Raw genomic sequence first — 72,089 nt, 5'->3', positions numbered from 1 at the left:
TTGTCTTTGTTGGAGGCGACACAGTGGTGGGTGTACAAGGTGTAGAGGATGGGGCTGAGGACGCAACCTTGTGGGACGCCAGTGTTTGTAATAATGCTGGCTGAAGTCCTGTTGCCGATCCTGACAGACTGGGGCCATGAACCAAGAGAAAGGAAAGGAGGCTAAAACTGTGTTATCATGCCATAGTGTAATATAATGCTGTTGCCATCTCTCTGTTACACAAATGGTTTGCCTTGGTGTCTGTGCCCTGACACACCAGCTGCAGCATTATTGGCTGCCTAAAGCCAACGAACCTGTTTCAGAGAGCTTCAGAGCCTGCATCAGGAGGCTGGAGTGGGTGAAGATGACAGCAAAGAGAATGTGGTTTACAACATTTTAGTTTGCTTTTCTTTTTTTTCTTATTTGTTCCTATTTTTACTTCCTGGTTTAGACATCAAAAGCTATTTTGCTAGGTTCAGGAAAATATGATGGTTTGTGTTCAAATACAGACGTTTTTAACTGTCGCGGTGCATGTCGACAAATGAGGAGTTGGGAGTGACAGACTCGTCTCACAAATGTCACAACCTGGCGCATCACACTCTGTTGCCGAAGGACAATTTGTGCGTCAGTAAGCCCTTCCAGCAGCTCTCACAAGACGATGTTGACGCCTCAGGAGAAAGAACACACAGGCTGTACAGGAACAGGTATGTACCTGGAATTAAAGTATGGAAACAATCTTTTTGCTTATTAAAAAAAACAAAACACCAACAATCTCTCTGCTTCACTCTAATTTTTTCAGAGATAACCAACAGGGCGTCCTTTGAGCACTGAACCAAAGCGTCTGAAATCACAACAAGATAGCGATGTCTTCTCTTCCGAGACGGAAACTCAGCACCCGCCAACCGGGCACAGCTACACCCCTGTTTTTTAGAACAAACTACCTACACAATGGGAACCTTCTTTGGATGAAAGGACAGGCGGGGTTGGGAGGGGAAGGGTGTGTTTAAGGATTGGGGGTGAAGGCAGGACAAGGGGATGACAGTGCTGCACCGAGTGTGTGTCAGTTTTGGGAGTTAAGCAGAATTCGGAGGCAAGTTGGAGTGATGGGAGGGGTTGACGGGGAGGTACCGCTGGGACACAGAGCAGAGGCCTGTGCGTCCGACACTTTGAATGCAGATTATGTTACACTGTACACGGCTCCCCCTGAGTTCAGAGGGAGCGGGTCATTTATTTTGTGGATATTATGAATGTCGGGTTTGTGTTTGAGTCAAACCGAACGAGGAAGTTTTCGCTTGTTTCTCCACACAGGGGCTGAGGGGTGGGCTTTTATTTTTCTCATATGGAAACCATAGGATTAATCACTCTGTAATGTAAAGCCTCCTGCAGTAGAAGTGTTTACACTAGCAGAGAGCGTTTAAAGCAAAGTTTCGGTGTGAAAAACACTAATGATAGGAACTTAAAAGCAGGATAAAGTGCTACATGTGCACAGTTACAGTGCAATGTACACAATCTGGGAATTACAGAGGGGTTAAAAGCTTTTTCTCAGCTGACCTGTTGATCACAGGTCAGCAATAATAACCCAAGGCAGACTTTGCTTGATGAGGGAGGAAGATAAAGCCTCACATGGCAAAAGTAAGGCCTGGGCCAACACAACACTAACATTATTGGCCCTTTTCTTCCTCTCTCCCTTTCCTTTGGCTAAACAATGTCTGCATTCATTTTTCCTTCTTTTCTTTTTAAGCAATAACGATATGAGCGAGCGCTGAGACACATTCCAAGCAGAGACGGCATTTTTCCACTAGAAGCATCGCCGAAAGAAAATCAAAAGCTTGGATTTATCGGGGGAGATACGGTCACATTCCACGACGTCTGTGTGTGTTGTTTTAACGCGCAGGCAGTGGAGGAGACCGAGAGAGACTGCTTGTTGGTTTTGCATCGATGGTGCATATTAAATATTTTCAGAGCGACTACTTAGATTTAGAGGTCGAACGAAGGGGTTTGATCACTTTTAGTGGAGTGGCTATTTTAATAAACTGAGCAAACAGGAGTTGGACAAACCGGCCTTTGTGTGGAAACGGCGCGGTTGTGAAAAATGTTTAATAATAACTCCTGCGACAGGCTGAGCACAGAAATGTGTGAGAGCATTTTGGGTGTGTGTGCATACTTGTGTGGGAAAGTTATGTCCCCAAAACGCTCACTCTGTTTTGTTTTTGCTTTTGTTTTTTTGCTCTAATCCTTAACTTTTCCTACACTGCGAAGATTTTTTGCCCTCTTTAGTATTATAATCCTATTTTCCACCTCAGTGTGATTTCCTCCCGCAACAGTATTCTTAATTAAACTGGCTCTGAGTCGGGGGGGGATTAGCACATATCACTTTTAATGCCAGCAAAAGAAATGACTGCCATTAACGACATCACAGCACCATCTCAGCAAGTCCCATCATGCTTCAAATGTACACTCAGTGGTTCTCCTATTCTTTTTCCAGCTTCTCGGACCTGGAAGACTCTTTTTGCTATTTAATCACAGGCAGGTATTTGCAAGGGTCACTGCTCGCCATATATGATGGATCTCTTGCTACTAATAACACAGTGCCCATTCAACAACCCCTGGTGGGTTTAGGCCTGAGGGAATGGTGTGCGTGTGTGTAAAGATGGACAGCAAAGCTTTAATATAAAATACTTTTAGTCTGCTTCTATTAAACATTAAAAATTGTAGGAAGATTTCACATCCAAATGTTCAGGCATGTGTGCGATAAGTGGATAAAGAGGGAGATAGAGTGTCAGTTGTACGAGCCCATATTGAAAGTGGGAACTCCCTATGGAGGGACTGCACAGACACGCTCAGCAGGATGATCACTGACGCCCAAAGTCTCAAAGCAGACTGAAGGTGGTGGAGCTGGGGAGGCAGTGGAGGGACAAGTACGTGGGTCAAAGGTCATCAGGACCTCTGAGTTTAAGGGGAACAGAGGGGCCCTGTAAAATATCTCTGCACACTGGGGGTCGACAGACTTTTAAAGAAGTCTTTAAACAATATAATAATATTTATGCTAATAAAAACATTTACATGTTTTAATAGATTAATTACATTTTAATGAGCCTGTTTTTTCTGTTACATTGTCCTACTAAATGTTTCTTAGAAAGAAATACAAAATGTAATTACATCTGCAACAAGAGCAAAAATCGAAACAAAGAAAAATAAAACATTAATTAAAAATGACCAAAACAACCTATTTGCTCACTTTCTCTTGTTTTGTTTTTTCACAGTGGCAGTTATCAGCAGAAATCTTCAGTACAGAACAAAAATAAGAACCCTTTTCTCAACGTATCCAAGGATCTTGAAAATAACGTAACTAATTAAAAATGTTTAAATGTTTAGCACATATATATTCATAAGACTGTTGAACTACTTTCCAGACAATTTGATTAATGCTTTATTTTGTCTCTATATAATGTAATGTTTTACAATGAATTTCAACAAATTTATGCTGATTCATTAAAATCACATCTTTTCAGTAGGGATGGACAGATCACATCACTGTTAACTGATAAATCACAAAAACAGAAGGTGGTCAGTGGCCAATAGTTTTGTCACATCAACTTACTAGATATTCACAAAACATATCATGAGTCATAAGAAACTGCTAAATTTTTGTTCTCTCACATATCTGAACACAACAGCCACCATTTTTCCCCATATAAGCCAAAAAGGAAGTCATTGTTTTGTGATTAATGCCTCAGTTCCTGTTTTTTGCTGATAAATTGGCAAAAAAAACTCTCTGTATGCTGACTTAAAAGAGCTCAATTTCCCCCTCCTCTGGCACTCGAGAAAAATCTTCTCTAAAGACTCATTTGCAATGTTGAGCCAAACACGCTCTCTGGACCTTCTAAATATAGCATCCCCTTTGGTTCCTTACTGAATGTCTAACTCTAAACTTACAGTGCTGTGTAATACAACTCCACTCTTTTCAGTTGACATTGTCAGATGAGCTCGACATTATCTGCACAGTGTGGAGCGGCTGAGAGCCGAGGGTGGATCAGCACGCAGTCACGCATGTGTTACCAGTTTTAAACACTGTCAGACACAGACACATATGCTGCACTTCTCACCCAAAACCAAACGGCACTCTTGGTGTTTCATCCCGTGTAAATCGTTTCAACTGTTTTATGTGCAAACAGGTCGACCAATTATGAAAGCATGAATCTATCAGCTGTCAGTGCACAGCAACTGAAGGGAATTATCGCTATGCTTTATCTGTCGTCAAGAGACAAACAGGCCCAAGAGTCGAGGAGCTGGGGATCCAATGTTCTCACAAACTAGCCCTTTATTGTTTTTAAAACCTTCTTAAACATCACATTAGCTGCTGACTCCAGTTATGGCCTCAAATATTGAACTATGGCTGGAAAAAATAACTCTGTAACTTCTGTCGGTGCTGTGCTTTTGGAAACCGAATTTCCCAGAGGAACCCACCCGAGGGATTAATAAAGTTTTATCTTATCCTATCTTATCTTATCTTATCTTATCTTATCTTATCTTATCTTATCTTATCTTAAATCACCAGTAATACTCTTTATTGACCTGTGGACGGTGGTGCGCCACGAAATCTGGATGCCCATTATTTTTTATTCAGTTTTATTTATATAGTACCAAATCACAACAACAGTTCCTCAATTTGCTTTCGTGCATATTAACAAATGCATTAATAATTGATGCATTACAGCCCTCTACTTTTGTGCTTTGGTTTACTTTTTTAATTTAAGAAATAGATTTTCCTGTATTTTTAATTCAATTTCATACCCATGTTAGTTTGTCAGTTTGTCACAGTGAAAGAGACAACGTTCCTCCAAGATCATGGTGCTACATATAACAGACAATCAGCACAGGACTACATGAAGTGCAATGTGCAAACATTGCAACAAAAACAAAACAAAGAGACACGAGACAGTGCAGACACAACAGTGCAATAGAAATGTGCAAAAGATTCTGCATTGTGCAAAAAGCAACTTGGTGTTTAATGGTGTGCATAGGATTCACTTCTGTGGATGGATGCAACATGAGAGGAGGAGCTGGTATGGAGGTGGAGGGTTTTCAAAACAGCTTGCAATAACTGGCAGACTAAAGCAGTTTGAATAGTGTGCCCTGTATTAGATAGCTAATAATAGTAGTAGTAGTGTATCAGTTGAGCCATCGGGCAACGTCGGCTGGCATTGAGATCAGCTGATCTGCTAAGGCGTGGAAGGAAAATCGGTGAGATTTTAGGTCCACAGTGTGAGCCCTGTTGCACGCATACAGCAAAGCAGAAAAGTTTAACAAAATAAAATGACAAAGTGAAAAAAGGTTTGCTTGAAATCCATGCAAATGAACTAAAAATAAAAAACAAAAAATATAACAAGTACTCAAGTATTCACAATCTTTGCATGACACTCAAAAATGGGCTCAGGTGGATCCTGTTTCTACTGATCATCTGTCAGATGAGTCCACCTGTGGGGAAGTCAGCTGATTTGGACATAATTTGGAAAGGCACACACCTGTCTATATAAGATCCCGCAGTTGTCAGTGCATGACAGAGCACAGACCAAGAAGTCCAAGGAATTGTCTGTAAACTTCCGAGGCAAGATTGATTGATCTGTGGAAGGGTACAGAAACATTTCTACAACATTGAAAGTCCCTGTGAACACAGTGGCCTCTATCACCTGTAAATGGAAGAACCACCAGGACACTTTCTATAGCTGTCAGACCAGAGAGGCTCTGTGACCATGAAAAAATGCTCTGGTCTGTTGAAACAAAGATAGAAGGCTTTGGCCTGAAGGCCGAGCATCGTTCATGGAGGAAACTAAAGTAGCCAAAATCATCCTAACAGTGAAACAAACAGTAGGGATGTTTTTAGCAGCAGGAACTGTGAGACTAGTCCAAGCTGAAGAAAAGATGAATGCAGCAATGCACAGAGACATCTTTGATGATAAACAGCTCCAGAGCGCTCAAAGCCAAGATAACACAGGAGTGGCTTGGACTTGAACCTGATTGAACAACTCTAGAGAGATCTGTAAATGGCTCTGCACCAACACTCTCCACCCAATTTAATGGAGCTTGAAGGGTTCTAAGAAAAGTGGGAGAATCTGCCCTAAAATAGTTGTGCCAACCTCGTAGCATCATACTCAAAAAGACTTGAGGCTGTAATTTCTGCCAAAGGTGTTTCCAGAAGGTATTGAGTGAAGGGTCTGAATAGTCATGTATGTGCATATAGACACACCTCCCATGGCTTTTACTGTAATAGCAGTAGACCTTCTATGTCTCTTGACGTTATAAAATGCTTAAGTGGGTGCATGCGTGTGTGTTTTACAGTAACAAGCCCACCACCATGCTAACTGACTTGACCTACACTATACTTATCCAAACCGTTGTGGGGTCAGTTCTTGTGCAACAGCCTAACCTCAAAGCTTTAAATAACCTTGCCTTCACCTTGCTGAATCAGCAGCATCTGTGATGTCTCACAAACAAAGAGGCTTTATCTCCAAATAGCAACCCACTCTTTGGGTTTTAGACATGTTTCCCAAAAGTCCTGACTCGTTTCCTCCTCCGTGTTAATAAAGTCCATTACCGGGCCAAACGTCCTCCTCAAATCGCAGACACACGCCCAAATCGCACACAGTCTTGAGCTTTTAGTGCCCCTTTGGTTGAAAGAAAACAGGAAGCATGGAGACTCTGGGATGGGAAGGGATGGCTCCCCTGTCTCTGGATGTTTTAGTTGGATTCCTGTTTGGCCCTAAAATAAGCTTCACTCACTTTTCTCAAGACCTGATTTCATATTTTCATCAGATTTTAGAAATCCAAAAATACAACACAATGGTTCAGGCTTTGGGATATGAGAGAGGCAGTTGAGTTCGTTCCTGCCATGTTTTTAGTATCCCTCCATCCCCTCCTTCGTCCCCCTCAGGGGGTACCTTGACTTGTTGCTGTGTATTCCCAAGAATCTGCCTCATGAATCCTCATGGCTTTTTTTTTGTCCCCTGCCATTCTTGCTACTTCCTCTGTGAGTTGTATAAGCTGGCCTCTATGAACAAAACCTCCGCTGTGCTTTTTTAATTCACAGCAGTTGAATTATGCTACGGTTTCCACCTGTAGCCATGTTTTCCTCTCGTTCCCAGCTGATTTTTATCATCACAATGAGGACCACTGTGTCTGTCTCTGATCGGAACTCCACTCCTAGGCCAGCTGTCAACATTGTATATGTAAAGTGTAGTGAATACTGTGTTGACTCTATTGCCCAGGATGTGTTTAACAGGCACACCAATGACAAAAACAAACCCCCTGAGAGAGTTTGAATTGGACAGAGTTGCACGTGCCAGCTACGTTCAGATCACGGAAAGTACAACAGAATGTAAAAAATGTATTGGCAACATTTAATACATTCAGTCAGAAATATGTTTTTAATGTGAAACCACTGGCCCTTTGGCATTTTTTCTCACTTAGGCTTTAAGCATGTACTGACAAGTGGGATTTACATCAAAATCTGAAAAGTAAAAATCAGATGGGGTGTCACGGTATGGCATGGCACACCGTGGAAGGAGTGGGGAAGGAGGACCCAGGTGCGGTGCTCTATGTATAGGCAGTGTTTATTTACAAAGTGAAAAACAACGTAGCAATAAATCCCCGTGTTCTCCCAGACTCCCGTGTCGTGTCTCCCCGTGAATAGTCCGTGTTTCTGTGCTCTCCGCTCCCGTGTCAGCACCCCCGGTGCTCGCTGCTCCCGTGTCTTCCACGCTCCTCCTGCGGGAAACAAAAGACGCAGCCGTCAGGACACATACAACTTGCGGGCATACACACACTAACTCGGTAACAGGACGACTAACGTGGGGTCTCATGCAATGATCCCGCGTCGGTGGGAGCTCCAAGACTCTCTTAAGTAGCTCCCCCGACGAGGCCTGATCAGCTTCGGGTGTGGCCAGTCCCCTTGCAGGACCACACCCTCCAGGCCTGACACCGCCTATAAACAGGTGCTCAGCCACACACACACACACACACACACACACACACACACATACACAAGCACAGAGAAGGGAAGCAACACCAAAATACAAATAATAATAATAACAATATAATTCATAACTGCTCAGGGATCCTGGGTCGCTCAGACCCAGGACCCTGACATGGGGCAAGGATAACTAAGGGAAAATAGAATTCAGCTCAGATGAATGAATATGATTTTTTATTTTAGTGAAAATAAATATGAGTCTTCTAACGTTATTGTGAAAATGTTTTGTTTTTGTTTTTTTTTACTAAAATTCAGTCTATTTTTTCATGTTAATGATAAAATTAAAAACATAAATTGCCGTCTGTAGCTTTTTTTTAGCTGCATTTTCCAGATAATGTTTGATAACCACTAACTAAAAGACAGCCTGATTTGAGAACTTGCACAACAAGCAGCAAGTTTATCTACAATCAGTGATATCAAAATAAAACATAACACAGGCTAAAATATCGTGTAACACCAGCTCTTGTATAATGAACATCATTTGGATCACTGCTCCCGTCAAAACTGAAAGCCCAACCACCCCATCCAGTGCTCACCCTGCTTTTGGATGAATGTAGCTTCATATTTGCACAAATTCTTCTTCTTTCAAAATATAATTTTGCTTTAAACAAGCCTGGTAGGTTTTAAAACAAATCACCACCACTGATGGTGAGCACAGCTGACGTAATTCGCCAAACACATTCATGTTCTCCTCAATATGACTTGGGCTTTGTGATAACTTTTAAGTTTCAGCACCAGTTTTTAATACTTTGGGTTATGACAAAATATTTGCTAAGCTAATGAGCCCCAGCTTACTTTTTCTTTTTTGCTAATTAGCATTGATGTGCTAGCATCTGAAATTACAAATCCATCCATCCGTTCACCCTGGATAGATTCCCAGTTCATCACAGGCCAAACAGTACAAATTAACCACGCTAAAGATTGCATCTGCAAGTATTCAAATTTAATTTGTGAAGTCCTCAAAAAACAAAAATAAAGAGCTGAGAAATTAATTATGCTGAAATATTTTTGGATCTGGTGGACAGAGTGAATGACGTTTCTGGTTTTTCTTGGGAAAGAAGACAGTATAAATCCATCTCACTGAGACACGAGGGGGACGAACAGCCTCGCACAGACTCCAGTTGTTTGCGTGTATAAACGAGACAAACAGGCCTGTGTTTTTTTTAATTGTACATCTCCAAAGAGCATGAATGGAAGACAGCCTCCTCTGTTAGCGTGGCGTGACCCTCCTCACGCCTTAAGAAAAGGCAGAGCATTCTTAAGAGAGGTTATGACCCCAGCATAGAAAAGACACAGTGGTGAATGTGCCACACTGTTAGCTAAAGCCCAGCTAAGAGTGAGCAAAGGAGGAGGGATAGGCTAGTCAGAGGAAGAAAAAAAGAAGGGATTGAAGACCAAGGAATATCTGTGGTCTCACTGAGCTACATGCCAAACCTTACTCCGGATACCAACCAGCCCAGGATGCCATGTTCCTTCACTCACTCTTACCCTTTTCCCCCGTTTTTTTAAAGGACAAACAGACCTATGGAAAAAAGGAATGTGTTAATTAAAAGTGTCCAGATGCAGGTGTGTGAGAGGTCAGCCAGGATACCTCCACTTTGGATTTGAGGCCAGCATGCTAATGAACTTGGGCCTTCATGTTGTGTGGTTAGGGCTACACTCACTGAGAAAAAACACAGGATGGAAATACCCCATGTTAAAAACATGGGGAAGAAGCCGAGAGAAAATTTAGAACAATAATGATATCTCCCATAACTCTCACTGAGCCAAGCTTAGAGCGTTTTATTTCTGATACTTGCCTGGCCCCAAATTGAAAATGACAGCATTGATCCGCAGTCATAAACTTGAAAGCAAGGATTCAGATTTGAGTTGAATTTCTTATATAGTGTAATTGCTTCATGTGTTTATCATTTCCTCTTGGAAAATTATTATTCAGCGGGACTAAAAGAGCCTGGGAAAATAGCCCCCCGCCCCCCATAGTTATTGTCATTGCTGTTGAAGCAGAGTAGGAAGTGCATGAAGCCATTTTCTGTTATGATTGTCGAAAAGCTGCGCAGCAGCCTCAGCGCTGCGCAGCTTTTCTGTGACTGAGGCTCAGACATGTAATTAGGAAAGATCTGAGGAGTTGTGGTTTGGCCTGGCTTTAGCCACAGGACAGGGATGGCACTGAAAGAGATGAGAGGGTGTGTAGACAGAGACAAATGGAAAACTAGCAAATTTTAGTTAGGAGGTTTTGATTGTATCCTGCTGAGTTGCCAGCTTTTTCTAGCATATCTTCACAAGCTAGAAAAATCTTTATAACCAATATGCCTCCATCCGGCACGGAGCATTTAAATATTAGTTTAGTTTCGAAGGGGAGTCACTCATAGTCTCTGTATAATATACAGATGATATAATACCATGAGCATCACCCCAACCGGTCGCAGCAGATGGCCCCGCCCCTCCCTGAACCTGCTTCTGCAGGAGGTTTCTTCCTGTTAAAAGGGAGTTTTTCCTTCCCACTGTCGCCAAAGTGCTTCCTCATAGGGGGTCATATGATTGTTGGGTTTTTCTCTGTATCTATTATTGTACGATCTACTGTACAATATAAAGCGCCTTGAGGTGACTGCTGTTGTGACTTGGCGCTATATAAATAAAATTGAATTGAATTGAACTGGTTCAGCTGGTCTAAGTTTAAGATATTGGTATATTTAGAATATTTTTTGACGACAGACTGAAACATTTTCTCACTGTCTTCAACACCACCAAACTCATTTCCTAACACGAGGTTGCAGTGCATGGGAACGGCCACTCTAAGGCTGTCTCTGCTTTCCCTAGCTTTTAACCAGCCCTTAAAGGAGTGTCAATAAAAATAGCTCCATTCAATGATAATAGTTTTCCCAGAATTACCCGACGTTATCAACATTATGTGAGTGAGCACATATGATCCTATTTATACTGCAAGAATGTTTAGTAAGTCAGTACAGGAGTAAGTATGCCCTCGTCCAACAGGTTGGGAAGAAGAAATGAAGATGGAGAGAGGGTGGTGGAAAGCACTGCTTCATTCTTGTGAATTGGAGAATGAGTAAAGATTACAGTGACACTTGGCACAAACAAGACAAGTGCACAGGTGTGGCTAGCTTGCTCTTTGTATCTGTGTGAACACAGAAAGTGAAAGTGACCGCAGGGTGTTTATCTCCAACTTCTAGCATGAGGAGAAAGATCCCACCAGAACTTGGTAGAGAGCCAGAGGCCAGTCAAACAGTTATCTGCATTCCCTGGGAGCAATGGATGGCAGAGAGAAGGATTATCCACATGCAACCTATGCAGACATACTTGTGTGCAGTTTTTTAAAGAGCCAACACTACGTAGCCAGATGGGGACGATGCTGTGTGTACGTTAAATGCTGACTGGTTGAAAAGTGGGCCTGAACAGCAAAGTTCACAAAGAATTGGTAGATGCCTAAAGAAATATTTTAGATCAATAAAACCACATGAAAAGCACAGACAGTGGCTGAGGTGCACATTTTTTATAGTTTTATCACTTCTCTGTTTCACTTCAGCTCTTTGCATGCTGTAACCATAGACAGTGTAAAAAACTGAGATAGCTACCATGATGTCATCCATTGATTTCTCAGGGCCTGTCTTGAAGCCTTGAGATCAGCGTCTTCACTGTTGCTTGGTTTCAAAAAACTAAACATGATGAGGAGAAGTGGGTCTGACTGTCAGAACAAGTCATCATCCAATGAGAATGACATAGATAATCGTCTTTTTTGAAACACAATATGACCAAGATTTGCACAGAAGACTGGCATTTTTCTTCAGTGTGATGAAAAATAGGGATACGCTCCAGCCCCCGAGACCCTGAACTGGATAAGTGGAAGAAAATGGATGGATGACAGAAAATGAGTAAGCCCAGAAACTCATCATGTGTACAGAGTTCAAGAGAGAAAGCCATATTCCCACAGACTAATTATGTTTAATTAGAATATGCTAGAGACCTGTATGCTGTTATTATATTTAAGGTTTTCTATCAAATACCATCTGCTGAGTTAAAAAAAATGAAATATGCAAATGTTTTATAGCTATATAATCTTCTTTATATCATGTTAGCTATACATAGAGTTTTGTGTGAACTTGTATATTTCTATTGTAGCTGATCAGGTATAATGCAAAGTTTTCCTGTTATTGAATTCTTTGAGCAACTTGTCTTTCATATTGCACCACCCAGTGGCAGCAGGGCTCTCTTGACTCAGGTACACTTGTTAATAGGGTGTTGAGTTCTGTTAAGTGCAAAGAAAGTGGATGAAGCCAAAGCCAGCTCGGTTAGCACCATGGTTCAGAGCTCACCGTGCCGTTCATTCCACCTCTTTGGGAAAGAATTAGGACATTTTTTTTCCGCACGTTGTTCAGTAAATCACACATTTTTGGTGTACTTAAAGTAAGCCCCCCGGCCCCAGCAAGCAGTATTAATTTATAACAGCAGGGTGGTGGAAAAGCGTTAGCCGTGTTTATACATTTCAGCTAAAGGAATAACATAAATCCTTAAGTAAACCTAATCTGTCTGTGATTGTAAACAGTCTGTCGCAGTAATGGCCCCAGGAACAAATGAGGACCTCATGGCGGGGCCTCAAGTAAAAGCCCTCCACATACCAAACCCGTTATCCATCCCTCCCTCCCTGTCTTGCATTTTACCACTTTCCATTTAAAACGTGCATCATACTCAGCATATATGTCTATTTTAAGAGGGAGGAGATGTTAGAAACTTCCTGCCGCTGCTTTAAACTCTTGGGGCACTGATTATGAAAATGGCAGGGCAATGCAGGGCCAACCCCTACTCTGTCTATCTCCATGGGAGGCTGGGGGGGGGGGGGGGGGGGGGGGGGGGCCTCCTCTGACACCAAAGCAGGCCAAGCCAGGATCTGTGCACGAGATAAGACAGGCAACAGGAAGGAGACAACCCAGAACCCCGTGCTCCCTGACGTGACAGAGCCACTATTCATTTTTCAGGAAGAAAGAAAGAAAAACAACATCAACAATATCAGATGCAGCATAGAAGAGGAGAAGGGGGATAAAACGAGGAGAAGCAGGCATCTAATGGGCAACTTAGGAAAAAAAAACATGTCTCTGTTTGTGTTGGCTTGCTAGAAATTGTTATTAACAAATAATTTAAAAATCACCATTTTTTTTTCCAAGTCAGCGAATAATCACACAATATGTCTCCACAAATTAAAGTTGCTGTGGCGTTAATGGCTCCGGGCTTCAGCCAGTTCCACAGGATAAAGAAATGCACTGGCGCCACAGCAGTCCAAACACTTGTTGTTGTCACTACACACATAAATCACTTCTTTCTCTTCATCGCTTCACAGGAGCTGTGAACAATAGCAGGTAAACAGAGATGACGCTGGAAGAAGAGCCTGTTAGCTCAGTGCTGTCCTCTCCCACACACATTCCTAACAGCCTGTGTGTGGAGTAAAGGTGCAGATTAACAGCCACGGTGCCCTATGTCAGCAAAGCAAACATGCCAGGCAGAACAGGGGAGACAATTAGGATCACACACACACACACACACACACACACACACACATGCAAATGAAAGAAACTGCTACACTTGTGTGTCAGAGAGCAAGCAGAAAGCCCAAAAGCAAGAAAAGACCCATGAATGTCATATACAGTGGCTTGCAAAAGTATTCGGCCCCCTTGAACTTTCCCACATTGTGTCACATTACAGCCACAAACATGAATCAATTTTATTGGAATTTCACGTGAAAGACCAAAACAAAGTGGTGCACACGTGAGAAGTGGAACGAAAATCATACATGAGTCCAAACATAAACGGCTGTTCACAAACGCTGTCCATCTAATCTGACTGAGCTGGAGCTGTTTTGCAAAGAAGAATGGGCAAAGATTTTAGTCTCTAGATGTGCAAAGCTGGTAGAGACAGACCCTAAAAGACTGGCAGCTGTAATTGCAGCAAAAGGTGGTTCTACAAAGTATTGACTCAGGGGGCTGAATAATTATGCACACCCCACTTTGCAGTTATTTATTTGTAAAAAATGTTTGGAATCATGTATGATTTTCGTTCCACTTCTCACGTGTACACCACTTTGTTTTGGTCTTTCACGCAGAATTCCAATAAAATTGATTCATGTTTGTGGCTGTAACGTGACAAAATGTGGAAAAGTTCAAGGGTGCCGAATACTTTTGCAAGCCGCTGTAGCTGACTCACTGCTGGGTTGTGGAGATTTTAATGAAATGTTCATTCAACCATGTTTGCACACAAATGAGTTCACTTCAGCGATTTTGGTAAACGACACTGTGCAGACTGCATTATGTCATAGGTGACAACTTAAATCAGGGCTGTCGAACTCATTTGACATGCGGTGCCACAAACAGACTGCTTTGATCTTACGTTGGCCAGTCCAGTGAAAGTACATAATAAATGTGTAAAATTACAGAAAATGTTTCTGTTGGTTCATTGTCGGAATGATAAAATATGTTTTCATTAATTCAAAGAAAATGTTTGTGTATCAAGTGTAAATTTATAAAGCAGATTTTGAATAAACAGGAACTTTCTGTCATTTAATTGTTCATCTATTACTTGATTGCGTTGGTGCAGTATGAATGGCAAATTATCAATACAGCTGTAAAACCTATCCTAACCTAATCCGTACACTCCTGCACATTTTCTAGAGCTGTCCAGTGGGCCAGATTGGAGTCTTTGTCTGGCCGATTCTGGTCCATGGGCCTTCTGTTTGACACCCCTGACCTAAATAAATACTGTTGCACCGTTCACTCCTTTGAGCTCAGCTAACAGAGCGTCACTGCTGCTAAATTGCTTTGATGTGAGTTTCTAATTTTGCAGCTTCACATATTTAAGTCATCAACAAGCTTTTATTATGCAGCAGAAGAAATGAGGTCTACATTCCATCACATTGCAAAACCTCTTAACTTAGAATTAAATATTTTAAGATTTTTATTTCCAGAAAGAACAGACTTTAGTTGTCCCAAAACACACCAAAAAGAATGACCCACAAGCAGTGAGCCTTGAAGTCATGCTTTGCCTGTATGTGCTGTCAGGCTGGTGGTCTCTGGAGTGGAGGATCAGCTCCTTGTCCTGCCTTCACAGTGGGAAGACAGAATGGCAACAGTGTGGACAGAGACATGTGGATTGAGGAGCGGGAAGAGGAGGAGGACCAAGCTGGACTGGACTGGCAGCAGCAGCAGTTTGCCTAGGGAACAATTTGGACCGCATAAGTGTTTGGTTCACTGTTTCACTTTAAAGACGAAAAAAGAAAGAAAGAAAAAAGAAACACTTGGTGTCTGATCGAATGAAAAGGCCCCATCTTGCTGTGAGGTTAAGGGTTGTTGTGGGTCTGAGTGCACGTTTATCTCAGACGGGGACATCGTAGAGGCAACTGCTTGTGGTGAAGTACTGATACATGTCAGTGATACATCATTTGGCTCACGGGCACGTCACTGCAACTCCCCCTGGTTTCTGCTCCGCGGCTGCTGAGTGAGCCCTCATCTGGGACTCTCCTCAGCTCTTTCTGGGACAGTGGCGCGGCTGCCCCTCTGTTGGTCTTCCTTGGTCTCTTGTGTTCTGGGGGCCTCTGGATGTCTGGAGTTTTGATCTCCTCCATACCTGCTTCATGCCCTGGAGGACGGGGCTGTGGCCCCCCCACACCCTCTAGCAGATCATTACATGAAGGAACCTTTTAAAAAACAAAAAACAAGCGCGTCCATGCTCACAGGTGTACACACGGGTGATCACACCCACAAACTACACCCTTTTTGGCTCCTACCTCAAAGCACACTGTGTTCTGTTGATCTTATGTGCTGCACAATAATGTTTAATATTTAGTATTTACTGTCATATTCCCATATATCATTGTGATGCTGTTTATTCTATTACTCTTGTTCTCTTCTGCTTGTTTTCTTTTTTCTTTCTCAGCAGGTGACCCAGGTGATTGATATATGCTTTTTTTTTCTTTTTTTCTTCTTTTTTTTCTTTTTCTGCTCATTCTGTTGGTTTTTGGTTTTTGCCCTTCTCCCCCGTCCCTCTTCTCAGCTGTTTCTCTTTCCCTCTTTCTTTCTCCCCTTCTTTCCCCCAGTCAAGTCTGTCCCATATTCAGTAAGTGAAAATAAAATAAACAATAAAAGGTGAATCAAATGGACCATTATGGCAAGGCTGGGATGGTCAATTTGGTAAAGTAAATCCGTTGGGCATCTTTCTTTGCCTTTAGACAACAATTCTGATGGCAAAAGAGCCAAACGGGACAGGCCAAAAAAAAAAAAAAAAAAAAAGATACATCATTTGGCCATATTCACTTTATCAGAGATGTACCTTATACAAAAATAGCACAACGTACAACAAATACAATTTTAAAAGCCTAATATATGCTTTATTTACATTGAAACATGCTTTTAAATAAAACTTACTAAAAACTAAGAAAACCAATTATTTTATAGCCAATTAAAATTTATAACATGCTAAAAATACAGGAGTTACCTATCTGTTACGGTTACATGTTTGAGTTTTTTTATCCAATAAAACATACTGCTCTTCTGCTGGCCAGCTAATCCTAGACATATCTATATCTATTATTAATGATTTTTAAGAGAGCTTTTTGAATCTGCTTCCACACTCTTGCACATCCACAGATACTTTTTGAGGGGCTCGTTAGATATTAGCCTGATGACATACACTTCAATAGCAAAAACACCAGATACTGTCGCTCCGTAGGGACGTTCAAACTCTTGGCATTGAATTTTCCAGTAACATACGAGTCTACTTTTATGGCTATGACGGTGTGATAAAAGTAGAACTGCACTCGCGTTTTTTCACAAGACCAATCTGTTTTTTTAAAAACATTATTAAACAGTGAAAATATGTACAATGGTAGTGTGACGATGCTGAAGAATATCTCTCTCATTCTTTCTGTTTCACTCTCTTGATTTTCGGCAGATGGCCCCGCCCCTCCCTGAGCCTGGTTCTGCTGGGGTTTCATCCTGTTAAAAGGGAGTTTTTCCTTCCCACTGTCGCCAAAGTGCTTGCTCATAGGGGGTCATATGATTGTTGGGTATTTCTCTGTATGTATTATTGTAGGGTGTACCTTACAATATAAAGCACCTTGAGGCGACTGTTATTGTGATTTGACGCTGTATAAATAAAAGTGAATTGAATTGATTTATTGTTTACAGTTCTGAGGACGGTGGAAAGTGAATTGGACTCTCTCATTTGGCTTTAATGTAAATGTCATTGTTGTGTTTAAAGACTGTTTAAAGACTCCAGAATTAACTAATGCTGTCAACTGAATGAGTAGAAATAACTGCTACGTCCAAAATATCTATGCCGTTGAAGCGATATTAACTGATTTTAAACAAGTGCTGCGCTTTACTTTTATGTAATACAAATTTATACCACAAGATGGCGCAGTTAGTGAGCAGAACCTATATTTGATTAGAATAGTGGCCTGACAAAAGGATAGGTCTAATGGTTAAATGTGTGTAGAGCTAAAAAGAAATCAAAGGTTAAAGAGCAATGCTCATTAGCCATCTTAACGCACTTAGTTGCAAAGCACTGCACCCGTGGTGACATTTTTAGTCAATTTCTACAGAGAATAAATATAAAAAGTACCTTTAACAATCCAACTCTGTTTTGTACATTTTTTCTTACCTATTTTATAGAAATAATAATTAAAAAAAAATGTTAATTACATGAAAATTCAAACTACAACATGTAAATTTCATGCACTTTATTAGACTCTATTGCTTGCTTTTAGGTACGGTTTCAAGAAGGATTAAATGTTTGCTGTTTCATTTTCACTGAAATATACTGATTCAAAATGTGGATATTTGTTTCCCAAATATAAACACATCACTTAATCCAGTTGCAGTGTCAACGTGTGTTCCTGCCATATTTCTGGGGCATCCATTTCCAGTCCTGTTGGGAAGAACTAAGGGGATTTTGTGTAAGTTTTGAAGGCACAATCAGAGATTACTCAGAGGCAACATATATGTACTGCAAACTTAAACTGGGATTTTTTCCCTTCTTTTCTTAGCATTAGGGGCCGCAGTGAGCACTGATATTACATGTTTTAAAAATGCCCCAGGCGCTATGTGTAATGATCTGTAATGTATACTGTGTGTTTAGACTCCATCTTCATGTTTCTCTGATCCCCAGCCTGCGTTTTACAGATGATAAATCTCTCCACAAGGAACAGAATAAACATTCTTATTGTTAATTCAGATTTAGTGCTTATATTTACATTTGTTGGATGGTGTTTGAAAGCAGATGTGTGGAAAGTCTTATGCAATAAAGATTAACGTTAAATTGATACTAAAATAACTACTGCACGACCTGTTAAATCCAACCTATATTCCCCATTCCTTCAAGCAGATCCTTCTTTTCACTTGTATTTACACAGACATGAATTGCACTCCAGTTTATATAGTGAGGAACAGATAATGAGTTGGCTTGTTTGCTCTGTAACGACAGAAAACTACGAGGGAGTCAGAGAATTGTGAGGTTTGAATTTCAGAGAGGGACCCAAAGGAAGTCATAAAGTTAATTCTCTAAGACAAGACAGTGGATGATTAAAGCTAAACAAACAATATTGTTCAGTGCAGGGAAGTTTGACAGGATGTTTGGCCAAGTAACAGCACAGAATCACGTCCGCTGGAAGGCATGGTGAAGTTTCTGCTCGCATTACTGCCATGAGGTTGCATTCAGGAATTAATGGTTTTCAAAGTCATTATGGAAAACTTAGCAAACAGAAGCTTGTTTAGACGTGCATTACTATCACTGGCATTCACTTGGAGCCTAGGAGCCGATGTAAGTCATTTATCTTATGACTTACATAAGATAAATGACTTACATGACTTACCTCTTTATTTATATATAAATAGAACAATGCATAATTTTAGATTACTTTTAGTTATTCGTCTATCTATTTTATACAGCTCATCCAAGCCTCTTCTCATCTGCCTGTAGTAGGTTATGACTCTTTAAAATGGGTACAGATTTGTTTAAATTCAGATCTATACTCTATGGACCAAACTGATATTAGCCATGTAAGCTCCGTCAATAAAACGTCCTTTTTTTCCCACCCTCCAAGTCACTAGTGTTAAACTTTTTTAAGGGGCCAAGACATTAAATGATCCTCTAAACACCTGCGATAAGCACTAATGTCAGGCTTTAAGTCTCTGGGCTTCTACAGTAGCATTATGTTAGAGTGTCCATTGTTAGTCACGGGTAGCTTACTGGCTTGTGCAGTATTAAACAACACAAACACAGAACAGGAACACCTTAATCACAGAGCAGCTAGGGCCAGTAATGTGATACAGAGGGATCCAAACTAGTGACCTAATGAGAGACATCTGTGATTTCTCTACTGTAGTCTAGCTGAAAATGTCACTCTCACACTTCAGCAGATTGGTTCTTTATAGTGAATGGAGGAAAATATATCTGACAATTGAACTCTAGGCTAAATGTACCCAACATGGACTTTCTGAAAAGGTGTCTAGGTAAGGCTTGATAAAATATCATGAACAACTGGGAGTGATTTCTTTGAAGAGTCTTTGGTACAAAATCAAAATTGAGAAAGAACATGTATTGAGGACCACCTGGCATAACTGCGACGCATTCTGTGCTAGTTTCTGTGTAATCGGGCCAACTAACATGTGTGAGGTCTGAGATGCACAAAGGATTCATTTTTCTAATGAGTGCTGACATTAAACTAATGTAAACTACTGGCTTGCCAATGTGACAATCACACCGGTGTCACCAGATGGGCTCTGTGAGAAAATACTGTACTTGAGATAGTACCAGTACAATTTTCCACATGGTGGCATGCAGAGTGGAAAGTCACCTAAAATCACAAAAGAAGGCTTTAAAGAGCTTTTGTGTTTTTGCTTTATTTGTGTCTGTGAATCTCACCCAGAGAAATACTCTGGAAACAGAGTTTGTTTTCCTGTATCTGAATGTTTTGGCTGTTTTTTCCTGCATTTCTCAAAGTGAAAGGGCATTGGAGTTCTGTTTGTAGGGTTGCTGTTCCCCCGGGTGTAAAGCCGTAGAGGCCATACCAGGATTGCTTCATCTGAAAACAAGCAGCCGTTCTTTGGTAAGCCCATGAAATCTACGTTGTTTTGGTTCACTGTGTCTGTTTGCCTTCTCTTAGTCCTAATATTCCAACTCATCACACAGAGAGGGAACCTGGCATGTGTATTCTCTTGGGCTATAAGACTATTCTGGAATTTGATTTCATTTTCATGAAATGCAGATGTATAACTCACTTTGTAAATCTTTCTGAGTGTGCGATGAAAGCAGGTACGTGTGCACATTTTTAGCATGTTCAAGTGATATTTACAAGTTAATCAAACAGTCTTCAAGAAATGGCACAGGCGTTGATACCTGCCTACAGCCTCATGAATCATACAGCCTGTGTTTGGGTTTCTGTTAGGACAGTGTACGGAGAGGTTTTCACCCACTGCAAACATGGTCCCATGTGCATCACTGAACATGGATGACAAATGCAATCGTGGAATACTAGTTGGTTGATAAGTCTACTGGAATAAGGATTGGAGTGACAGTAGAGTTCACGAGGAATGGGATAAGTGTGAAAACAATCAAAGATAAAAAATACAGCATGAAAAGTACAGACAGTGGACCTTTTCCATTGTTTTTAACACTCAGTTTCACTTCAGCTCATTCTATGTTATGACTTCACACTTCTGACGGACCAACAACAGCATCAACAAGAGTAGTCCACAGACCGGTTGTAGCACATGTTTTTGATACTACCCCCATCTGGCAACAAACACTCTCTGCAGGTAGGCAATTATCAATCAGAGTTATTATAGTCAGAGTCAAAAGAGCAAACCAATTCATGCGAAAGCAAATAAAGTCAGAGAGGTTTGCTGTCCTCTGAAGGACACAACAACATGCAAAATTTGTTGCCAGTGTAAGTTCAAGTGATCATTTCAGTGAAGTAAAAGTCTCTTTGTGGAAAAACATCACATAAGCAGCTGCGGAAATTTCAGTTGCTCTAAATGATGCCGTTCCATCAGGGCCATGCAGTAAATGTGCCCGCTGGCTTGTTCGTGGTAGCACAGACAGAGCTTTGTCGGCTTGACAGAGGAGCCCTGGCTCTGCTAAGAGTCCATATTTGTATGTGATGATGGAGCAACACAGACTTGAAAGAATAAAAACTGCTTCTTTTGTTATTTGATTTCCATCAGATGCTTGAATAATTCAGTTTTGGAAGGATTTGTTTGCTGTGACTGTTCGCATGAAAGAAGAAGAAAATATCATTTCTGAATTATTGTCCTAAATAACTTGTGCAAGTTCAGGTTGGTGGCACATCCACACACAGCAGCTCTAGACTCTAAAGATCGATGCTTTGTTTGCACCCAAAGTTCGGTTGGCTGCACGCACCAGTGCTGACAAGCTTAGTTGACCCTAACACAGTCACTCAAATATGTGTGCTGCAGGTTATCCACACTGTGCAGAGACATAAATGTGTACAGTTAAGACTGGGTTTGCACACTGTACTGCCTTTCCATCACATGAGTTTTCACTTGCTGCTTCTGCACTCGACACAAAGACCTCATTGTGACCAGCGGGATTCCACTGCTATAGTCCTAGGTGAGATTATACAAACACACTTATATGTGTGCTCTACATCAGCTCTAAAACGATCTTACACCAACATATAAATACTTGCATTATAGATTTTTGTAATGTCTAAATGCACAGAGCCACACAAAGAGGGTGCATGCTGTTCATTAGAAATACTGCAGGTTGGATTCACATTGCCTCTGCAAGAATCAAAGCCAATATTGCCATCTTGTGGAGAAAGCCCCATACAACACATTAAAATAGTTTAGAGATACCAAGTACATATGCTGTCATTTTTAAACAATAAATGTTTAAAATCTAGTTTGGCTTTACAGTTGAAAATAAAGTAATTTAGATTGTTCTTCTAAAAAAAGAGTTTAATTTCATACCCACAGTTGGTTCATCAAAACATTTCCATTAGTAAGGAAATTACAGGAAATCAATTTTCAATTGTCGCGCAATCTTCTCAAATTACACTGTCTGAGCCGAGTTGCCGAAAGCAGCAGGTCGAGGGGATGTAGCTCAGTGGTAGAGCGCATGCTTTGCATGTATGAGGCCCCGGGTTCAATCCCCGGCATCTCCATTTTCTTTGCCTGCAGTCCAGCGCACTGCTGCTCGAACTCCGAGCTTTCCTAAATGACACAAAAGATGGGTAGGGGAGAATATACGTCATGACACTAATCCCCTTAACAGCGTGACGCTGGTTGTCCTCCGTGTTGAAAGAGCAATGTCTCATTGGAGAAACCAAACAGCCACTTCATAAACGCAAGGCACATAGAAGAGCCACCTCAACAGGACAAGACTCAGCTGTACATCTGTATCTGAAGACCAAAGGTCGCTCTTTTGTGAATGCCAGTGTCTACGATTTGGACAGAGAAGACAGATGGTTTGAAAAAGGAGGGAAAGAAGCCACCTATGTCCACTGTGAACGACCATCTTTGAACAGAGGCGGTGGCTTTCCACACCAAGTGTCTGCCACCAATAATCCAGTTTTGAGATCCCTTCCCAGGCGCCTGAACGCCCATTCAAATCTTTGGTCATTTGACCTCAGTCATATGACAGAGCTAGGCAAGGTCTTCACCCGAAACCACTGTTGATAATGACCCACACCCGTCCACGGTTTCTCGGATGAGTGTTGAAACGTCTTCAAGAAACTTAAAGATGTCCCGACGCTTTTGTTTCCAGGCTCATTAAACAATGTGCTTAAGTCGGACTACAAAATGCGCATCTTAAACTCACCACTATGTGTTCTAACCCTGTTGAAACCCTGTTTTATGAAGGCAATTTAAACGAGAACAGCATGTGAAAAATACCATTTCATTACAAAGGTTTGAATTCTTAAGCAAAAGGAACATTTAGCGCCACATTTATGATCAGATTCATTTCTGCAGCATCGCAAAGACTTCTTTTGACGTTAAAAAGCTGCTAGACTTCCTGAAAAGACTCAGAGTAAGTTCTGTGTCTGAAAGGCGTGGGGTGTTTAGGATTGTTGTAATTGCAATAAATAAATTCATTACTTGTTCCAGCATGTTACCTCCCTAAATCAACTGAACTATAGAGAACGGTAAACACACTTTGATCAGTTAATATAGATCATCAACTTTAAATCTATGTTCTTCATACAACAGCGATTCACTTCGGAGCTCAGAGGTGTTTCGGTCAGTTAGTGTTTGATTTTCAGGGCATTCTGTGCGATGGTGGTATAGTGGTTAGCATAGCTGCCTTCCAAGCAGTTGACCCGGGTTCGATTCCCGGCCATCGCAGCGCTGGATCTTTTGTGTCTATCTTTGGCGCAATGTTTTTTGTTTTGTTTTGTTTTGTTTTGTTTTGTTTTGTTTTGTTTTGTTTTGTTTTGTTTTGTTTTGTTTTGTTTTGTTTTGTTTTGTGGGGGTGCCTTACTCTAATCTCATCACTGAATCAGTGTTACTGCAGTTAACTAAAACCAAAGTGATAACTAAAAGTAAATGTGAAAAACCGTTACCGTTTTTGAATGTTTTTATGCAGACTTTGAACGTCTACAAGCCTGTGAGTCTGTGTCTTGCCTCTGACATTATGCCCTCCATTCAAGAATAATTAATAAAGACAAAAACTGAAACTAAACTAAAACTAAACATCTACAAAAAATAGAAATTTTAGAAAATAGAAAACAGACTAAAAACTAAACTGAATTCAAATCAAAAAGTTAAAAGGAAATAAATATAAAAGCTAAGAAGAAAATACAAAACACCCTCTGAATTGTTTTGAAACAATTTAGCTGCTGTCTGTGTTAATCTGTTGGAAAATGTGTGGTTAACCTTCAGTATGAAAATGTATTTATTGATAAATGTCCTGACTTCCAAATAGAGTGAAAGTAGGAGCAAAAATTTTAATGCCAAAAAGTATGCATGATATGATGAGCATCAAGGTGAGGACATCCTGAGCACACTTAACCTCGTATTCCTGACAGCATAGTGCAGTCATAAAACCATGTGTCCAGCAGATGGTCCTCTTACTCTGTTCTGTCTCTGTCTGACTGTCTCGGGTTGCATAGGAAATTTTGTACATATCAATCACTTTGGTTTCAGATTGCCTAATATTTAGTAAGAACATCAGTTTGACAAAATCAAAGAGGATGCTGAACATAAAACCTTGCTAACCCTGCATGCAGTTAAAAAACAAACCGTATTGCAGTAAATAACACACAAGTACCATCTATTTTTCTTTTAATATAGCCATGCTTTCATATTGTTTATACCAAATTCTGCAATTCTCCAATCGTGTGTTGTGCAAATTTGGTGAAGCCCGTGTGAAATGTAGCTACAGTTTCCTGTTCTTAGGTAACAGGCGTGACATCCAGTGGGGTCTTCTTCTGTCGACATTGTTTGAGGTTCTCAGAGATGCTCTTCTACGCTAACTGTACGGGCAGATCATTTGCATTTCTGTTGCCTTTCACTCAAAGCAGTCTGGCTGTTTGCCTGTGACCTCTGTCATTAACAAGGCAATGCTACATTCAAAGCCACTTAAATCGCCTTTACTGCTTAGCTGATTAGCTGACTAGATATTTGCATTTAAGCAGCTGAACAGGTTAATATATATTTGAGGTTTTTCTTTAAATAAAAAAATATAATCATCCACTAAAAGCTTTTTGTGTTGACTGTCACATGTATCTATCCATCCATTCGCTTCCGCTTATCCTTTCCAGGGTCGCTGGAGCCTATCCCAGCTGTCATAGGGCGAGAGGCGGGGTACACTCTGGATAGGTCACCAGTCACACACAAAGACACAGACAACCATTCGTACTCACATTCACTCACAGATTCACACCTATGGGCAATTTAGATTAATCAATTAACCCATCCCCACTAACTGCATGTCTTTGGACTGTGGGAGGAAGCCAGAGTACCCGGGGAGAACATGCAAACTCCACACAGAAAGACCCCGGCCTGATGGTGGAATAGAATTCAGGACCTTCTTGCGGTGCAGCAACAGTGCTAACCACCGTGCCACCGTATTTATTTTAACCGTATATATTTTAGTTATAAAAGCCTAAAGCACATTTAAACAGCAGAATTTGAGCGCTTTAGAGTGCTTTAGAGACAGGCACATTTACATACCAGGTCTCCAAAGATTTCATTTTTAAATCCATAAAAAGCTGAAAGCTGTGTTTTGTGTTGAACTAATAATTATGGAAAGTAAAAGTCACAGTGATTTAAAACATGTTCAGAATTAGCAAATTGATGATGATTCATCTCATAAGTCCTGACACACTGCTCTCCCTTACATAAGCTGCCTTTTATAGGTTAAAGGTGTTGGTATCACTAGCCCCGTATTTACTTGGTATCACATTGAAATTAGCAGTATGGCACAGCACCACTGGCTTGCTTCTTGACGGATATTTCATTACATTAACACAATGCAAACAACCAGAAGCAAAATGTTTCATGCAAAGACTTTTATTTATGAACAGTCTGCAGTACTGTACAACAGCACAAACTTGTCTGTATTTCTGATCATTCTTAATGATCATAGCAAATATAGACAAATACTGTGCCTTCAAAAACAGTTCCCTTTTCACAATAATCTAAAAATACCTTGTTCTTTTTAAATATGTAGCTTAACTTTTGAAAATAAAATATACATTATATGAAATATAACAGTTGTTTATTGGATAGACTATATTGTACCAAATGCAATTATATGCAAATACACTTTCTCTCTGTGACTTCTTACGCATTACATGCACAAAAAAAGAGGAGGGGAAAAAAAGATGCAGCGCATACAAAAGAAGCTGTACATACCTCTGTATGAAAATAGAAAATATCAAAGCAAGATGTGCACCAATAGTCTAGATTATGTTACAAAGAACTCGCCGTACAAAAAGACCTACAGGAATGACCAGATAACACATTACCTGGAACACAGAGGTACGGGTACTGGGTTGTTTTAACACAACAAAGACAAAACCTTGTTTTTAATGCCCTGCCGATGAATTCAGGGTCAGAGCCACATCCGAGAAAGTCTAAAACCAGATCCCAAATACAACTGGATCAAAGAGTGACAGGGTCATACAAGCAAACCAGGAGTTACAGTTTTAGCTTGGAATTTTGCCATTAAACCCAGTGAGTGTTGATGTCCAATGCATAGCACAAAGTTTGGTTTGGTTTGTGTTTAAATTTCTTGTATTGCTACCCCATAAGTGACGTGAGTCTGAACCAAATTGCCAGTTATGCCCACAACTTACAAAGCATTGATATGTCAGTGTTAAATTATTGAACATGTACAGATACTGTGATTAGTATTCCAACATCAATGTTCTGTACAGCATCGATATTAAGCGTTTCTGGCTTAAAATCATTATTATTGCCAAAACACCTTCATACGTCTCCAATCTCATTTAAAATAAAATGGATTTGCTCATGTCCAGTTTAAATAAGCACACAGAAAAAGTTCTCCACAAAGACAGCGTGTACCAGGCACACTGCTACATAGCTACATCTATCATTTCCTGCAAAAAAAAGCACTTCTGAAGTCACACATAAGGTAGGGTGTGAGCAAAAACAGCAAAGACTCCACAAATTCCAGGAAAAAATATATGTGTTGAGATTTCTTTAGGAACAACATGAGGATTAACGAAAGACAGTCCCGGTACATGTCTCGACTGCTGATGCTGAGACTCGAGCGGGGAGGGTGTGAAAAGCGAATCCCTCCCAGTATAATCTCTGAGCATTTGCAGAGATTATCAGGTGCTCATAGGTAACATAAAGCCAATAATCTCAGCTGTGCAAATCTAACGCTTGTACCAAAAGGTAGAGCCTTTAAAGCAAATGAGATCAGTGCCTTGAAATAGAGACTTGCTTCTGAAATCATTTCACAAACACCCCAGCGTGTGACAACTGTATTGCTCTGAGTGAAGCTATTCAAGGACCACAGTGTTTCTCTATGCAATCCTCTCTCGGTACATTCTCTATCACACAAATATAAGAATAAAGAGCAAGGGCTTTCCTTACCGGTAATACACCCAAACACTACAATCCCCCCAAAAATCTACTCTTTCATAACATACATAAGAAAATATACATTTCTTCAGCAATTAAATGTCTTAAATTGTTGTTATTTTTTTTAATATTCTTAATAAAATCTTATAACTCTTTCTTATTTACATTTGGTTAGGTTAATACTGATTGTAATGCAATACTGTCGCCTTCACGTGTGTCTGTATGTTTTTTTCTGTTACATTTCTTTTGTTTGTTTGTTGAGCAGAAGCACTTTTACATTCATATTTCAACACCAGAGCTTGCTGAGAAAGCCCCGAGTGCAGACGGGAATAATGACATGTATTCCTCCAAAAGCAAAATAAGACAACTTCAAAAGGAGGAAGTCCTCTTGCTCGAGCAAATAAACTAGCTGAGAGGTGGAGAGAGTGGAAGGATGACAATGACGAGACTGAAAAAGGCCTGGAGAGTTGGCACCCAGCAGTGCCTTTATTTGGCTGTAAAAAAAAAAGAAAGAAAGAAAGAAACTCTTGCAGCACCGGGACAGTCAGTTCTGTGAGAAGTCATGTGTGACATTACTGGAGGGGTCACAGCTGACTGAGCCAAGAGGTGAGATGAAAGCCTTTGTTGCTGGAAAAAGCTGTTAACTTGACAAAGACTGATTTCCACAGTGGTGAAGGCAGTGGTCAGAGGTTACACCCTCTCCACTTGACTGGGGTCGTAAGAGTCTGATGAGAAAAGAGAAGGAAGAAAAGATGAGACAACGCCACCGAAAACAAGACATATCGGTATTATTTGCTCTCACCTCAGTGGACCTTATAGGAATAGTTTGACATTTTGGGACTGTTATAGTGCGACTGTAACAAACACATTTATTCACGATTTCCTAAAGAGGAGTACGGTAATTGGAACTACGCAAGACACTTGTGAAATTTTGTAGGTGTCACTGACAAAATAATAACAGCCATGCTTGATGATTGTTGTGGGCCAAGAACTTGCTGCAGATTTATGCTTCAGGAGGAAATCTACGCCGTGACTTACGGCGTAACCGATCTCTGTAGAAACGTAACTGCGTGTTGGGTCGGTGCATCCTGCAACTACTGTAATTGGCCTGTTCATTGATTCCTCCTGTTTATTTCTGTCTACTTTTTAAATGTATCGGCCAGAGACCAACAACAATTACATCGTCTCAATATGAGGAAGAATAATCATAGCATCAATATAAGAACTTGTAATGTTAGGAAATTCTTGAGGGGAGATTTGTTTGCAATGAAAAAACAAAACACTGACCACAACAAAGAGCGGGACCCACGGGAGGAAAATGACCTAGCATTTTATTTGTTTCTACAGGCTGGCACTGCATATAAAACACTGGGACACGAACACATGACAATTAACACATATTAAACCCAAACAAGCATAGATGACAGCAACAATGTCATTTATGGCTATGTCAGGCTACATCGCAGGGTCTACAAAGCCTCCCTAATGACTTATGTTAGTAGGCTAGTTCTTTCCAAGGCAGGTTAGCTATAGCAAAGCTCGATGTTTCTATGTATGTAAAACATGCTGTAAGCGTTATAGTGAGATATGAGATACACAAAGTATAAAGCTATAGCTATAAAACATCTTACAGGAAACAACTAGCCTGACTTTGTTCAAATATAAAAAACAGTCTTAACATAACGGTGCAAACTTATGTCTTTCTGTGAACTCACATGCACTCCTGGCTACACTCTCGATGTGCTTAACTGCATCTTAACAGATATTTAATGGTTATAAAGCTTCTCTTCTAAATCTTTCCCCCAGCCATTAACAGTAACATAATCAGCAGTGTATGTACTTGTAAATGGTTAATAATCACATGTGTATAGTACACTGAGGGTGCTTTATTCAGGAGGGAAAATAGGCATAGGAAAAGGTTGAATCTAGCCACTGACTTGAACCCACCTGAAATGGAGAGCATTTCCTCATCCTCCATATCTGAGGGGCCACAGGTCCCAACGCTGTAGTTAAGTGGCAGCGTTATTTCTCTCTTGGGAACACTGCGAGGTTTAGGAAGCAGAGGAGGCTTCTGGAGCCTAGTGCGCTGCTTTGGTTTGGGTAACTTTCGCCCGCCGGTATCTTGAGTTGTCTCCGCTCTGCTGACCCCTGCTGCATTCAGTTCGTCTTCCACCTTATCTTTAGAGTTTTCATTGTCTTCCTCCACAATTTTCAAAACCACTTCTTCTTCTGGCTCTTCCTTTTTAACATCAGTTTCTACTTCTTTACTTCCTTCATGGTCTGCTGTTACCACAGTCTCAACATTAATCCCTTCAACCTCGTCTTCCTGTCTCAGCTCTTCCTTACACACCCCTTCATTCACTTCATTTGATCTGCAGTCTTCTTCAGAAACTTCCAACTTATCATGCTCACTTGGGTTTTTCTCCTCTTTTCCTTCTCTTGCCATTTCGTTCTCCTCCTTTTCTAATTGTTGCTCGACTACGTCTTCTTTTGTCTTCTCCTGAACTTCACATTCCTCTCTGTCTTCATTTATCTCTTGCGAGTACTCTTCTTCACCAGACCTGATGTCTTTGAGACTAAGGCGTCTTATTCGAGACACAGAGTCCAGTTCTTTCAGACGGGCCATTCTGTCTGCTGTTGACCTGTCCATACAAGTAGCAGATGAAACCGCGGTAGAGTTCAGCTTATCTTGCAGGGATTCGATTAGTTTGCATGCTCCACCTCGCCCCTTTTTCTCCCAACTGCAAATGCTCAAGGACAGCTTCTCATCGGGGCTGATGGGCAGAGACAGGGGAAGCTTACTTGGTGGGAATTCGGGCAGGTCTAATACTAATTGAGTCTCTGTATCGTCATTGTCTCTGCCATCACTGTGATCATTGCTGTGCTGTTGCCTGTTATCTTCTTCTTGTACTTGTTTATCCATACCTGATGGTGTCTCTTTGAACTCTTCTTGATCTGTACCTCGGACAACCAAGGACTCCTCTTTCACTTGCTCACACTCTCGTTTCACTTGCTGTGTGTCATCAGTTGGGCTTTGTCGTTCCTCAGCTGCAGTAGCTTCTGCATCATCCTGGCTGTCATCAGACTGCCTGTCAGCCACGCCTAAAGCTTCCACTGGAACGGCTATACCCAGGATCCGCGCCGCCCTCTGTTCGATGGACTCATTTTCCGGGATTCCTTTTGCGCATTTGACCTCGTACAGGTTGCTGAGATCCTCTGCACGTAAAGCATTGGCTTTCTCTTGAATCAATAAGTTCTCTAGGTGCTTATCTGCTATTGTTGACTCATTCTTGTAGGTCAGTGGCTCCGACATGGCATATCTCACATCGCCATCATCATCCTCAAACACAAAAGAAACCTCCCTGGTCAACCTTGTGATATGTGGTGAACTGTCTTTCTGGGGTGATTTGCTGCTTTCACTCCTGGTCCTGCAGATGGTTAAATTCACGTCTCCCCTTAATGGTGGAACATTGTTTGATTCAGCCTTTCTTTTTGCATTCCCCTCGGTTTCAAGTTCATTATTTGAGTTGTGCTCAGGGCTACACCTATATTTAAGAATTGCTGTCCTCGTGTCCCAGGAGGGCTCCATCGACTGAGTAAAATCTTTCTGATCCAGCGGTGAGGGGACTGAGAGTGAGCGCTGCACTGGCTCCCCGGGACCACCGGGAGTTTCAGTGTACACAGTTAACCCCACATCTTTCAATAAAGACTCTTGAGGGACTGGGATATCCTGTCTATAGTGGCGGTTAGACTCATTGTGAGGGGGTAGCGAGGACAAGTTGTCTCTGCAGTTTGAGTTTGTGTGAACTGAATGATCATTAGTAGCTGGTATGTTGTTGGCCTGTGATCTGGAAAAAAACCTCCTCATACTCATGGACTCTAGGTCAGCAGTAGATGCCAATGACTTTGATCTGACTTTTGTACTGTTGGGCTTTATATTGTGCAATGGTGGAAGACTGATTGCTTCCCTGCCTGGTTCTGGACCAGCAATAAAGTGTGCTCCTGCATTAAACCGAGCTAAACTCTTATTCATCCCATCAAGATCATCAATGCACTGAGCCACAATGGGCCTCTTGCTGATTGTGTCTTCCATTTCCTTATTGATGCTCTCCAGTTCACCAATAACATCACAGGGTCGTCGGTTCACTGGCTTTAGGAGAAACTGACCAAAGACGACTTGCTCTGCAGTCTCTGGGGTGCTGTTTTTTCTCGGAGATGATGGCTGCTCGTCTCCCTGATTTTGAACCTTGGGTGGAGAGGACAGGTCTTGCTGCGCGGGCTGAAGGGATAGCGGTTCTGTTGGGCTCAGGCTGAGGCGGGAAAAAGCGCTGTTGCTGGAGAGATGAAGGTTCTTCTGGCCTGCCATCGGATAGCCATAAGAGGAGCTGTTGTCTGTCACCACGCCAATATCCGTGGTTGTATTTGAGGCAGACTGAACAGGTCCCTGCCCACCCGGAGGGCTCTGGGGTTCTGGACTTTTTACCACTGTCAAAGGTGAGCCGGTCTGAGTTTCCTGATTACGGTACTGGTTTCCAGGCCAAGACCCAGCATAGCACAACTCTTTATCTTCATTGGCTTGAAGTGTCCAGGCATCTATTATCTCCTTCCTTAAAGGAGCTCTCTTGTAATTCCTCATTGAGGATGTGCTGCTGGTGTGAAAGCGAGAATAATGGGATTTAATAGGCATCTCGTTCACAGACTTGCTCCTAATATTGGGGCTCTCTTTGAGGCCTACAGCGAATGTCTCAGTGTTGGTGACGGTCAAGCTCGGTATTGTCTCATTGTTGTTCTGATCAGCTCCAAAGTCTTTGTTAATGTTAGTCGGTGTATGAACAGGGACAGACACAAGGCAGAAGATGGTCTCACTCACTCTTCTCTTGGTATTCCTATTGTTTTCTGGCCCTGAATCTGGGGCAATTTTCTTCACTTGGGTGATGGTTTCAGCAAAGACCTGGTCTGAGCTGGAGCCCTGACGAGAAGAAGATCTTGTTAACGGGGTTTGGAAGGCTGAAGAGGGCGAAGGAGGAGGGCGATGGTTTTTAGGATATCTGTTGTTGCAGTTTTGGTCAGGTGCTGGGAAGTTATCGACGGTCTGTTTGTGCAAATTGCTGTGCCACCTCTTATTGTCATTGTCAAAGTCGCTAGAAGATGTCTGGTTACCGTCATCGGCCAATTTGGCAGCGATGAAAGGCCCCAATGGCGGGGGCAAAAAGGCACTGTCGTCGGGTGCAGGTTCCGACACGGTGACGCTGGGAAGCTCGTTACGAATGTGGCGAATCTTATCAGCATCCGTCAAGGAGTTGCCACCCAGGGCTGAGGAAATATGGCGGATACGGGGATCATCAAAGGGGATATACTGGACCCCTCCACCAGGGTGCTCTTGGGTAGTATACACAGGGTAAAGTTGCTTCTGGCTCCTCTCTCTCTGGGGATCAGCCCACGGACCTACTGGATGTCTGGTGAACCAGTGAGACCCATCTGGAGCAACTTGAATGTGCTGGTACATCTCTCCTCTGTACCTACGAGTTAAAACAACAAAGTTAACCAATACGGAGATGAACATAAAAAAAAACAACCTACTGGCTTCAATATTAATTTGTGAATAATTACTAAACTATTACTACATAGCTTTGCTCCAGCTTTTGTATAGCAGGTCAGAATTATGCATCACAAGGTAAATTTATTTAATATTTACCAAGTACCACCAAAAGGACAGAAATTGAGCCTTTTGACAGAAATAAAAAAGATGGAATTATCTTCTGGGTGTGAAAAGTGATACAAGTGTATGAAACAGAAACAACCCTTAGCGCCCTTGATTTATGACCTCAGTAAAGACTTAATGAGTTTTTGGTTGCTTGTTTCAAGTCTTATTAAACATATTATAACACTCATTTTGTAAATTATGGTCCCCATTGGAGTCACAGACAAGTTTAAATTGGAATATGCTCATTGGCTAACGACTTGTAATTGACAAGTTGTTAGCTAATGATTGCTCAGTTTCTCAGTAAGATACAACTCTCATGTGACAAGTCTAATTTTATGACCCCAAGTTTGTGACAGTAAAAATTATCAGTTGAAGGCTTCATATTTGGGCTTCCCTAACCAACAAATGACGTTAGAGTGGCTACCTGCTTTTAGTCTATGCATAAAATGCATGTCCTACTAAAGAAAAATATGTATAGGAAGTGGTATCAGATATTTCCTTCTGACATTTTTTTTCTTACAAAAATTATCGACACATTTCGTCATGCTTGTCTTCTGCTGTAGGGTACTTTACAGCGGGGAACATTACAGTAGGGAACATTAAAGCTTCTTATCATGTCCATACCTGTAGTCAACAGCAATTTCACCATATCCCCGCCGCCCTCCTCCCATTATAGGAGCTCTTTTATATGATGGGGGAGGGATGTATCCTGGAGGTCCAGAGTCCTGTGCAAAATAGTCCAGTTGGAGGTCACCTGGTCTTGATATGGGAATTGGCGTTCTGTCCCTGGACTGGGGAATGGTTGAGTCTCTGCCAGACAACACCTCACAGCTTCCCCTGATCTGCTGGTGCATCTCATAAGAGGGAGGTCTGGGGGGTCGGGTGAAGCGGGGCTTTGGTGTCATTGAGAGCTGGTTAGCGCTAGCTGGCCTGCCATTCTCTGGCCAGCGCGGTGCTCTGTAAAGATCATGGTGTAAGAATGGGTGGCCATTGACCCGTCTGTACAGGTCCTGACCAGATGAAGGTATTTCCACAAACTGCAGACTTTCAGGCTGTAGCATCCTGGGCAGGGACTGGGATTTGGCTTTGGTCCTCGGGTGGACTACCATCCCCTCTGGTGTCCTGGCATGGAGCCGTTGTTGCTCCTGTGTCCAGCGCTCGCCCTCACTTTGTGACAGCTGGCTGCCAAAGTTCACAGCTGGACGCCACTCATCTGTCCCCAGGCTCTGGCATTTCCTCTCAGTCGCCATCCTCCACTGATGGAGAGCAGCCTCCCTGTCTCTGGATCGGGCCTGAGCCTGGGCTTGGGCCTGGACTTGGGCCTGAGCGTGGGCCTGAGCTTGGGCTTGGGCCGCCCATCGCTGCCTCTCCTGAGCTGCCCTCTGACGCTCCTCGGCAGAGAGCTCTTGGCCTCTTGCTTGTTGAGGCCTGTCTGGTCTGCTGTAGCTCCCTGGTCCCCCTCCATGGGGATCTCGGAAGTCAGCATAATCCAGCAGCACAGTGAAGTCCTGGCCTCTCCTCCGCCAGTAGGACACATCTTTGGACTGAGACTGAGGACCTCTGGTGCTATCACAAAACCTGTGACGAAACACACAAAGGCATCCATATGCTTCAAGTGAAATGCTTGTCGAAGAAGAAACAACCCATAGCACAATAAAGATGAAACTGGATGAAGAACTGGGACAGAAATAACAGATGAAGAATAGAAATAGAAGTTCTATGAAATTCATAAAATTCCCTTATCTGTCAGTGAAATTGTTTAGATAAGAAAACAGGAGATACTTCTGAACACCAGAGACTACTTCCTGTTTAAACTGCCAACGCTGGAGAACCTGCAGTGAAGCCAAAGCTAATGATGTTAAAACTTTTTTATTCATTAAAAATATTTAAAATGCTATAGTTAGTAGTCTTAATGAGAGGTGTTTTAAAGGTAGAGGGTGTTATGTAGGGAAAAACCTCACACTGGCTTTAGCTAAGATCATATATATTATTTATAGAAAAACTAGTCCAATATTTAGGTACTAGGTAACCAAGATTTTAACTCTTTTTCTTCCCTCCTTTAAAGAAAGTGTCTCCCCAATATCTGGCTGTAGATGAAGTAGTTTAGTTATAGGGTAAGGCTCTCTTCATGATCCTTATCGTTATAGTTGATTTAGAGGTAGGCCAATGCAATACTGCATGACATACGCACTGAATAAATCTCAGTAAAGCTGGGCACTAAAAAGTAAAATATAAGTGATATAAGTAGCAAATTTTTATTCACAATTTGAAGAGATTCAATTTAAAAAAAAGGAGCACATTTCCCACTAGATGGAGACAAATGACTATGAGTAATAATGGAGTGTTTGGTAATTGTGATTTTCTATGGGGCATAATGAAGATGTTACACAATGACAAGCTGTGGCTGTTAGTCCCGGACGTCCTCCGAAGCAGATCAAAATGTCGAGGATGTTTCACTGACAGTCTTTCTACAGCACTGCTCATTAGTCCTTAATCTAAGACAATGGGCACGGTCTAAATGCAACGACGGCTTCTGCTGTATCTCTGTGAAGATGTTTGATGACAGACCCAACAGACAACAAGCCGCATTTGGTCCCTACATGCAGCGGGATTGTTTCAGCCTATTTGTGGAGTGACAGACTGACTGACAATGTAAACAAGACGCAAGCGCATGTGTAGTCCCCCTCGAGGCCGAGGCCGCCGAGCGTCCTTGACATTTCCATCCGTGATCATCACTGGTCACAGACGTTGGCTTGAAAGAGAAGGAGGGGAGGGGAGACTAGCCGTGGCAGTCTGCTAAATTTGAGGGCATCTTGTGTAAGATGAGTTAACATCATTAGGCTAATTTGGTCTAAGTAGCACTGCTGAGTGGAAGTGCCAATAAAGGCCCGTTCCTTATCTAAACCAAAGCTGCCAGGCAAAACAGATTTGCATGAGGAGGAAGAAAAGAGGGATGAGCAAACAACGGACTGAAATCGCAGAACATATGTCTTTGCGATTCCCTCATTCCCAGCAGAATGCTCTGATAGCACTGGCAGAGCAGCGACATGAAAATGCGGATTACTCATCTCAAAGAATAACACCAAAAATGAAAAACAAAGAAAAATGCCACAAACACAACTGCTGACATTATTCAAGGTCATTTGACTATTTCGAGATGCTCCGTCACTGACTGCTGGCTAAAAAGGATTATGGGGAATCATCCAAGCAAAATGTAAGGAAAAAGGGGGTTGGGGAAGAGATCTGACAAGCCTGTCTAATTGTGTGGACAAGGGAACAGCTGTATTGACTTTGTCTCAGTTACAGCACACTAACCCCCAGAACTGGTGTAAATAGGCAAACTAAACAATCCTGTTTTCAGGGGAAAAAACGGGCTGGCTGCAGCCTGGCGATATCTCCGGAAATATCATAGGTTTAACAGACCTTACCCGAGAGGGTTTCACTTGCATAACTACTCCAGACTAAGCTAAATATAGCCTATGATCCATATACATATTAAAAAAAACTATATGAATACTTTATAATTGATGAGATATGCATTATGTAAGCAGGTTTAATGCCTTTAAAACAAGAGGAAGCCAGTAAAGTATACTTGATATGTACAACCTGGCATACAGAAGGGGGTATTCTGACAAGCCTGGCAACCTAAGTGTGTGCGTAAGACTGGGCATGCTCAAATGGGGCACATAGGTTTGGCCAAAAGCTGTTTTGATTACAACTCCAAGGCCCCATGTGGCAGATTAGACTCCAGCACACATTATCCCTCCTCCCCTCACCCAAGACTTGATTGGAAAGAGGAGGCAAGAGGGAAATAGAGATGAAATGAGATGAAGTTACACACAGGGGAAAAACCGGCAGCGGTGTTAGTTCCATTGAATATGTACTGCAAAATCCCTGTGCAAAACTCTTTGATGACTTACGTCATTTTAGAAATCTCATCCAAGGAAACCACAACATCAAATGATAAACAGTCAGGACAAAAAGAATCAGTTCAGGGCATGCAGAAAGACATCTAGACAGCAGCACATCACGGGTCTGTAGCTTACCCACTGTCTGAGGTCAGCGACTCTCCCAAGGAGTGAGTGTCAGTTTGGCACCGGTTCTCGCCATCCCGTCTCGGCAGGCTCCTATCCCTGGACTCGTTGTTGTTGGGACAGCCCCCAGCATCGTATGCTTGGGGCTGCCTGGTTCCGCCACCATTCCCATAGGCCACTACGGGCCCTCTTTCATAGCCATTTACTGTCCTGGGGCCAGACCTGTTCTCTAGTATTTCATGGTGCTTGCTGTAGGATGGTGGTGAGGTTGAACGGGGTTGGTGGGATGAGGGAGCAGGGGCTGGGGTAGGGGTAGGGGTGGAGGACGTGGCATGCTTGGGCAGCTTATATCCATGAGAGATGAGGAGGTCCTCCACGCTGTACATGGTCGCATTTGTTAATGCTGGTGTGGTTTCGTTTTTCCTCTCTCTGCTTTTTTTTCTGAGAGAGAGGAAGGTAGGTCGGTTGTCAAGGCGTTTCTGCTTCTTCCCTACGTGCAGCGGCGGGATCACCGGCACAGCTGCGCAGCTGAGGCCATCACTGGGAAAAAAGAGAGAGAGAGGGGGACGGCATGAAGACACCAGAAGGAAGACAGAAAAAAAGAAGGTGACGATAAAACCATTATCCCCGCCACCCGTGTCCAGTTTTTGTTAGGGTTCCCGAGCTTTGTGAACATTTGAAGGCACAAAATGAAGAAAAAGAAAATGACCCCAAATTCTGAGTCGCCATGACGAAACCCAGCCCAGCCGCCTTCCCAACAGCCATTCCCTCCCACCTATCTTCTCCGGTCCCTCCTAGCAACAACCCTCTTTTCATTTCACTCAGACATCATCAGCACCGAACCGTCAATGCTCCAGAACTGATGGTGAACCGGGGCTACACGAACACCCTTAAAAACAAGCCGCAGTCGCATGTTCCTCAGTGGGAAGAGGAGTTTCAGGGGGCTGCTGGCGCTGCAGTGAAAATGCAAAATATCACTGTTTACAGTAGGCTCCCTGCAGACTTCCATACAGTCACTGTAAGGTAGCTGTTAGCAGCCCCTTCCGCTGCTTCATGTTTTGCATCAATGAAGCAACTAGGGGATTGTATTCCTCTCTCTCTCTCTGCCCGCCTCCGCATCTTTTCTCTCCCCTGTCATCTCAAAAGTATTTTCTGGTTCTAGAAGAAGAGGACATGCTTTTAGACATGTGCCCTAAATAAATTTCCTAGTTGGGAGTAGTCGTTTGTGTACTCCTAAGCTCTGTACAAAAATCATTAGAATTTCATATGATGTCAGATTTTCAGTCTATGATTATCCTGGCAAAGGAAATTCAAATCCATCAAGCACAAAAGTGTGCTGTTTTTAGAGAAAAGCTACAACTTAATCTATCTTATTAGTTCAATTGTTATAGAAAAAAATTAAGCAGGGAAATTAAAAAAACACAGGGAATTGTTATGACATGACACCAACTTATGTGCACTACTTAATGTGACTTACTCACTGCTACATGTTCATCAAGGTTCATTGGGATTCAGTGCTCTGTTGCTGGTATATATAAATTACTTAAATTAATCTGTCTTCATGCTGTAAATGTTAAATAAACTCCAGTATATCTCTCTGTTACTGTCCTCTCTCCTACCCTGTGCAGAGCTACGCACCACGCAGTAAGCCTTATAGACGGTGCAGTATGTCGATAGCCCACATTACCCCACGTTTACTCGGTATGAGCATCACAACTGTAAGGCCAAACTGAAAAACCCCTGGCTGTATGGGTAAATTACAAATGGGACAGCCTCAAAACAGTGTGTATCAAAAAGTCTAATCAATCTTCAAAGAGCTTTGAAACACGTACCATTAGAAAAAGCAGATTCGTGAGTTTCACGTGTTTGCAGGTAGGTAGCATACCAACCTGCAATGACTCCAGACATGTTTGCATGGAAAACTTTATATTCAGCTTTGTATTTTAAAATTTACCGCCAGCTTCTCTGCCGAGTGAGCGAGTGATTCTTTCTGATACACCCTGAATAAAAAGTCTCCATATACTTGTAACCGGGTAACCAGGTAATACGCAAACAGAAAAAATACTGGTATCAGCTGTAGGCCAAATTTTTATTTTAAATATCAACATCAGCCCAAAATTTCACAACAGAAGCATCCCTCCTAAGTATAACAAATAAGCAGACGCTAATGATGCACAACATTTTTGCTAAAAACCAGTAAGGAAGCAACCCAGTAAGGAACTGCAGTGCTACATCCACTTTAGGCTAGCTAGACGAGCTCCCCCATAGAAGTACCATTCTCTGCAACCTTCTAAACAGGCAGCAGTGCGGGGACCCCCAGGGGAAGGTTGGATTTAACGTTTTAAGAATTGCTTTCTGCCCAGCAATCACTGTATCAGTATGATGGGCTGATGAAGAACTGAAATGATGATACCCAGTGTGCATCTGCTCGTGATGTAATGCCCTTGATGAAGTCATGTTTGCTGCCTTGTCAACAGGACAGATGCTGCTGCGGCCCACTCATTCAATACTTTCTGCTGGAACAGACTGCCAACAACCTGGCTGTCCTTAATAAGAAATGGCATACAGGAACAGCGCCGTGTGACTCGTTGCCAGAATCAAACGCCGTTCAGACGGTTTTAAGAGCCAATCACTTTATGATTGTTAAACGGCAGAGCCAAATTGCTTGTTTTCGCTTCTGAAATAGACAGCAATGCAGCCTTGCCGAAATGTATTCAGCTGCAAACACATTAGCATTTGTTTTGCTCCATAGAATTTGTTCAGCCATGATCGTCACAAAGAGATTAAAAAAAAATCCTTCTATAAAAGGAGTCCTGACTCAGAGGACAGCGTCACCACCCCTTCTCCCTCCTTCTTGTACCTGAACTGTAGGAGAGCCTACTAGGTGATTAACAGGATCCAAGACCGTGAAATGCTGCTTTCTTTGTATGTCTGGCCCCCTAATACGATTATATTTTTCATTTAAAACCTTAAACCTGTTAGTTTTGGAGGATTGACTCTTGGCTCTTACCCAGTTATTACTTTTATTGACTTTAACTCTTTCCATTTGTGTTTTAGGGTAATCTTCTCAAGAAGGAGCTGGGTTTGGAGTTTTAGCTACTTGTGAGCAAGGTCAGTGAAAACGGGCTGGCAGTTTGCTTCATTTGCTTTCAAGCGAGCAATGTGGACCTAGAACTTTAATTCAACTTAAGCTTGGTACAGCTGTTGCAGAAAAATCACATAAATGCCAGTAAAATGCACGCTAAGATGTTAATATTTATGACAGCTTGTCACTCATGTGATGGGCCTTTTCTTCTGTGCTTTAAATTAAGAATAACCACCATGCCTCCCCGCAGCCTTGCAAAGGCCCGTATCAGAATCCGCAATCTGATTGGTATCAGTACCCTTTCCTTCCTGCAGCTCAAGCCTATCCCTCCAACCAGGCAAAGGCTTAATTAATTAAAGCCTTAGGCCAAGGGCTAATATGATCATTCATTTTTTGCTATGATATCTGCATATCAACCAAGCTTAACTCAACATCCATATGCTCACTAATCTATCTTAATCCTCAATCTGAGGCTCTCGGTGTCAGCGCTAAATGAAGATTATCTGCATCCTCAGTAAAAGTGAGGATTTCCTACTGTAAAGTAAGCTGCATTCATTCAGTCCCTCTAACCGTCCCACCCCACCCCACCGTGTCACCAGCCCTGCTCCTTCCTTCCCTCCCATGATGGGCTCTGTTTAAATGCCACTAATTCTGTTACGCAATGGAATTACTGATTTTATGTCAAATAAAACCTTGGATTTGAGAACTGGTATGCAACAATGGGCAGCTTTCAACCCCCCAAAACACAACAACATTGTGTTTCACCACAATGCCTTCTTATGTGAAAAAGACATTGGTGTTGCAGCCTCTCGGATTTGGCAACTAGAAAAAAGGGCTGATCGGCTGTATTTTTAATGGCATGGCTCACTCACAGAGAGAAAATTAATGATATAGTTTATGGATAACATGTGCTGCTAAAGTAAGCTAAAAACAAGTGGAAACATATAGGGACTGGCATTCTCATACCACCCCTCATACTATAAACTACTACTGTAGCATCTTTTGTGAATGATAGAAGAGGTCAATTAACATACAGTTGGTGTCAGAAGTTCACATGCACTGAACATTTATTTGAAACGTTATTTTTCCAGGGTGGAATTATTGTGTAGTATACATCTTTAATGACTTTTATAAATAAGAATTGTGTGTGTGAACAAATTTGAATTTATTTTTGATTATCTCTCATTCGCAGGGTCAAAATTATAAATACAGGCTCAAACATACACAAACGCTGACTCACACAAAAAGCAGTGGTGCTGAAGGTTCTACAATGTCAAGTCCAAGGCTTGTTCACGTCTCATTGGTGATTATGATCAACTACAACTGGTAGTTTCTCTTTTTGCCAGCACTAAATGGATTGACCAGTGAGGCTGGATTGGATTGACTCAGTCAACAATGGGAAAGTCCATCAAAGGTTTGTTGGAGCCATTATTAAACAACTACTGATTCAGAGACCATCGGTTCAAACAATTGTACATAAGTACCAGTTATTTGGATGTCTCACCACTTTTCCAGGCGCTATACTGTCAACATCAGATGAGAGGAATGGTTGGGATGTTCAGAAACAATGCAGAAAAGCACTACAGCTCAAGCTTGCCTTTAAGTAGAAAACAGCAGCCACAGTAAAATAAGTTTTACATGAGAGCGTGCTGACTAAGAAAGAAACCGCTGCTCGAAAACCAAACCTTTCATGCTCAACTCAATTTTGCAGCTGCCACAAATGGTCAAGCCAAATGCCTTATAGAGAAAACTTTTATGGTCAAACGAGACGAAGATTGAGCTATTTGGCCACAAAGACGAGAGGTATGTTTGGAAGTATATCGGTGAGGCTTTCAAAAGTGAGATCAATGAACCAACTGTCAAGCTTGGTGGGGGAAGAATCATGCTCTGGGGCTGTTTTGCTGCCAGTTGTAGTGGTACATTGCACAGATTGGATGGAATAATGAAGAAAGACTAATTCCAAATACTTCACTTCAAATCAACAACTAGACAATTGAAACGTATTCACAACTAAGTCTTCCAATAAGACAATGATCCCCAAAACACACGAAAACTGGTTTTGGAAAGGATAAAGGAGGCTAACATTAAGCTTCTGGAAGAGCCTTCCCAAAGTCCGACTTCAACCTTATTAAAAATTTGTGGACTTCACTTAGGTTCATGCCAAGAAAGCAAAGTAATTTAAATGAACTATACCAATTCTGCCCAGAAAAGGGGCAAATATCCAGGCAAAATAATCCCAGAAGCATGCTGATGGTCGCCAAAAGTGCCTGGTCAAGGTGCAAATTCTAACTTGTTCATCTATTTCTTGATTTTTAAAGTCATTAAAGATGCACGATAAACAATCATTCCACCCAGTTCAAAGAAATCATTAAAAGACCAAATTATACTCATCACTGTAAAGAATTTCTATGATGAGAGGGTGTAAACTTCTGACCACAACTGTACACTGTTATTGAAAACAGGTAGGAGCATTATTCTTTTAGTTGAGTGTGTGGTGGCTACATTGGGGCGGACTGCAGGGGCATGACGGCTTGCAGGTTGACAGTTTGGTGTCAGCTCCTTATTCATGGCCTAGCTAAGATGGGGCGGGGAGGGAAGAAGAGAGGGCACACAATGCAGGACGGAGACCTAAATCAGGCCTTGAGGTGCACAGAACTGCAGCGTTAGAGGGTGTGACTAAGCACCCCGGGATGCACGGATTACAAACCTAGCACGGTAAAAATTAGCAGAATAATTCAATCTAAAAAAAATAAACTTTACAGACAGTTTGCAGTTGAAGTCTGAAGTAGAAAAACAGAAGACTTTTCACATTGTGCTCAAAACCCACTGAGTAACAGTGATTAAAGTTAACACAGATGTGTTAAAATAGCACATTCCTGTTTAAAATGAAGCACTACAGACAAAAACAAATCTGGATTTAACAGGCTCCAGCATAAAGGCACCACAACAAAAGAAATCTCAAACACCAGGGCCTGGAACCAAAAAAGACGATAAGCCCGCTTCCTAAAATATTCCACAAGAGCCGCACCTCTCCAGCACATTGTTCCCAGTCTCCTTGGAACTATAACAACTGACCCGTGTGGGTGTGTTTTTGGCAAGTGTTTGGGCTGCATCTGTTAGGAGTGTGCATGCACAGGGGCTTCTCAGAGATGACGGCCGAACACATTCGGCAAACAGCAACGCCGTGCAGATTGTTTATCTATGTGACATCACCATGTCCAGCGGAGGGGCCGTCTCTCTTCCTGAGGAAGTGCGTTGAGTGTGAGTGTGTGTGTGAGGGGGGGTGGACGGACGGAGCAGAGCCAGCAGTGTCGCAAGTGTTTCCAATCAGGCGCTCGGCAGGCTCCTGTTTGTCCCAGGGAAAGAAGTTTGGAGGCGTTTTATTTTTTGGGCTGAGGCCGGAGGAATAAACAGCCCAAACGAGCCTGAGGCCATATTTTACCCACAGTGACCCACAATGTTCCCCACATCAGGTAGGAGTGTAACTCAGCAACATGAAGTGTGGGCATATTATCCGGGGAGCTACGTGCCCTCTGGGCACTTGCTATCCTTTGGGAAAATCCCACTGGGCTCAGCAGCCACTAGAGTTTAGGGCAATTATTATCTTCTGCAAAAAAAGAAGAAAAATTACAGCTAAAAATGAACAAGTAAAGAAATGCTTGAAAGCAAGAAGATTATTACAAAACAAGAGCTCTTCACGACATTGCAACCCATGTGCTCTTTCCACAATGTACACCCTCCTAACAGAGAGGGTAGCAACAGGCTGGGTGCTAGAGGTGGGCGGAGCCATCCAATTATCGATAGTATCAATATCAGCGCTGGTATGGGTATCGGATTAACACGAGCATGATACTTTGTTTCTATTCGCTAACTTCAGTACTCGCCCACTTAAATTCTTCTAAATTAATTATTTTTATGGAAAACAAAAATAGAACTCAAACTATGAAAAATGTCTGAATCCCAGTGTGTTGTCATGTCTATTTTGTTTATAGCTTATAGCAGATTTAAAGAACAGAGGTTGGTCCAGTGTGCTTTAGAGACAGGCACATTTACATTCCGGGTCTCCAAAAGAACACTATTTCGGAAAATACATTTATTGGTCATTAAAACGTGTTTAGAATTTCCAAACTGATGATGATTCATGTCATAGGTCATGACACACTGTTCTCCCCTACTTAAGATGCCTTTAGAAGTTAAAAGTATCAGTATCGGCATCATGCAATACCGGCCCTGTATTTAGTTGGTATTGGATTGCAGTCTCGCACAGCACTACTGGGTGTGTTTACCCCAAGTCAATTATCTCACAAAGGAAAGGTTTTGCCAAAAAAAGCACAAAAAAAACCCCCAACCACTAGCATTATTTTGTTTAGCATATCCCATGGCAACAGTTGTTTTTGCTTTTGTGAATGGCAGCTCGCAGACAATAGCATGTGGACCGCTAAGATATTCCTGCTGCATTGCCGCGCTCCAAAACTTATTACAGTCAAACTCCGCTGGCAGAAAAATCAAAGGCAGGATGGGATGGAGAAGGGGAGTAGGAGGTTGGGAGAAAGGAGGGAGGACCAGGGGGAGGGTGGTGTTTTTGCTCCACCATATTCCAACGCATCGGTGGTATGGTTCTGATTCATTTCAGACGGTCAAGAAGTAGTCCAGCCAAACATTTGTTCAACCCAAAGACAACGTTCAACAACACTGGCTCAGGCACAAGAACAGCACAGCTGATGGCTCATTAATGTACGAGGCAAGTCGAAAGGCGCTGGTGATGTGACGGTTATTATGTCAGCGGACTCATTTTCCATTGTGCAGTGAGGCTTAGCGCAGTTCAGCTCAAATGCAGTGATTTGACATCACGAGATTCTCCTCGTCTGAACGCATCCAACAGTGGTATGCAAAGGGAGATCCATGCCAGAGTCAGGAAATGCTCATAATTTCATATGTGAGGAAAGAAGAGGAAAAAATAAGGATTTTATGCACGTTAATCCAGAAGGCTACACAGCAGGCTTCACCTGCACTGAGCTATTCCCAACTCATACTCATTCTAAGCCTTGCCAAACTGGCTTCATGGTAATTAGTGTCTGTCAATGTCCGGAGCTTGCTAGAGATGACAGTGGTTTGGTTTATCAGCCAGCAACACAGTGATCAAAGGGTTAGCATGCTCTGGCTTTCTGCTAATCAGATGTGGACTGTGCATGGCTCCTGCTCAGCATCACAGAGGGAGAGGTAGCGAGCAGTCCTGCATAAACAGAATCATCAGGAAAGTTTAAGCACATTGCGTGCGTGTCACATTTTAAGACAGCTGATAGAATTGTGTTGACAGGTGACTGTGATGCACATCACAGGTGGGATGAAAAAGGCTCTCCCACACAAACGGAAACAGGAGTGCTGTCACTGGTAAATGTGGAAAACTGCTATGTAAACACATGAAAATGAACAGTCAGGGTTATCTCAAGGGCTTCATTGGCATAAAACTGACACAGAGAAATCACAAAGCAGACACAATCTCAGGCCATCTGCCAAACATATGGGCATTCACCGGCTAGCAGCCAGAACTTAGCAATACTTCTCTCTCTCTCTCTATATATATATATATATATATATATATATAGAGAGAGAGAGAGAGAGAGAGAGAGAGAGTGCGCTTTCCAGATCATTTCATGCCTCTGATTCTCGCTCTGAGAGGCGTGCTGGCAGATGTCAGTATAGCTTTCACATGTTTCATGCAGGCTTCATCCACCAGCCTCCTTCCCCTCCCGCCTGCGTCACCTCTGCTCTGACATCACATGTGACATCAGGCGAGACCTCAGAGGGGATCCCTGTAGCCGGGCAAACATTAGATGGCTTTCAAAGGCTTCAGCTGCAGCCACCCAATAGCAGAAAAAAAAAGAAACAATAATTTTCTTGGCCTATAAAGGACGCTGGAGACCGACTGAGAGAGAGAGGGCAGAACTTGCTACTGTTAACGACACCACAAACAATCACACACACACTTACAGACGCACACATACATACAGACAAGATTACTGAAAGAGAAGTTTGGATCAGTCCTGAGAGTTGAACTGCTACGACTCACTTCATAGCTGTGGAGGGCTCCTTCCAGTTTTGCTGACCAAACCTTTCCTCTCACTGCTGGAGGGAATTAATGAGCTGCTTGCCTTCTTAATGCACTCCCTATCCCCCCCCACCCCCCCACCCCTCCATTCCACACACACATACACACACCCTCCTCAGGGCATCTATAAAAGCCTCGCGTTCCCACACCATCTCAAATCTCAAGGATGTGCAAAAGACCTACCACATAACACTCATGCACCCACGCACGCAGCCTTTTCTTTCTTTTTTTTTGCAGTGTTTTGGCTTCTTATCTACAAATCCTGACACACTCTGAGGTCCAGGAAATGTCTTTTGCTGACATTTACTAACAGCTTTCGATGGAAACTCACTGACCTAAGAAAGACCTTGGCAAAAAAGAACAGATCACCCCTGCATAATGTTAATTAGCAGTTTGACAGCTGAAGTCAGGTCAGCTTAAATATGAGCGATCGGTGCGATAAATGCACCGTAATAACTAAACTGTAACAAAATCCTGAACTTGGACTGGTCAGGTAAAACAGTCTTGGCAATCTGGCCCCTAGAGGTCTCTAAGTGACAGGAGGAATTTATGTGAAAGCCATTCTAAAATTAAAGCGGCAGAGCCATCGCAAACACTGTGACATAATTTAAGATGTATGGTTAAGAGGCAAAACACAGGCCAGTGTTTTATACTTATCTAGCCTTGTGGGCTATTTAATGGATTTACTCAATGAAAAACATTTAAGATCAACATCAAACAGTGGACCCCAAATCGTGTTATTTCCCAGTCAAAGTGACAGCAGGGTGGCTGTTTTGACAGCGCGTTTCTGCGGAGGTTATAAGGCAGTGCGTGCAGGAAGCCTGCACGGTGGGAAGGAGAAGAGAGGTCAAGCAGCAGCGGCAGCCACCATCATGCAAACACGCTGCAGGTGTGACAAAGTGACAACAAGCAAACATCAAAGCCACCTAAACTTGACAGACCATTTGTCAGAGGCTCATTGCGCCTGGCTTCCGTCGCAATTTGGCGCTCATCGTACGTACGACGGGCACCGAGAGCTACACGCGTTACCGGACCCGAGTGCTGTCACCGTGCTGTTCTCAGAAAATGATTGACGGGCTCGGCAGGATGCTGCTAGCCCCTCTGGTTCTGGTGCAGATTACTGTGTGCCGTAGCATTACTAGCCTAGCCCAGAAACGCGCAGTTTTACAGAGAAGAAAATTCAGCTTGTTTGGGGTTTAGTCATGTGAGCAACACACGAGTAGACGTTATAACATGACTTGAGACCTTACATGGATGAGTGGAACTCCTTGGCTGATTTCGGCGATCCACTATGCTGTCATCTAATGGTAGCTCCGTTTTGTAAGTCGGGCTAATCACTAGGAAGGGGATACCAGCAGGGCGAAATTAGAGAAAAAGCAATTCTACAAGTTACAATTGCATATAAGTGACAGTTGTTTGGAGTAACGCGGGATGCCTCCCGAGCACCAGCCATGGCCTGCAGCGTTTTCGCTCAAGTCTTTAATTAGTGCTCCGGGCGATGGAAATGTCCGCGCGCGTGCTAGGACATTAAAAACTGCGTAATTTGGACGGAGTTTGGCCTCTGTTCCCCCAGCACGCGCGCAGAACGGCACATAGCGCGGCTAACGCTAGCCGGACTAGCTCCGTGAGCAGTCTTTAACCTTCAGCTGATAGGAGCGCGTCCGCAAACTGTGGCAGCCGCCACCGCAGACGCTCCAAGTTAAAAAAATAAATAAATAAATAAGGAGCTCCATCCTCCCACTCCTTCACCTTCTAATGCCATATCCTCGAGGTGGCCCGGCCGTTTGTCCCGAACCTCCTATTCCACCAGAGGAGGCAGACAGAGCGCCGAGGCAGCTGGATCAAGTTGAGGGAGCGCTGGAAATGTTGAGGGCAGAGCAGATGCGACTCTCAGCCGCTGTCTACTGCCTCACAGCAGCAGCAGCAGCTCGCCTCCACAGCTGCCGCATGTGTTGTCAAAAAAATAGAAATCACAAAAAAATAAAAAGAAATAAAGAAAAAGCCACAACCAACAACGACCCCTGAGTCCAAAAGAATGCCTGGATGAAAGGCGCCCTGTGTCGCTCCACTTTTACCTGTGAAATGCGTCGTTGCGTTGCCGCCTAGTCCCCGGCGCTCACCCGTGCCGCTGCTCTGGACGGACTGAGCTGGGATCTGCTGAGGGAACAGCCCCTCTTCTCCACCAGCGCCGAGGAAACATCCCTCTTCTCTAGCAGGGAGGCAGCTGGAGACTGCTGAGCAGTAAGGTCACTTCACACTTAGGGTTTCAGGAGAAAAATAAAAGTGAATTCTCTTTTAAAGCTAAACCTATCCATGCACATTAAACGTCACTGTGTCAGCCTCTGAAGGCGACTTGCAAACAGAAATATATGTGAGTTGACGAGCAACTCCATAAACTACAGGGGCGTTTCCAGGACTTATTTGATGAGGGGGAGGGGGGCATAGGGGGAACCAAGAAGAAGCGGGGAGGTTACAGGAAGTAGCTTTTATGGCATTATTTTTGTGCCACTATTCTGAGCGCACGTAAAAATAAAAATAAAATGAGCGCATGTAAAAAAAAATTGCAGGTGCAAGTGTTGCATTTTGAGGAGAAATTTATTTTGAGCGAAGAAAAGCTAAATTTGAGTGAACAAAATTCATTGCTGCCTGCAAAAAATGTATTTCAGTGTTTGCTATTATCCATACACACACACACAATAGCAGCCCCTCTCGCTCAGTTTTTGCATTTGCGCTTGCTCGCAATGTGTTGCTCACGCTCTCAACATTTCTGCCCGTGCGCTCAACTCTTTCTGTACACCGTTATATTTGTGCCACAAAATCAGCCAATCACAGACTTGGATGCAAAAAAATCGGATTGGCTGTTTTGGTCTCCAGTCAGCTCGAAATGATGAAATGCAATATCCCAGAATCCATTTTGTCCGAAACTCAAACGAGGCAGTGGCGGAGGAACACAGAGTGGCAGAGTTTGAAATATTACTCTTTCTGGGTCACAAAATAAACTTTTAAGATATTTTCATGCGAGAATGGTGCTGTGTAAACTTCTAATATCTGCTCGATTTATAAATACATCACATATTTGCATAAGTGCTCTAACGTTTTCGGAGCGCGCACGGACAGAAATGTTGAGAGCGCAAGCAACACATTGCGAGCGAGCGCAAATACAAAAACTGAGCGACAGGGGCTGCTATTGTGTGTGTGTATGGATAATAGCAAACACTGAAATGCATTTTTTGCAGGCAGCAATGAATTTTGTTCAGTCAAATTTAGCTTTTCTTCGCTCAAAATAAATTTCGCCTCAAAATGCAACACTTGCACCTGCAATTTCTTTTTATGTGCGCTCAATTTTTTTTAACGTGCTCTCAGAATAGTGGCACAAAGATAGCGCCATAGCTTTTGATCGGAAATAAATAGTGTAGAAACTTGGCTCTCTGTTACCCTCATACAAATGGTATTACATAAAAAGCAGCTGTGCATGAAAGCCTGGCAATTAAGTACTGAATAATTAAAACCATATAGTCATACTACTAATACTTTTGATTTTTTTTAAGTTTAATTCAATTTTATATAGCACCAAATGACAACAACATTCACATCAAGGCTCTTTATATTGTAAACTAAAGACCCTACAATACTTAAGAGAAAACTCCAACGATGACCCCTTGTGAGTGAGCACTTGGTGACAGTGGGAAGGAAAAACTCCCTTTTAACAGGAAGAAACCTACAGCAGAACCAGGCTCAGGAAGGGGCAGCAATCATTTGGGGGCGAGGGGAGAGAGCCAGAGATTATTAATAACTAATGGTTAAACACAGAGAGTGAAAAATGGTCAGTGAAGAAAGAAATCAAATTAATAATATGCAAGTTTTAATATCAAAGTATACCTATAGTAGCAAAGGTAAATGTGTTCATAATGCATCACATACAATATAATAATATTTGGATCATAAAAATGATTAATTAATATAATCCAACATTAATACATGAAATAGTCACAGCATTTAATCTATCAATTTGTGTTACTTGACTCAAATATTTACATTTTTCTCGTTCTCAGACACAAATTTCCATCCCTTTGCCCAGAACATGATTTTTCATCACAAACATCTCACTCGTGCTTATTAAAATCAAAGTGCTATCACGGGACAGATTTTTACACTGTTATTACTGTTATTCGTTGTCATTAAAACTACTCAGGTTTATACTATAATAACTACTGGTCGATTTACTCTGTTTACTTGGTTGGTTGGATGATGCTTTCCTTCAATCAAAATATGCTTACCATTGTCAGACTTTAGCTTTAGAGTCACGCTGACAGACATGAAGAAACAAGAGCATGGATGTCCATAGACAGGAACAAATCCACTGAGTTTTGTTTTTATTTCACGTTTTGCCATAAGAGTGGGCCGATGTATTACTTTAATGTTGCAGCAAAAGATTTATTCTAATTATTTGTAATTATAATAAGACAGTATAATAGATTTCTATTTTGAATTCTGCAAAATAGTGATGCTAACAAAAGTGAAGCTTTATAAATAAATATTGTAGTATGATGTTTGCATCCAAAATATTTTGGACTACAAGGAGAAAGTAGCATAACATGAAGTACTGAAATACAGTAAAATTACACTTCATTTCAAGTACTGAGTAAATATACTGTGCAGGCAACAGATTTCAGTGGGGGACGGTCACCACTGAACAAATCACTGCTGTAGGTTCTGTAACATTTAGCGTACACAGGCTAGATGCCCAAACTTGCCTTGCTTCTATTAACATATGCAGAAATGTAATAAGTTGATTAATTACTGTGAAAACAGTAAACTATTATAATAACTGATTATTGTTTATGTAATTTTCAAGCCAGAAGCCCAACAGCTCTTTGGTCCTAGGCTGCTGTTTTTGAGAAGTGGCCATTCTTTTCCATTTTTTTTAACTGTTTCAACAATGACTGAAAAATGATCATTAGCAGCAGCCCTTAGTTCTTGTGCCAAAGTAAACATATATCTACATAATTTGCTTCAGCAGGCCCATTTTCAACAAATTACTGTAGCTTACATATACCATAGTTAGTATAAAAAGTTATTTACAGCAGTTAATCAAACTTTTTTGTTCCCCCATCAAGTTTGCCAGCACCTCCTTTACACCCACCCGGCTCCAAGCCTTCAGAGCTGCAACTCCTTTTCCAGGCCTTAAAAAGAACAGAGGACCCTAAAGCCTCCATAATATTGACACAGATGTTGCGTATAACTGAATTCCCCTGAAAGTAAGGGAGGCTGGTAGACTCAGTGTCTTATCATTGACTTATTTTTAATTATTGCCTCGACTGTCCATTTACTTGATCACAGCTGTTAATATGTTCCCAACAAAAGCAGTCATGTTTACATAAAGTCAGCTTAACGTTGAATTACCTCCTTGATGATTATCTCTTCCCCTCCATTGTTCATAGTTGTTGACTCTACACGCCCTGGCTATAAGTGTATGAAGAAAAAAAACATGCCCAATTTTTTAACAGAGTCAAAAAGATCGAGATATTTAAGTTCCCTTCTGCACATTTGTTCTAGTGAATGAAGCAGTTAAGACAGCGGACATGATGACTCTGGCCTGCCTGACATGTTAAGAAAGTGAGTTAAACCTGAAAAAAACAAAAGGAACTAAATTTGTATGAGACGTTCTAGCTGCTGTTCTAGTTTGGATAAGATACAATGTTTCATTTGGCCTGTGTTGCTTTGGCATCTGCACATGCTCAGTGAAGGTCAACACCAGTGGTTCTTCCATGTGTTCAGGGAGTGCACGCCACACGTGAGCCGCACTGCACCCAACACACTGGCCTGCGTCTGTTTTCCATTGTGCTGTGCATATGCAGCTCATATGCAGCGCACTGAAATGTGGTGCAGAGACACTGATGTCATTGCTCCGTTTGCCAGTTGTGGTTTTGAGGTTGAGCGTTTCTGAGCTCGGTGAGCAGCACTGCCCACTGTGGGCTGCTGCATTTGCCGCTCCCTGATTCCCCAGAACTCTGGTGTAACATCTTGACTCTCTAGGTGTGGGGAGGGGTTTTATATGAATACCTCCCTGTTCCTCTAATCATCCAGCAGCATCAACCAGGGAGAAAACGCTAACATGAATTCACGAATCTTAAGATTGATACTGTGTAGAGGACAATAAGCACATCTCTTACAGATTAGATTGCTTGTATCTGTGGCTGAAACATTGTGTATGACTGAAAACTAAACTCAAATATCATGGACCACTTGTTAAACTTAAAGGTCTTGAACACCCTTCTCTATCTCCTCCTCTGAGATTGTCCTTCCTGAGAAATTGCTGCAGGTTTCTTGTGTAAACTCTTATTATGAGCACTAGTTATAATTAGAAAGTTTTATGATAAGTGTGTAAAACCCGTGCTGCTGTTATCTCCTTTAGATGGGGCAGAACTTGGAATTCAGAAAACCCAGAGTTTTCTTCTTCTCAGATGGTAGAAACAGAGGAACTCTCCTTTAATTATTTTACTACTTGAAAAAAATCCTTATTCACAAGGGATCACCATACATTTGATTTGGCAGATTTTTACACCATTACACAGGATGCATTTCCCAACATGACCTATGGATCTTTTAGTTATTACAAAAATGTTTAAATGGAGCCCCTAGATTTTTCACTACATGATTATTGTAGCCAAACAAATAAATGATAATGATAAATAATAACATGATTAAAAAATGGTAAAAGCACCAAACTACAGTGGCTCAATCGGAACAAACTGTAGATACAACACCTCGGGGTCAAGACATACAGCAAAATAATGCAAGTTTAGGAAAAGTTTTGTTTATATACTTTGGTATATTAACTGATTCAGTTATTTACAGCAACAGTCACCTCAAGGCGTTTTATAATGACCCCCTATGAGCAAGCACTTAGTCATGGTGGGAAAGAAAAACTCCCTTTTAACAGGAAGAAAACTCCAGCAGACCCAGGCTCAGGGAGGGACAGCCATCAACCGTGAACAGTTAGGCGAGGAGACAGGACAAAAGACATGCTGTGGAAGAGAACAAGACATAACTGATAATTAAATGGTCATCCAAACCAGAGTGGTATATATGTCATTGCTGACAAGATTTATCACTTGCATATGTCTTCATTAAATATTGACGACATCTAATAGACCGTTAGTGTAGTTAAGCATATAGACTGGAAAAATGGGGAAAAAACAAGCCTAGCTTAGTCTACAGATCCAAAGCCAATTACTGCACTTGGCCAGGAACTAGTTTAGCACACAACTCTCCATTAAACCACAACTTTTTATTCATTTTATTGTATAAATCAAACATGTTGATAAGAAAAATTGAGATGCTCTTGTTATTCTTGGCAAGATAACAAGAGCATCCCAAAAACATCTGTGTTACCGGTATCCCTCTGCCCCCAGTGTTTGTGCTAAGCTAACCTTCTTCTGGCCTAGCTAGGACTAGGTATCGTCCTTCCCAAAATAAGACTGAGAGCTAGGCTAGCTGTTTCGCCTGTTGTGATTCTTTGAACTAAATCCAAGTTTCCGGTCTGGCTTGAACTTGGTGAACTTCCTCCCATCTTCCCATAGTAACAAAGCTCGTGAGGCTCCTAGAACTTGGTTTCATTTCATCCAATCTTACCTTTTGTTCTGAATCATTTGGTCTCTGTTAAAAAGGTTCTAAAAGTTCATGCAAAAATTTCAATATTCAGTAAAAGTAATATGGGAAGTTGAAAAATCTACTCCAGGTTTTGGGCCCAGAAATGAGGAATAAAATTTACAACCTGGAAATAGGCTTGAGACAGCTTTAATAAAGAATAAATAAATTCTACTATGTGAACTCTAACTTGTATTTGCTAAACTTGTCAACTTACAGGAAAAGAGAAAGAAAAATATGAGCTGGATCTAAAAAACGTTTGTGTCTTGACTTGTAAATACACCTCTGACTGATTGTCATTATGTCCAATCAGTGGGTAAAGGGTTTTGTATAGGTTACCCCCGAGGTAAAGCTCACATCAAAGGTGCCTGGGGAAAGAGGTTCGCTACAGTAGCTTTAAATAGATCAGCAGGTAATAGGCTTTGGAAGGCTGTAATTGCAGCAATCCCAATGTAGCGAGTGCAACCACCTTTTAAAGCTTGGCATGGGCCAGACAGATTACCATCAGGGGGCTGTGGTGCCACCTGGCAAACACCGCTCTCTGTGATCAGTCTAATTTATGGCCACTGGTCATGCTGAAGCTGGCTCTTAGTCTCTTGTCTCAGCATTTGTTCTGAGTTCTGACAAATAGCTGATGATGATTTAGGCTTTCCTCCTGACAACAAAAAAGAAAAGTGGGGCATGTGAAACCTCTTCCAGACAGGTTTTATTTAACATCGCCCTGATGGCTCGCTCTCAAAGAGAATGCCAAAGAATGATTTTCTGCTGCTTCGAGTCCATCTAGCTGATTTCTTTTTTCTTTTTTAAAAAGCTTGATGTATTTTTTTTTCATACACAAAGAATGTGCTAAACTTGGCTCGGCTATAATAACTGCACATTTGTGGGCCTCCTGGACCAAAATTGTCCATTTCCCATCAGAATCCATCTGCAGACCTGTAATTAGGATTATTTTAAGAACGCCAGAGTATCCAGTGGTCATTGCATCGACTGAATCTATCTGGCAGAACCACAGGAGCTGCCCTGAACCCAAACAATTGCACCACAGTGTAACATAAACACAAAACTGAGTGTGTGTTACATTCCTCTCTCCATCATCATCGCTTCCAATGAAACTGTGAATCAACAGCAGGGGAATACTTTCAACATTTGGAGTATTGTTGTGCAGTGATTATGAACATGTGTTCCATGTTTACTTCTCACTAACACTGTTGTCTTTTTGTCTGCAGCAGTATGTCTCAGAAACTCATTTAAAAACAAAACGTCTTAGTCACCCATCACATGATCAGATGTGATTACAATTTGAATAGACAGTGACAACGAGCGAGCTCGGTACATCACATCCTAGCACTGGTTATCTAATCTACTCAGTTCGTTCCTCCGGAAGGCTTTATTTTTCAAGGCCGCAAGCCCAAAGTGGGCGCTCGGCGACTAGCTGAAGTGGCAGAGAAATTTGAGAAAAAGCACCGATAATCCAAGCAAAAACAAAAACATGCACAGAATCCTCTCAAATATGATCTCAAGGCTTTTACCCGCGTAATACAGCCGTGATCAAACTGCCCCTCCTCCAACAAAGTAAATCCCAAAACAGCTGGGATTTGACAGAATAAAGTGCCCTCTGTAACTAAAGACAGATGTGGAAAGGGCCTGACTGTAAGAGGTCTGAACCCCCTTCGGCGGTATCACACCACCCAGAGGCTTCTGCTCAGGAGATCTGAGGAACCGGCTGGGCATTTTTTTGCGTGTTTTTGGTCCGGCTGTGGATTTTGATTATTGTTGTAAGGTAAAAGATCTGTGGGGAAGAGGGCACGCGGGCCACTCTCAACACATGAGGATCATGTAAAGCTGCCTCACCTCTGAACCAGTGGAGTGAACAGCTGCTATGTGTTGATGTAGAGATTTCCTTTGATCCACCTTGATCCGGATTCACGCAAACAGCCGTTTTTATATCATATAGGAGAGTTTCTTTTGGAAAGTGCATGATGTTCAGCTACCAGGTTTTATCTACATGTGTAAATGGAGCATTCTCCCACCAGGACCACATTAACCCATAGACATGCCATGGATTCAAAAATAAGCCCTGGGCCCCTGCTTAATTTGCACAAGCTAAATGTGATATATGGACAATATTAACGCATTTGAACAAAAAAGGAGGCCTGTACAGCTGCTTCCTGCTAACACTGAAAAAAAGCAGAGCATCGCATTTTATACATATAGGAAATTACCATAGGCTGCTAAAAAAAAATAATGGCAGAATCAACTGGAACAAATTGTTGTAGGGCTAATCTTTAGCATATGGCGCAATATTGAAAATAAATAAATATGACACTTCTGAAGAACCTTAAGCATACCTTTGACATTTTTATATATTTGTGTCACTTCTTAGCCAGACCGACAAAAGGTCATATCTTAGATGCAAAACGGTTCAAAGACAATCTCCGAATTCCCAACCTCATCTCACAATACTCCAAAGAGCTTTGTGCGATGCCAGGAATGGATGCATGACCTTCTTAGTCTTCTAATCATCAAATGTCCTGGCAAATGCTGAGAGGGACTGAGGTCAGGCAAAGTCCATGACAGCAATACTTAAGATGCCAGCATATCCTCTGCATTGGTCGTTTCATCACATGGTCAATTTTATTTATGCTCACCATTCAGGCACTATATTTCTGAACAATAGGCGTCACTGCTCAGACAATACTGCTACATCAGCACTGATATAGGAAGAGAAGAAGCCAAAATCAGAAGCAAATATATCACCGAGTGCTTTTCCTACACAGTCTGATGTGTTCAGACTGTTGCTTCCTCTGTATATGTTGATCTCAGCTTCCCTACTGATGTTTTGTTTAAGTGGCAATAACTGACACGATCGACCTAGTTGTGGTGGTGCCGGCACAACCTGCCAGGTTACAACAACTGAGAGGTGCACAACCAGTCGAAGCGGTACGAAATAGTAGCGCCCACCAGAGAATGTGACGTCAAATTCGTTTCCCAAGCGGTGAGCATAGAGGCACCCTTACTCCTCTTTGGTCTTCGAGTAGTTCTCTGAATGTTTGAGATGTGAAGCGCTCATTTTCCTGTACTGTAATCACAGTCTGCATCAGTGCAGTCTTTACAGTGTTTCACTGGATATTTTAGAAACGCAGCCAAGGACTGCAAAATCGTGAGCCATCTGACTGCAGACCTCCTTCAAGCCTTTCCTTTTTAATTGCTGAGATTTCATTTAATCTGGTTTAAGATACTTGTTTAACAGTGGTGGAACAGTTGTTGGGAGGTAATGAAACATCCTTTTTCAACCTGAATTCATTGGTAAATAAAACGAACCCCCTCCTCATCCAGCTGTTGCCTGTTTGAGATCTCCTTGAGGATTCTGCACAGTAACTGGATCCTACTCAGGGAAAAATTAGCAATCAAGACTTTCTGGGATACACAGTGATCAGCACTTTAGTGTCTTTCCTCCAAGGCACAACATGACTGACACATCAGATCGGAGAACCGATAAAGCACAGGCACTTGTCTGCTGATCCCTATGGCACATCTCGTTATTTAAATGCAAAAGTATGTGTATCTAAATTAGATAATATTTAGATGCTTTGTGAAGGCAGGACACGAGGTACCCATGGGCAAAATATTTGACCTCTGTCTGGTATATGAGTAATGCAGAGAAGTGCTTTCATGCAGCCATAGTGGCTAATTTGATATGTCCACACCGCGTGGGTCAGAAGTGACATTTAGTGCACTTCACAGAGACAGACTGATGCCTGCCATCTTCTGTGCCGCTACAGATGGAAAATCGGACGGGTGGTAGCGGAGTCATGGTGATCTACTTCACGTTAATTCTCTGCAGCCTGGATATGGAATCCCACTAAACAAAAACAGCCCTTAAATCATTACATTTGGTTCATTTCACAACACAGAATTTGAAGTCACATAGATCATTCTTTTGGGAAAGGCATGCCAGACTTGGTAGACAACTCAATGAATCACTCTGCATGTGTGTTTTGTCATCCCAGAGTCTTGTTTGTGCTCCTCCCTGTTCCTCCAAGTATCGCCGGGATGTTAAGTGGCAAAACACACAGTCCCAGTAACACACGCACATGGTCGGAGTAATATAGGCTGTCTCGTGGGATCTGACTGGAGTGCAGCAGACGCACAGACAGGCCCAGCCAGCCAGACATGGAAAAGTGAGAGAAGGATGATGGTGGAGCGCCAGAGGGAAAATACAGGCTTATCGTGTAGACAGCCCAGTGTTTCCAATCTGCAGGAAGTTTTATAAGTTGGCAGTAATGTGTAATTGCACCGCAGCTAGCCTAATTACGTGTCTTGACAATGCAGAGAAAGTGCATTATTTGAGGGTGAAGTGGTGGATATTAGGGAGGAGACAGGCTGAGAGGTGTACGGTTCTTAAATAGTTCCCTCACGCAAAATGTACAGTTCACTCTTGTTTTTTTTTTAGATTTTTGTAAAGGAATGATTTTTAAGAGCCGAGATAAGTTTTTTGGGGTAGAAAATGTGCGCAATAACACCTTTTCAACCGTTTCTTGTCTAATTCATATCGCAGAATTTGTTGGTAGTTTCAGTGCATTTTATTCAGCTTATTTTTCCAGCATTTTTGAACCATCATAGCTTCCCAAATAAAAGACCCACCAACAAGAAAATTTCAGGTCTGAAAAACAATTTTAACTGAACTCAGATCAGTTTTACACCCACTCCAAATGGCACAATATAAAGCCAATCTAAAATATTTTTAGATGGGGGTTTTTTCTATAACCGACATCGACAACTTGGGAAATGTCATTGTTTAGCAAAGAGCAAAACTGAAACAGTTTAATGTCTGTGACATTGAGGAACAGATACAAGCACTGCTACCCTGTATGTTTTAACTGCTTTTACTGGAGAAAACTTCAAAAAGTGCATTTTGGGTTAACTTTCAAAACAGTGATCAAAACCATTTTTAGAATATGCAAGACCTCCATGTCAACGAGCATGCTCAAGGAGGTTGTACAATGATACTTGTACAAGTCGGCAATCAAGAGACATCTTCATGAATGGAAAAAAACTGAGGGTCTGCAACATTGGTGCAAACCACTGGTTACACTCAAGGCTGTGATTAACAGCAAAGGAACTAACAGTTTCAAAGGTCTGCAACCAGGTAAGTGCCTCATCTGAATATCTGAATACCTTTGGCATATCAGAAAAGTTCACAAGTTCAAAAGCATCTTCCATGAGGTACTGAAATGTCTGTGAATTCTGTAAACATAGAGCGTGCTCGTTAGCGTCTTTCAGTAAAGCTCAGAAACAGGCTTGGGACTCCCACCGACTGAGCCACCTGACTTTCTGTTTGATGAACAGACTTGAAATTGAAAAGATATGAAATTCTTTTCAAGTGTCATGGGACTGAAGGGATCAAAGGTTTGTAACAATCAGAAAAATTAACTCTTTTATTTTATGGCAGTTTCTTTTGTAGTTAATGAGTACAATGATGAAGAAGGATTATTCATTATTAATCTCTGGCTCTCTTCCACAGCATTTCTTTGTCCTGTCTTCCTTCCCTCAAACCCAGCTAGTCGCAGCAGATGGCTGCCCCTCCCTGAGCCTGGTTCCTGTTAAAAGGAAGTTTTTCCTCCCCACTGTCGGCAAAGTGCTTGCTCATCTGATTGTTTTTCTCTGATTATTGTAGAGTCTTTACTACAACATAAAACACCTTGAGACGACTGTTGCTTCTATGAGGGGGGTTGGTGTCGTATCATGGGAATGTGGTTTGATCTTGCTGTTTTGTGGGCTTGAGGAAATAGACAGGTTAAAGACTGAACTGTGCTATATGCTGCGCAAATATACAGATTAGTAGATGTATACATCTGCATGCTGGAAGAATGATGCATTTCCTAGCCTGGCCAGTACCAGGCACCCATTTCTACCCACCAACTTATAGTTCACCCTCCTAGCTTACTCCCCTTAGTCCCCAAACACTTATAGCATGCTGGTCCACTGAGATGGGATGAGATAACTCACATCTGGAGCCACAAGCAGTGTCTCCATTCACTTTCACCTGAGTCACCGAGCTGCCAAGAGGATAAATACCCCTTGCTTGACTCAGAAGCTGTAAAGCTAATACTACTTCACAAAGCCTGCTACACTGGGCCTCTTTCCTTATTCATTGCTCAGTAAGTGCACAGTGGCTCAGTTAACAAGATGCAGAAAGGGAACACTGAAACTGACCAAAACCACAGGATTGCAGAACGTCTGTAAAGTCTTTCCTATCAAAACTGAAATGGAATTCCAAAGTAGCTGAGGGGGATGATAACATGTTTGTTGAACCAAACTGTTTTCGTGTAGGTCGCTTTTCACAGATGGCGCATATGAAAAAAGTTGTGATTTAGGAGAAAGTTCTCCATTATAACTGACACATCCAAGCCTCCCAGAGGAGACATTAGCAGTGCGATTCGCTCTGTGGGGGCCAACAGGCGTGAGAAATGGATGAGCGACAGGGTTTGATGGAGAGTATACACACACACACACACATAAATGCAGTACACATGGTTGAGATTCCTCAGCAGGTTCCCTCCCTCTCTTCACATGTTGCTGGGGGATAAGGAACTCTCTTCCTCCAGCCTGAGGACTTACAGCGGCCACTTTTCACAAAACTTTTCCAATGACTAATTATAGTGTCAGGCTATCTGCACCCATTCCTGCACCCTACTGTTCCAGAAAACTCCCTGTCCTTTGCCTGTAGCGAGGAAAACGTTACTCTTCCTCTATACAGGAAACAAGTCAAAGACTCACGTCTTCCGTTTTTACTTTATTTTAATGGACGCCTCTGCGGGAGTGGAGCTGGAGCCGACAGCACGAGAAGCACTTCCCATAATGTTCCACAAGGCCCATTGCACTTAAAAAAACAATTTACCTGTGTGTTCCCCTTTGAGGGGATGTTATGTGGACAATGCATTACGTCTACATTGCGGAGTAGAAATTTTAGAGAAATGGAACAGTGGACCTAAAAAAGACACATGAAGGTACAGAGCTGAAGAGGAGTGAGTGGGAGAGGTGTGTGTAATGAGTGTATCAAACCGAAACCACCCAAGCACACTTGAGTATTAAGTCAATTTGGGGTGAGGGAAATGTGACACGGTGTTATTTTTGCTGAGCTCCAATGGGAGCGCCCGAAAGAGGTAAGAGGACTGAGCGAAGAAGTTGAGCCAAGAGGACTAAAAGTGTTTGTTGTTTTTCTTCATGTAGAGCTGAGTGGAATCTAACCTCTCTGTGCTGTTGTGTTCTCCGCAATGGTGGAGGTCCGCGGCAGAAAGTCACTCAAAAACGAAGTTAAAGGTTCAATCTGCGACTCTCCGCAGCCCGTCTCTACCCCAGTATTTTGTCTCTGGCACTGCACGCTGCGGGACGAAGGGTGTCATCTGTGTCAGACTCATAATTCAATTTGTCTGGATGACTGCTTAGCTGCAGAAGTTTGAGTACGTGTAAACAGTGTGATACAGGGCAGGGGCGTTCAAATCTAGATGCTGTACTGTGGCTCAAACCCCAGCCGATTAGCCCTGCTTCCAATCAGCAGCGTGCTGACCTACTGTGCTCGCAGTGCTCGACACGTTTCACCGACTTCCAGCAACTCATTTATTAACATTATCAGCAATTGCCCGGTTCAGCGCAAGTCCATCGATGCAGACTGGAGGCAGCACGCAGGGTCAAACACAGTGCAACACAGCTGAATCATTCTTCCAGAGTTTACTCCAAGCCAAAAGACTCGGGCTGCTGAATACAGATGTAGCTGTAGTAAAACTCTGCTGCTCAAACTGCTCCAATCTCGAAATGAGCTGGTCAACGACAGCTTTTCAAAGGGATCAGCAGTATAATATAGCACCGTGTAGCTACAACACCGTGGACAACATCATGTGCAAGCACTCCAGCTGCCAACCTCACGTTACCTCCTAACTTTAATCACTGTGATATATTAACCACAACCTGTCAGCACCAGAGGTCATTAAATCAGCAAATTAATGCAATAAGCAGTACATATGTCCAAGCTAACAAATGTCACATGACCAACTCTAATGTAAATGCTTTGAGGAGGTACAGTATTCTTATTAGTATGCAAATGTATGCATCTAGGTGCTTCAGTGCAAGTTTATGTGCTCCACGGGGGAACGTGGGGAGTGTTTCTCACTCTAACATGATAGAGAGAAGCATAATTACAGGTGATTTCAACCATCAGTTTTTGACTGTTTTGCCAGAAAAGAGCATATCTGAATGAGAGGGAGACACATTACTTTATCGGCAGTAGCAAGTTAGGTTAGCAAGCTCCTTCCTTTAAGACGGGTGCAATGCAGAGACACAAACGTCTCCTAATTAGTGCTGTAGTGATGTACCACAGAAAAGATATATATGTTGTCAGATAAAATACCATTAAAAATACTCCAAAAAGAATCAACTCAATACTCAGTTGAGACATCTAGTTCGGTCTATTAGCAGAGTGGAGACCTAGCGGACAGCTATCAGCTACAGCCGCCCATATTAGTATGCATGTCAATCAAAAAGAAAAAAAGAAAAAAAAACATACATAGCTCTGTGTAGTCAATATACAGGGGGAAATATACTATAAAGGCCAGAACATTTCTTTTCATCAAGCTGTAGTAATTGCTGAAGTTGGGCCATTTATCGTGGGAGTCCATGGCGATCAACTCAAGTGACCAGTCTAGGAATTGCAGTTTTTCTCATTAATTAATTAATAGATTTTCAGCCCTGTGGATTGCTGCTTGGATTACACATATCATGTGATAACCACAATACAAGAAAACTGTGAAACTTGTTTGAGGCTTGCATTTTAACACAGTACTGACCCACACATATAGTTCTTACACACACTGGACATTCTGGACATTGTTTTCACTTCATCACTTAAATCACTTTAAGCATATTTGCACTGCACAAGACATAATGTGGATTGCACAACACTGGTCACTACATTCTTCATTTCCAGTTAATACTTGTACAGCTGCTGTTATTGTGTATTTATTTATATTTCTTCATACATTCTTATATAGTTCTATATTGTGTATTGTGTATTTTGTTGTACAGTTATTTTATTTTCAACTTTAATTTATATATTTTATCTTATTCTTTCCCAGTTAAATTTACCCTTCATTCTAATTTGTGTTGTACAGTTATTTCATTTTTAACCTTAATTTATATTTAATTTCTTCCTAGTTAAATTTACCCTTTTTAATTTTTCATATTTATTTCCTATCTTATTCATAGCCTTTTCCTTTTTTGTTTTCTTTAGGTCACGAGCAGTTGTCCAAGCATTTCACTACATATCGTACTGTGTATGACTGTGTATGTGACAAATAAAATTTGAATTTGAATTTGAATTTAAGGCAGAGACATTCAACTGGTTAAGGTTTGGCATGATGACTGATTGGACAAAGCTGGTCTTTCAGGTGGTGGTGATAGTTGGCAAATACAACCATTTGGTACAGGATATCTTAACATTCAAAAACTGAGCCTTCAGGTTTTTCTTTAATAGTTGCAGAAAATGATGTCAGAAACTCCTAGCATCACTTGTGAATCACCTGAAGAAACCGTAAATAAAAATAAATAAACCGCCTTAACGGAAGTTATATCCAGTTCCCTGTGTAAGCTCTGAAGTCACACATACTTCTTTGTCTGGGATCTCAGCCAAACTCTGTGCTGTTTTCTTCTGCTTTTGGCCTTTTCCATACAAATTTCACTGCATCTAAACATTACAAGCTGTTTCCGTCTGTGAAAGCCTACAAATCGGTTCAAGCTGGTAGAAACAGTGTTCAATTTGTCAACTTTAGATATGTTTCAGGAAGTCTTGAGCCATGTACCAAACTTTAAAAAAAAAAAAAACACAGTGAGACCTCAGAGCTCAGTCTGATTAAAATTTCACACATGAAAATCACAAAGTCACCACTGCCCACACACTTCGAGTCACAGGGTGGAAAGATCCCTCATTAAGAAAAGACAATTTTTGTAATACTTTTGCCAACAAAACTGGACAACTAAATAATTGTCACTTTTTAGGCGTAGTCTAATAAAACCTCTGAACCACAAAGCCCCCACCCTCCAGCTTCTCTTCTACTCTGCAGTTGTTAAAGGGATGTCTGGACTAGCTACAGCCTGCCCACACATGCCTGGGATGGAGGGATGCTGCAGTAAGGCCATGTGTTCAGACTGACAGTAGTGCAGGAAAATACACAGCTCATTCTTTCATTTAAATGCATAAAAGTACAAAAAGATGAAAAGAGAGAGAAATCCTTTTGCTACAATTCAATGAAGCATCAGCTAGCAGAGTTTGCAAAGTTAGCCTGATCAACACTAGACACAAGCAGCTTGTCTTGGTGCATTACTTCCTAATATGAAGTGTATTTACTAGTTCTCCTGTTTACCTCACAGGCATTTTTCTGTTAACTCTGACTTTTTACAGAGAATCAGAGGACACGCGTGTGAAGACATAGTAATGACATTGTTATGTTACCCTTTTAACTGACTGAAAAGGATAGGACAGTTTTAGATGTGTGTCGTGCTGCATGATTAGGCACCAGCTGCAGAAATATCAAGGGTAGCAGTGTTTCTTATTTGTGACAACAGACAGAGTGTAGCAGAAACCAAGTCTGGTGTTGATTTTTCAGACTAAATATATTGAATTCTGAAAAGGAAAATGATCAATGGCAAATCAAACCAAAGACACCAGAGAAGTGTGCAGAAAGTCTCAGTTCCTCTAACAGCCACTTGAAGCTGAAGAGTCAACCCTCATAGACTCCCAGGTTAAAGTGTTCAACTTTACAGCAACTAAAAAATGTTTACAGGCTAGTACAAAAATATTTATTGTCATTTCCGGACAGTTTCCCCCTTCATAACAAGTGTGTGTGGGTGAATGAATAACAAACATACCAAACATAAATTGAAGTTTTCACAGTGCAATTAAATATGAATTCTATGCAATGATGGAAAATTATGTTAATTTGTGCACAGGGCAATGTGAATGTATACAATAAAATGGTGCGCTGTCACAAAAGACCAAAAGAGGAAGATTAAAAAGAACAAATATGTATATGTTACTGTAACTTGATTCCAGCTGTTGGTATCCTGTTAACTGTTTGCAAGTTACAAAATGGTTCAAAGACACTAAATGCATTCATGTAAGTAACCTGATAAAAGCTTTGCTTTTATGGGAGTGTTATATTTTCCATTTTCCATATCTAAGACTCACTTAGATATGGTCCGAGTCATTTAAAAATGTACCATGAGAAGATGCACATGAGGCTTGGTGCAGATGTTCACATACGTTCCAGTGTTCCTGCTCACACGGACCTGCATATATACTAACTACATTACAAAGGGTCCAACTCTGTGTGCGCCCCCTGCAGCAGAATTAGAACAGAAAGGTGTTGTCTACAGCTGCTGGTAGGCATGTCTACAAAGGAGTGTAATCCCAAGCTTAAACAGCACACACCCTCAGACACGACCTGCCTGTGGAGTTTAAACACTGGCCTGTTTTCAGTCTGTGTCCCCTCTGAATGTTAGAACAGCAGTTTGGACCCATAATGATACACTGCACATTAAAAAGCAACCTAACTGCTAACAATGGTCCAGGACGCAGTGCAAACCTACTCAAAGTTTGCAGCAGTAATGCAGTACATTACTAGCTTTACTGGATAGTAAGATATGCACTACCTACCTTTGGCTCACCAGTGCAGTGAAGTGTATGCTGATTAGAGCACAAATCAAGCAGCGGCATTTAAGATTTCATGTTGCAGGGCAGATCTGGGGCTGCTTGGCAGGCTCTGTTTTTGCTCTTTGTATGTGCAGAACCTATGATCTCAAGCCAGCAAACAACTATGTAACCAGCCACTTCCACCATCTCTTCCTTGCTCTGCAAACAGCTGATTATCAGCAGATGCACCTCAGGGACAACGGTGGGATTCAGGGACACAAGGTAGCTGTGGAGGATCCAGCCAAATTGTCAATAACATATAATGTGGGTAGTTAACGGTATTAGTTTCACACAAATGTAGTGGGCCCACCCAGCAGCTGGAACTGTGTGAGATGTGATGCACAGGGCCTGCTTTAGTGCCATCAGAAGAATAATAGTGGGACATATACATCAGGGTACTTTGCCACATTCAATACGTTACAGCATTCCACTTTTACTTGCTCCTTTTGCCATCCAAGAAAACCTTTCAAACTCTGACTAGACTGCGCCATAAAATGTGAAGCGAGGAGGACCACCAACATAGTGAAACCCTTTAGAGGGCTGGGTCGCTGGTAGTTTTTTACCCCCAACCTCCCACAGTTAGTGGATATTGCAGAGTTTTACAGTCCGGCCACATTAACCTTGTTGATGTCTGGGGAAATGAGACAAAGTAAAGCACAACTATGGAAACATTGATCCCAGTGGTTTGGTGTAGAGGTCAACACTGAGGTAGATTTTGTGATACTGCTTCTTCCTGGACAGTATTGTAGCTGTTTTTTATGTCAGACACTGACACATGCTTGGATATCCGAAAAGTAATAATTAAATCAAAGAAGAAAAAAACACCACCAAAAACTTTAAGGTTCTTACAAACATCCGCTGGTGATGTGACATTCATGTTTTGTTTTTTGTCTTGCTGGCTAAAACTAAAACATTAGATAGAGACCACCATTTGACCCTGAAGCAAATGACAAGATGTCTTCTGGTGTGACTTTTCCATACTGCATGTCCTCCTTTTAGACGTGTCATTCAGGGTCATTGTCTTTGGGGACTGTGAGTGGTTTCGGCCACCAAGTCTTCAGTAGTTCTACCCATACATCGCAATTCTCACGCCTTATCTGCAACCGGTACTATGGCGTTATTTTTGTGCCACTATTCTGAGCGCACGTAAAAAAAATTTGCAGGTGCAAGTGTTGCATTTTGAGGAGAAATTTATTTTGAGCGAAGAAAAGCTGAATTTGAGTGAACAAAATTCATTGCTGCATGCAAAAAATGTATATCCGTGTTTGCTATTATCCATATACACACGCACAATAGCAGCCCCTCTCGCTCAGTTTTTGCACTTGCGCTCGCTCGCAATGTGTCGCTTGCGCTCTCAACATTTCAGCCCGTGCGCGCTCAACTCGTTCTGTACACCGTTATATTTGTGCCACAAAACCAGCCAATCACAGACTTGGATGCAAAAAAAATCTGATTGGCTGTTTTCGTCTCCAACCAGCTCGAAATGACGAAATGCAATATCCCAGAATCCATTTCGTCCAAAACTCAAACGAGGCAGTGGCGGAGGAACACAGAGTGGCGGAGTTTGAAATATTACTCTTTGTGGGTCACAAAATAAACTTTTAAGATATTTTCATGCGAGAATGGTGCTGTGTAAACTTCTAATATCTGCTCGATTTATCAAGACATCACATATTTGCATAAGTGCTCTAACGTTTTTGGAGATGCCTGTTACCCACCAGCTGACCGAATACCTGGACTGGCCATTGGGCATTTACCCGGCATTTGCCCGGTGGGCCAATGGTGATTTTTCATTTTTATGTTAGTTTGTTTGTTTTTGTAATGGTATAAACAATGAAAGGTGGTGGATTAGCCAACTGGTAATAATCAACTCTGGGCTGGACCAATTACAATACATCCGTATTGAGGGGAAAAGACTTCAGCGAGAATAAAAAAGACACAAAGCTGGAGTTATTCTGTGTCTTAGCTGCCTCTTCTCTCCTCATTCTCCCTCCCTCTCCTGTTGCTACTTCAATCATGAAACTGATCAATGATCAGCTGATCGTCTCTCTTGTTTGTTTATCTCCCACTTTGCGCCAGAAACAGGAAACCAGCGGATGTTGCGCTAAACAACAACAGCAGCAAGTTCAAAATTGATCAGCTGTTGTTAGAATTTATTTAAAATTAATTTCTAGTATCAGCTGATGTTTGCTGGAGCCACAGCTGTAAAGCTGGAAACATGAAGGTGATACAAATCATACATATATACCAACAAAACAGTGTACATCACTGTCACAACAGCGTTTGTTTTCGTTCAAAGGCTTTATGGTTTTTCCAATAATACCTGGTGGTGTAGTCGGTGATTTTTTTGTCAGTTCAGCCTTATATAATATGTTTAACCCGAGTTCCCACCCGGTCAGCTGGTGGGTAACAGGCATCTCCGAAAACGTTGGAGCACTTATGCAAATATGTGATGTCTTGATAAATCGAGCAGATATTTGAAGTTCACACAGCTACATTCTAACATGAAAATATCTTAAAAGTTTATTTTGTGTCCCAGAAAGAGTAATATTTCAAACTCCGCCACTCTGTGTTCCTCCGCCACTGCCTCGTTTGAGCTTTGGACGAAATGGATTCTGGGATATTGCATTTCGTCCTTTCGAGCTGATTGGAGACAAAAACAGCCAATCAGATTTTTTTGCATCCAAGTCTGTGATTGGCTGGTTTTGTGGCACAAATATAACGGTGTACAGAAAGAGTTGAGCGTGCACGGGCAGAAATGTTGAGAGCGTGAGCGACACATTGCGAGCGCAAATACAAAAACTGAGCGAGAGGGGCTGCTATTGTGCGTGTGTATATGGATAATAGCAAACACGGATATACATTTTTTGCATGCAGCAATGAATTTTGTTCACTCAAATTCAGCTTTTCTTCGCTCAAAATAAATTTCTCCTCAAAATGCAACACTTGCACCTGCAAACCTTTTTTACGTGCGCTCAGAATAGTGGCACAAAAATAACGCCATACGGTACAAGTCCCATTCATTTTCTCATCTCCATTCATGGTGCAGTCCCATAGGAGGCCTATTATCCATAGAAGCGTGCACATTTTCCACATTCAGTGGAAAGCATGTTTGTGCTTCATTCTAGCTGTCCAGGATGCCATGGAGGGCTGCTGGGAACATGATTTTCTTTCAAAGCTTCAGTTGTGGACAAACGCAGTGTGGACAAAGGATGTCCACACTGCGGATGGTGTCACCATCACTGGAAATGATGAATCCAGGATATTTGAACTCTATCACTCTGTTCTTCATGGCTTGTTTATTGGTAGTTATTGCCCCATTGACTTAAAATGTTCACAACACTGTCTCTGAAGTTGTCAGTGACCACGACAACACCATTGTGATTTGATTGATCACCCCTGTAAAACAGCTTGAATTGGCTCGCTGACTTTCCTCACAGCAGCCTATAGTGATGAACTGTAAGTACCATCAGCTACGTAAAGAGCATTTTATGCTCTTTCAGCTCATTGTTTCACTTCTTATCTTTCTACTAACAAGCCTCTGATAAATCCACTGTACCCTCACTATGCACCACTAAGCAGCAGAGGGGCATGGCTAGTTGATCTATAGCTGGTAAACAAAGTGAAATACTGAGGTACAGTGGCGACACGAATCTGGAACTCAGTGCATATCTTGGGTGGTGAAATAACAGAACCACTACTTTTAAGTCAATATACATTTAGCCAGGACCACTCTAGTCAATTGGAGACTAATATTTCCATCTACAGTAATTGTTTTCTTTTGATAGCATGGCTCTACTCAAGGACCTCCCTGCCCTGCAACAAGCATATATGAAAAGAATAAGGCTGTGAGAGCAACAGTAAGACCTGAATATATAACACAGTACACATCAGTAACATGAGTAATTGATTAAGTCAGATACAGAGCATTGAGTTGGGGTGAAGGTGGACTGCAAAGTGGCTTGCAGAAGCGAAGCAATTTTATAGAGGCTAAAGCAGTTGTACTAATGTTGTGTCAAAAAAGAAAAAAATCATTATTTTTCAAATTCAATAAAATTAATTTCAAGCAGTAAAAAACGTAAATTAAAACAATCGAAAAGAAATTGTTACTGATAAGTCAGGAGATTGCTGCTTAGGACATCAGTGTACTCCTAGGTACTTTTTTCAGGGATCTTCCTAAACTCACACTAAAGCTGTTCCTTTCTCCCATGACTCTTCTTTCCCCTCCCCATCTTTATCTCACATCCAGATGTCAGTGTCATTTCTTGATTTCTAGGCAAACTGTGATTTCTGCTGCATCTCTGCTGCCTCTGGACAGTGTCTCTGGTGGGAGTCAAGCCCCATCCTGTCTCTGTGGGAACCCAGCAAGTGGCGATCCGCATTCCAGGAGATAACTTCATGGGAAAACCGATAGCAGGTCTTTGTGATACAACTCCAAAACAAGTCTGATAACATAGTGTAAATACGAGACTTCAAGACAGCTTGATTCCATCAACATGTAGTTTTTTGTACACTGACAGCCTCTCTGAAGAGGTACAGTAACCCAGGCATCCATCATAATTACAGCGCAAGCTTTTAAGTTTACACCCACGTGCTGATTGTTTATAGAGCAAAGGCATTCCATTTGTCATGTCGGTTTAATAGGCTAGCATGTAGGTCGGAGGAGGCAGCGTGTTGTTTTTTGGCTGATGCAGTAATCGCCTTTCTTGGAATACACTTCCAAACATTACTCATACGCAGACTGACTTCAGGAGTTCACGATAAGTGCCGAGGCCAAGTTGGCAACAATTTGGTAAGGAAAAAAAAGTATTTCCGTAAACAGCTTACCAGTCCCCAAAAAGCCAATGGGTGGGCGGGGGCTGGATCATCCGCAGCTCCACTAAATTATGAAATGAAGGGAGTTTGTTGTCCCAGAGGTGGAGAGGAAATTGCACTAATAAACTGCTCTGGGACAAACAGAGCCGAGTCATGCCTCAAATGCAGCATGCTGGAGTAAACAGTAAAGTGCATCTCAGGGTAGCAATCGGAGGTGCAGTGTTTGGTCTAGCTGTAGCGCGAGCTTGAGTGTGTGTCTGTCTAACAAGCAGTCAGGGAGTCTGTCATCTGAATGGGGCTCTGTCTCGCTTCTCTGGGGGTTGAATGAAAGTCAGATGAAGGTAGAGGTTGGGGGTTAATCTCCTAGGGCCAGGTGGTCACTTTTACGGGTCAAGGCTCAGAGTCTCTCCAGGCCTCAGGGGTGGTGGTGGTGGTGAGGAAGGACTCAGAGGGATCAGGGTCAATGGTTTGCATGCTTGTGCAATGCTGCACTTTAATCTGGGCATTAAAAAAACAAAAACAAACAAGAGCTCAAGAGAGAAATACTTTTTCAATGCATTTTGTGCACTACAGATTTTAGGCAGAATCCTCCCCAGTGCAGATAAGAGAAAAAAGCTTAAATGGCAGCAGACTATACCTCCAAATGAAACCTGCCATCAGAGAGTTACATGTAGGAAACTAAATGCAGAGAGTGACATGGAAGGATATCATTAAGATGTGATTACACAGAGAAGGTATGGCAACCCCACACCGCCCCTGCAAACACACAGCAACCCCAGCCTCCACACACACACACACACAGCCTCCACCATTGGTCTGAATCTACACATTGCTCACACATGCTTCTGGTTCCTGGCAGCCCGCCACTCGCTTCTCTCTCTTTCCCTAGCACAGGAAGCCCAGCAGGCAGGCCAGAGGAGAAGCCTGGCGAGTGCCTGCCGAGGCAGTCAGAGAGCACGGATCAGCAGAGCCAGTCTGGACAAAACCAGGGAAGTAACCCTGGCCTCCAAAAAACAACAATGTTTCGCACTGCATCAGTCACAGAAGCTTCTGGGCCAGACTGTGAACAGTTGCCACATAACAAGATGAATTGTAGGGTCCAGTGAGGCGGAGTGCACGAAGACAAAAGTTCAGATTTGGGGAATGTTAGTTTTAGAAGTGGATGGAAATATTTGAGTGTTTAAGAGTCCCTTATTCCCCAAACCCCATGGTTCCACTAAATCCAGTTACTTCTCCTCTGTCTGCTTGACCCATGCAATCTATCAATTTGTTCATTCAGTAACATACAAATGAAGCCTTCAGTTTTAAACCTGAGCAAACTAACAATTCTTCTTTTAAGGCAGAATAGGCTTACAAGGATTTGCAATTCGGACCAAGTCAGGTTTACTTATGGTATCTGAGCATTAAACTGTTGAAGGAAAGTAAGAAAAATACAATAACAAACAAGTTGGGACACATCTTAAATATAAATAAAACAGAATGCAATGATAAAAAAAGTTCACAACAACAATTGTTTCAAGGCACTTCACGCTGTAAAGTGAGGAGTCCTAACACAGTCCGAGAACCCCTCAGATATGATCCCCTATCAATGAGCACGGCCTTTTAATGGGAAGAAACCTCTGGCAGAACCAGACTCAGGGAGGGGCGGCCATCTGCCTCAACGCATTTAGGGGTGAGAGGAAAGAGAAGCAAAAAAGGAAACCATAGGAATACAGGACAGGACACACACTGTGGGAGAGACAAGACAAAATTTAATGATGTGTGGCAGTGGTGTATAAACACATGGGGAGTGAAAAGATGTGAGTGCAGAAGAAATACTAATAGTGCATCATAGGAGGTCTGTCAGCAGGCTGAGCCTACAGCAGCAA

The 72,089-nt window shown here is 42.0% G+C and overlaps 1 protein-coding gene and 2 non-coding genes across 4 annotated transcripts; 2 read left to right on the top strand and 1 right to left on the bottom strand.

The window, feature by feature from the left end:
* Positions 1–22,118: 22,118 nt before the first annotated feature.
* Positions 22,119–22,190, top strand: trnaa-ugc (transfer RNA alanine (anticodon UGC)). Its single transcript has one exon. It is a non-coding gene; the product is annotated as a tRNA-Ala (tRNA).
* A 1,108-nt stretch (positions 22,191–23,298) lies between these two features.
* On the top strand, positions 23,299–23,370 carry trnag-ucc (transfer RNA glycine (anticodon UCC)). Its single transcript has one exon. It is a non-coding gene; the product is annotated as a tRNA-Gly (tRNA).
* A 2,153-nt stretch (positions 23,371–25,523) lies between these two features.
* Positions 25,524–48,360, bottom strand: jcada (junctional cadherin 5 associated a). Of its 2 annotated transcripts, none has more exons than XM_085286279.1 (5): positions 48,089–48,360; positions 36,832–37,359; positions 33,410–34,363; positions 29,029–32,600; positions 25,524–27,806 (listed from the first exon to the last, which is right to left on the bottom strand). In XM_085286279.1, exons 2-5 carry the CDS (start codon positions 37,203–37,205, stop codon positions 27,772–27,774), a joined length of 4,935 nt encoding a protein of 1,644 aa, XP_085142405.1. In that variant the 5' UTR covers positions 37,206–37,359; positions 48,089–48,360; the 3' UTR covers positions 25,524–27,771. The 2 variants fall into 2 exon arrangements, with proteins under 2 accessions (XP_085142405.1, XP_085142406.1); XM_085286280.1 differs by lacking the exon at positions 48,089–48,360 and adding an exon at positions 47,264–47,737.
* Positions 48,361–72,089: the final 23,729 nt, after the last annotated feature.

The sequence above is a fragment of the Mchenga conophoros genome, linkage group LG9 (assembly GCF_057382185.1).
Source record: "Mchenga conophoros isolate Kocher_MC1m ecotype Shallow Benthic linkage group LG9, M_conophoros_male_GT1.1, whole genome shotgun sequence".
Lineage (NCBI taxonomy): Eukaryota > Metazoa > Chordata > Actinopteri > Cichliformes > Cichlidae > Mchenga > Mchenga conophoros.
The sequence above is the reverse complement of the archived record's forward strand: the minus strand, read 5'-3'. Positions and strand labels throughout refer to the sequence as shown.

Excerpts from the sequence above, each read along its gene's own strand:
- jcada (XM_085286279.1), bottom strand. The coding sequence starts at position 37,205 with ATGTACAGCGTGGAGGACCTCCTCATCTCTCATGGATATAAGCTGCCC. Across the intron at positions 34,364-36,831 it reads TCGCTGACCTCAGACAGTGG|GTTTTGTGATAGCACCAGAG; the intron begins GTAAGCTACAGA and ends GTTTCGTCACAG. Across the intron at positions 27,807-29,028 it reads GGAAATGCTCTCCATTTCAG|ACTCTTACGACCCCAGTCAA; the intron begins GTGGGTTCAAGT and ends TTTTCTCATCAG.